Below are 69168 nucleotides of genomic sequence, written 5' to 3'. Positions count from 1 at the left end.
CTACAAATATAATCTTACTTCATATAACAAGCTATTATTATCTGGGAAGTGTGGCATATGTGAGCTATATATAAATAATAAAAATAAATACAACCCTTATTGTAATTTCAGAAGACATTTTACAAATGTATGAATTCTTGGTGGCAACTATGATAATCATGTGAGGCTTGGATAAAAAAAAAAAAAAAAAAAAAGATTGCAAACTCTTGCCTTGGCAAAGCTGTAAAATAGATACCACTTTACCACAGTGCAGTAACCAATCTGCAGTTCAGTGCATTTAGATAATGAAAATAAATACCCAACCTGCTGCTAGAGGTTACACCATGTTGCTTCGGGAGCATGTACATTCATTACTTGAATAATTATGGTGAACATCAACTACCAGCACTTTGAAAAATATTGCACATTGGTGGTTCATAAACTGCGGGGCTGTCCAGTGGGGAGAGTCCAGGTGAGAATGCCTTTATGTTTTCGAATATTCTCTTGGAATATTAGAAATGTAACCATTAAATACACATAATAGGATTGTTTTGTCTCCAATGCAGATTAATTAAATCTTAGTTGGGATCAAGTAAAATGTAAAAATGTAAACTATTTTCTTAAAATGCAGTCTATGGGAGATGGCCATCCTGTAATTTGGAGCTTTATGGATAACTGGTTTATGGATAATGGATCCCATACCTGTAACTGTTTTTCTCTTGATATTTATTTTTGCTACCTTGCACACCACTTTTTCCTTTCTATCGCTTACCACAATGGAAGCTGCACTTTTTATACTGTTTATAGTCTGTCTATGGCTAGATGGGTTACAAAATAATGTTTTTCTATATCTGTAACATTATTATGAGCTAAGTGTGACCCTAAAAAATTTTTGATTTTTAAAAATCAAAGGTGGAAGCCGAACACAAAAAAGGCTGAAAACCACTGCTCTATAGTGTTAAGGCTGGGAAGCTTATGACCCTCAAAATAACTGTAAGATTACAATTCAAACGTGAAGATGGGTGTTGAAGCACAGAATCACTTAAGTGCCATCATAATGATGATTGTATTAAGTTTCTGTTAAAGGTATTCCCCCATTTAAGCAGGCCTGTAAAAAGCAAAGCCTACTGCAACAGATGGTCTGACGTTTTAGACGTGTTTTTGTCTTTATCAATCCTCAGGCCCACCACTTCTCAAATAAACAAATAAATAAAGTGCAGCTTATCTAGGATTTGAGCACAATTTATCACTGAATTTAAATTGCATTTACCAAAGTCTAGAGGCAGCTGCTTTGGCTCAGAACCAGAGTCCATCCACTACCATAATGGATGTGTTATATAAATTCCAATGCACAGAGAATTAGGGAACTACCAAATTAAAGCTTTCAATTATAGGAAACCCGTTACATAAGCGACAACCTTATTCTATTAATAGTTAAAATTCTCATGACACTTCTTTGACTAATTCACTGCCAATGGGTTCAGAAATGTATTATTTTATTAAGAGTAGAAACTAGTATTTCAATTCTGAGTTCTTTAGCCACAAAGCTGAATGCCTGGCTCTTTTAATTACTTCCTCATGAATGCAAAAGTTGATGATCTTTATCTATTCAGAATTATTCTTCGAAAGAATTACTTCCTTGTCTAAATGGTTATATTGGAATGAATACATGACAATAGGAGTGCAGACACAACATGACTTATACAGACCTCAGGGTGTGTGCGAGCATTTGGTTCAGTTCTCTCTTGTGACTGATTAGGGTGATTTTCAGCACCTCCAGGTGGGTTCACTTCTGCCTAATTTTTAAAAAACGCAAAAAAAAAAAAAAAAAAAAAAAAAAAAAAAAAAAAAAAGAGGTTAGAAGGCTCACACCCATTCACACAAATGTGAGGTACTAATCCAAATGTGGCTCCCTATAAGAGTCATCAAGGCTTGCAACAATCCGAATAAATATGAGGATTACATACTAAGAAAATAAATTATTTTATTACATCAAAAATAAACAAAATCAAGTCATAGGCCCAACACGCTTCGACCGTTACAGATCTTCATTAGAACAAAGATATAAATACAAAAAGAAAAGGCGTTTCGTTTTGTATTGTTTTTGGATATTAGGAGTGTGCAATCGTCTTTATTGGAATAATTTTTAAAAAACAGCATGGTGAAACAGATTATTATTAGTTTCTGCACAGGGTCATTAACATGCCTAAAGAAGAAAGACTATTTCCCTGAACGGTGGCCACAAAGTAGGAAATCATGGAATTGTCAAGAATGTCATTGTATGATGTAGTAGCACCTGTGTTAACAATGATCGGCATAGCTTAAAAGGAAAAAAACTTTACCCCCAAAATGAATACAGATAGTTTACATCATATTAAGTGGCATATTAAAGAATCATACCAAACTGCAGCCTTTATATATTACATTTTTGACTAACTAACTATATTAGAAACATTTTTTTATTTTGCACAGCCTATCTATTTACCCAGTTTTTATTTTCACACTGAAATATTCTTTTAAAGGGGTGGTTCACCTTCAAACAACTAGTTGTTTTCAGATAGATGACCAGAAATAATTACTTTTTCCAATGACTCAATTTTCTATGTGTCAACGGTTTTCTAATATTGAAGTGTTAATTGTCTTTTTTCACCTTCTGAAGCAGCTCTGGGGGGGGGGGGGTCGCCAACAGTGTAAACTGTTCTAAATGGATACATTTAGTTGATACATATCTTATCTGTGTCCCTGCTGTGTAGAATCTCTGGGTTTCATTACAGGCAGCTGTTGGAATTGATACAATAGTTGCTAATACTCCAGAGATGCTGCTGAGAAACTAAATGTTGCAAAAGTGTAACAGTTTAGAATCTGCACCTGAATTGCTGAGCTGCCAGACTTAAACATCAGGGACATTCAACTTTAAACTTAGATTTTGGAAAAACAGTAAAAAATAAATACAAAGTAATTGTAAAAAGTCTTTATTTCTGGGGAACAATCTAAAAACAACTGAATTGAAAAAAGTGTTTGGAAGGTGAACAACCCCTTTAAGGTTAGGTGGAAAACTGTCCTGTGGTTTGATAAATCAAAATTTTTCATTATCATAATCATGAATGCTGCATCCTATGGCCTAAATAGGCAAAGGACCATCAAGTTTGTTATCAGCACACAAAAGAGCATCCGTGATGGTATGCAGGTGCATTAGTGGACATGGCATGGGTAGCCTGCACATATGGGAAGGCAGCAGTAATGCTGGAAGATATTTATACTGGTTTTAGAGTAACATATGCTGCTATCGAGATGTCTTTTTTTTTTAAGAGAAGGCTTTGCATATTGCAGGTGCTAAACTTACCTGTCTGCAGTTCAGACCCACTGAAAACATTTGGTGAATTATAAAAGTTAAAATACGATTAAGGAGACCCCGAACTGTTGAGCAGCTGAAATCCTATATCAGGCAAGGACAACATTTCACTTTCAAAACTACAGAATTGGTCTCCTCAGTTCCCAAACGTTTAAAGAGTGCTGTTAAGGTAATACAACACAGTGGGAAACCTGCCCCTGTACATTCTTTTTTGTAGCATGTTGCTGGAATCAGATTTAAAGTGAACATATATTTGTCAGAAAACAACATTTCTCAGTTTCAATATCTGATATGATGTCTTTGTAATATTTTCAATTAAATATAGATTTTAATTTTATTATTTAATTTTTATTTTATTATTTTATTTAAATTTTACACAGCGTCGCAACTTTTTTGGAAGTATCTTTCATGGACTGCTTTGTGGTTTAACTGGTTTCCATCCTTGCAATTTTGAAAATCCAGAGTGTACAATAAAATATGACTTGAAAGGAAAACTAAAGAAGTAGCTAGAAATGTTGTACATTTTGTTTTGGGCTTCTGTACCAGCCCAAGGCAACCACAGCCATTTAGCAGTAAAGATCTGTGCCTCTGAAGATGCCCCAGTAGCTCCCCATCTTCTTTTATGCTGATTTACTCACATGCTCTGTGCTGCTGTCACTTACTGAGCTTAGGAACAAACTCACAATATACAGTACACATAGAATAGAAATATCACACTATAAGGCTGATTAGTTATTAATACAGATAATTACTACATGGCAGCACAGTAACCAGTGCAATTAGCATCAGAATTTAATAATCAGCCTTGTAACATCAGCTTATATTACAGACCACACCGAGCATGCGAGTGTCACAGACACTTTCCAAGATGGTGACCCTCTGTGACAAATTTAAAGTTCTGGATCATTGCTGCTTTTGAGAAGCTAAAACTGTACACTGGTGTAATAAGTTCAGTATATAAAATATGGCATTTTTTAGCCATATTTATTTTTAGTGTTAAGTTCTCCTTTAAACCAAAACGCTTACCCAAACACATACCCTCACTCAAATGGACACCTTCAGTTACACACTGCTTTCCAAAAGGAAACCAACAAATATTTATTGGAATATGCTCAAACATAACACTGATTTCACTAACTGCAGTGTGGGAGTTATTATGTTACAAACAGATACCAAAGTTACCAAGCACACCACGAACAAGGCTACATAGTTTATACCTACAGGAGCTAAAACGTATGTAGTGTTAGGTGTTCCGATACATTGATTTTTTATTTTATCTACCTTAAAACTGATTTGTCTGGCAAGCTCTCTCGCTTCCACATCAGCCTGGCTGGAACTGGAGCTAAGAGGTAGTAGAGTAGACTTCATGCTAACCCCACATACTTCACAGAAGTAGTCTTGAGATCTGATGGACACAAAGACAAAAATGATAAAACAACATGGGACAAAGAGTTATTTCAAAACCTGCTCGCTGGCAGTGATGAAACAGTTTACTCATAGGCTTAAAACTGGCATAGTTTGAGCGAATCATGATTCAGTGGTTAATAAAATCCTTGCAAGGTTTTACCATTTAATGTAAAAGTTATACTACTAATAGAATCATTCATAAAGCGATGCTTGCATTGAGATAGGGCTGTGGAGTCGGTACATAAATCCTTCAACTCAGACTCCTCAGTTTATGGTACCTCCGACTCCTGTTTTTAAAGATACATTAATTAAATCAAAGCAAATAAGATTACATCGTAATTACCTTTTGGCAAGAGCTTTTCTTTCTTCTGGTGTGTAATCCAGGGAACCTATGGCACCTTCTCCTTTTGTAGGCATAAATCCAATTATGGCTAATAAAGCAGTTCTTACTGAAAATGTAATGGAAGAGAATTGGGAACAACTTGTAAACCTACTTATAGTGCATGCTTGCTCCTAAACTGTACTTTACCGACACGTGTTAAATTGACCTAAATGTTCTCAACATAACACCATTAAAAAGGATTTTTTAATAAACATCATTCAGTGTTTGCTTTTTTAGTTCTTGTCAAATAACACAGTCTTGTAGGTTATGAACAATATTACCATTGTTGGTTTAAATGTCAGCTAACAATTATAATTCAGAAAATGCTGCAGGGTACTGAGTCATTTTTATATTTTTTGTTTTTAACGTGTGCTTCCACTGTTTAAACCCACAGTAATGTTCAATGCCAAAGACTGCATCTGCTAAGAAGAACTTCGACAGTACAAAGAGTGCAGCTGGTTCAGAGTGGTGGTTTATTTGTAAAAACAGTCTGTTCCTTCTGAACTCAACGTTCCCTTCTGTTGTGTTATTTTTGCATTTTCAAGTTCTAATTGCCTATTGTTTTAAAGGGGAAATTCACCTTGAAGTTAATCTTTAGTATATTTCAGTGATAATTGTGATGGAGGTGAAAACTAACCCTAAAAAGTTTTTTTAAATATATTAATAGTAAAAAAAAATGCAGGTTGAGAGTGTTGCTCCATTAAATAATGGTACCAGTATGGTTGTAACAGATACAGAAAAGGCAAATGTGTTAAATGAGTTCTTTTCTTCAGCATATACAATAGAGGAGTCTGAGTTCCCAGGCTCACTTTATAGCTGCACTAATGGCTCAGATCAATCTAGTCAGTGGCTGACTCAGGATATGTTTCATAAGCATTAATAAAAATTAATGTAAACAAGGCTCCAGGGCCTGATGGCATACACCCCCGGGTTCTAAGAGAGCTTAGTTCAGTTTTAGACCTGCCCCTATTTCTGATTTTCTCAGATTCACTTTCATCTGGTATGGTGCCTATGGATTGGAGAAAAGCTGATGTTATACCAATATTCAAAAAGGGATTACGATCTCAGCCTGACAATTATAGGCCAGTAAGATTGACATCTGTGGTGGGCAAATTATTTGAAGGCTTGTTAAGGGATCACATTCAAAATTTTGTCCTAGTGAATGGCATTATGAGCAACAATCAGCATGGCTTTATGAAGGATAGGTTATGTCAGACAAATTTGATTGCTTTTTATGATGAGATAAGTAAGATGCTGGACAGTGGGGGGGCAGTAGATGTGATCTATTTGGATTTTGCCAAAGCGTTTGATACTGTGCCCCACAAACGACTGCTTTCTAAACTTAGGTCTGTTCGGCTTAATAAAGTAATTTGCACATGGATAGGAAATTGGCTACAGGATCAAGTACAGAGGGTGGTTGTTAATGGAACATTCTCTACTTGGAGTAAGGTTCTTAGTGGGGTCCCCCCGGGCTCGGTATTAGGTCCAATTTTATTTAACTTCTTCATTAATGACTTAGGGGAGGGTGTTGTAAGTAATGTATCAGTGTTTGCAGATGACACAAAACTATCCAGCCCTATTAATTACATCCAGGATGTGGCATCCTTGCAACAGGATCTTGACAAACTGGCAATCTGGGCAGCTAAGGGGCAAATGAGATTAAATGTTGATAAATGTAAAGTCATGCACCTGGGATGTAAGAATATCCAAGCCACTTATACCCTTAATGGGACTGCACTAGGCAAATCCATTATGGAAAAGGACCTTGGAGTCCGTGTAGATGATAAACTTGGCTGTAGCAAGCAATGCCAGTCAGCAGCATCAAGGGCAAATAAGGTCTTGAGCTGTATTAAAAGGGGCATAGAGTCACGGGAGGAGGGGGTCATTCTTCCACTGTATATAGCACTTGTAGGGCCGCATCTAGAATATGCTGTTCAGTTTTGGTCTCCATCACTCAAACAGGACATTATTGTATTAGAGAGGGTACAGAGAAGGAACTAAGCTGGTGAAAGGTATGGAAAATGGTTCACGCTGGAGAAGAGGCGCTTAATGGAGAAGGAAAGGTTGAAACTAAGTAAGCTTTATCAGAAAGGTCCATGTAAATTCACCAGTAAACCCTCAAAGAAGTGCTGCCAAAATAAACACCTAATTTATTTCCTTCTATTGTGTACACATGGGCTTCTGTATCAGACTTCCTGCCTTCAGCTTAAACCTCATTGCCCTGGGCAAGAGCATGCTCAGTCTGCTCCTCTTCCCCCCCTCCCTTCTCTGCTGTAATCTGAGCCAGAGCAGGGAGAGACTCAGGCAGGAAGTGATGTCACACCAAGTTAATACTGCAGCTGCTATCCTAAACAAACAGAGAGCTTCTAGAGCTTTTTACTCATGTATGGTAAAACATTCTACAGAATAAATAAAAGTATCCCATTTAATTCCTTTTGCAATTATTTCAGACATTCTATAACATCGTTTGGCAACCCAGCCCTCTGCCAGCGCAATTCAACTACAACTTCCAGCCAAGAACGGAAGTCTGCCAAAGGGTACAGGGAGTTTTAGTCATTAACAAACAATTTAACAGTAAGTTGCACTACCTCTGATTTTCCCTACTGTTTTCACAACTTATACGGGGCAATATTTTAATACAGAAAGAAACACTCACAATGCCACAAGCAGTGTGCAAAGTGCAAAAACAGCCGCAGACATGAGGATTATGCCTAGAATTGAGCGCAACCTGTGTTAGGCCATGCTTGATTCTGAAGGGGTGGGCAAAGGAAGCAACATAGATGTCTTGCTCTCCCACTCCAAACATGCATATCATTTGCAAATGCATTTTAAGGAATGGAAGGTGTTACAAAACGCATCTGGGACCTGTACTTACCACTTTCTCATAGGCAGTCTCCAGATGCTGCTCTCTGCATTGAGAGATTGGTTTTCAATCCAGCATTCCATGCAGATGCAACAACCCCAGGGAGCACTAAGAAGAGCACTCTTGTAATTGTTGCCCCGGGGTTGTAAATGACCCCTATAATCTGTACTGTAGTACAGCTGTGCCCTTTTATGTCCACATTATATACTATAAAATGCAATTGTAGGACCCACACCCAACCCCACTCTGTACACTACATATGTATACACCGCTAGTGGGAATCTCCAGGAGCAGAAGTAGAGTGTACTTCACTAGTCTGGGCAACCATTGCACATTCAATTTGGGTTAAATTAAACCCAAGCCAGCCTGTCCTAGAGGCTTTAGTACAACTTGCATATCACCAATACTTACTACTCCAGGAAGGCTGCCATGTTTCAGGATGATGGCCAGAGATGCTCAGACAGATCTTCTTTCCCACTTCAAACCTTCCATTTGCCTGCAAACATGCAAAACAAATTGAGAGACTGCTATAAGAAAGTTTACCTGCCATGGAATCAAATAGTTGGTAAAACTGTGTAATTACCGTTAGTAAAATAATGCTTGGAGGCTTCATAGGATACTCTGGTGGCAGGACAATTCTACCATGGTAAACACCTCCATCAAAGTCAGAATCAGGGGGTCCTCTAACTGTAAAGTGCCATTCAAAAAGATTATCCTGCAAAAAGAGAGATAATTATCCTAAAACACAGTTATCGAGTATTGCAGGGTATCTCCAAGTATTTTGTTAATTTCAACAAAAACAATCAAACAGTAGAAAAAGCTGATTGGAAATCACAAAGTATTTTATTAATTTAAACAAAAACATTCAAGCAGTAACAAAATGACATAGAAAAATACATATTTGTCATGTCTACATTGTACACATCTCTGTCTACATATAGTAGTACTAGAAGTCAATTGTAAGGCAAATGTCAAATTTATAGAGAAGCACTTTGAGTAGTTTACAACAATTATTTTTTGGGTTTGGACCCCCATTTAAAGATTAAAGGTATAATATATAAGGTGCATAAAACATTTTTGCTTTATACAGGAGCTGCCAAAATGTTTGCCATGCCAGAGCCATTTGACAAAGATTTCTGAAGACTAGTACTATTTATTTGCTATTTATAGATGATGTGTATAGAGAGCATGTCTCAGATGAGAGAGGATGCATTATAGCCACCACTTATATTTATAAATCCAGTTAGGCGGAAAGGGAAAGTAATTTGCTCATAATAAGCATTGCTCACAGTATATTCAATAGAACCAAACTGAAGATAAACAAACAATCAATATAACTAAGGGGTATGTTTACCTTACAGAAAGGTGTATTAGCACAGCTGCACTGCCAGGCTATAAATCCCAGCATACTTAAACACATTATCAAGTTTAAGGCATGCTGGGAGCTGTAGTTCATGAACATTAGGGTTGTATTCTTAAAGCAATATTGCTCAAATAAAATGTTCCCTAACCCCCCCGAAGCCAGTGGCTCCATTAAAATACAAAATAATCCTCCAATGAGGATCCCATGTGATCAAATAAATCAAGCTCCACTTTCTTCCTGCAACTGGCTTTGAAAAAATGAAGCACAGATTTCCTAGCACTGAACAAGTCGGTCTTTTATTCTCATGTTTGAGCGCAATCAATTTAAGACAAAATTACATCATCTCTGTATTGAAGATAATAGTAAGAGGAATTACATTGTTTTGGTAATCAGCATTTTCAATGGTAAGTTGTTGGCCAGCAGACTTCTCATTGGTTAATTTTCTTGCATGTGAAATTATGTTTTTTGTAAATTTCTAGAGAGAACTAAGGAGCCCAAATAGGACAGTTATTACTGGGTTTAGATCATTTTTAAAATAAATAAAGATTTATCAGAATTATTAAAGTCATTCATTTGATAATTTTCTGCCGGGTTCTTTGATCTTGCTGCACATTCCCAGTAAACATACAGCACAGTACTGATGAAAAAAAAACTAGGGGACGTTATTTCTAGGGTGTCAGCAGTCGCTGTAGAATTTGCAACCTCTGGCAAGATCTATTTTAATATATAATAGATATATTCTTGCCATTAGAATAGACATTTAAATATGCTTACATATGGTGGATTACAAAGAACGATTTCTTACACTGAAGAACTTTCTCTTTCACACTGAAATGGAGAGGGGGAGGCATTTTGCCCCGCCCCTCTGAGCCATAAAGTGCACATAATGCTGCAAATTGCTGATTATTAGCTATACAGTAGCTACTAGCTATGCCGAATCCTCTAGTTTCATTTATTTGACTAGGTGTTCTGTCCAAGACTCATACAATACCTCTAGTGGCTGAGCATGGTAGTGATCTGTTGGGTCTCTCAGTTCAGCAGCTTCTTTCATCAGCCGTTTCACTGCTGCATATAGAATAAACATTTTGAAACATTAATTAATAATTTGTCATACTTTAAGATAATTACCTTTTCACTAGAGTTCAGAAGCAGTGCCTTATCCTTTCGGGTCTAGTAACATAGTTGATGAGATTAGAAAAAAAGACACACATCCATCAAGTTCAACCTATTTTCCAGTGTAAGCAATCCCTAATAAATTTGGGATATTCTTACTAGTTATTGGTTTTATACTATGATCACTGGCTCTCTATGCTAAAGTGAAGAAATTTAAATCTACCACTGACTGGATACCAGCTCATTTTTTATCAGTCATTACAAAATAAGGCCCCATGCTACAGCTAAATGGTTTATTTTGTTTTCCACCTTAAAGTAAGCAGTTGCTGTTAATGGAAACAAATGCACCCAGCATTCTACAAAAACTTTACTATGGATATTGTAGATTGTCCAAACAATTCAGCATAGATCTCTGTCTGACAACATATTGACAGTGGTCTATGCTTCATACATGCTATTTGCTCATCTTCTCCTTTTAACTAATTCTACTAACAGCAATGTATAAAGGGGTTATCCCTGCAGTGTATATTATTGCTACATGTCAGGTGGCCAAAATGTAAAGGCTAAAGTAGGTTTGCAAATTCTACCTTAAATATCACTGGAAAGTCCCTTAGATGCAAAAGAACATGTGTTTTGTGGTTTTCTCTTTGGTGGAGTCACTAGTCTGGAACTGAACCTCCGGTTACATCAGATAAATCTGCTTTTACCTCATAAAATTTTAGTACTGTGCCACATGGCAAAACAGTACAGTATTACATTATGACTACAGAACAGAATGCATTTCATACTTTATTTCACTTTAGATTATTTCTCCAGTCAGCACCTGCAGTGCCATAACTATCAGCAAACCCCAAGACTGCAGGGGGGGCAGGTGCTGCCATAATAGCATTTTCCCCAGTTGCACGGCTCCCCACTGTCTCCCCCCCCACATCCTCCATATTATAATTTTTATTCTGAAGCTAGTAAGACTGTGTGCTATATTTGCCTAAGTGCCCAGTTCTCTCGGCTACTGCCAATTTTCTCCTACTGGCTCAATTTTTTCCATGCCCGCCACCTTTTTTCTGGGGAGAACACTGATGTGACTAGAGTGGCTGAATTTTTTTTTTGTCGGTGGATCTGGGTAAATGAAGTTCCATCACTGAGGCGGTTTTGGCTCAGGGAACACCACAGGTCCAAATAAATAATTTACCACAAAAGCACATACAAATTGTAATATAAGGGGTAAATCACAAGGGTTTTGTGGTGGTTTTATTGGTGCACAGAAAGGCTGAAAATCTGGTGGTTACTGGAGATATATGTGTTAGATGCAGTGGTAAGTAGGTCAGACAGGAAATTTTGAAGCAGGGACAATGTCAATCTAGTTACACCCCTGTCTCCAGCTGGTGCTGCACCACTTCTGTCTAAACAACAATCTAAAAGAGGACTAATATATGAGCTGGGTTAGACCAGCACTTCACAGGTACAGTACTAATTTGGTAATGGAGAGACATGTGCATGGAGATGACAGACACATGAGGTCTGGAAAGCACCTACAGTATATTTACTTCCTCTTACACATTTCTTTGTCCCAAAGCTTTCACTACAGCACATGATACACAGACAACATTACTTCAAATAAAAGCCCACTGGCAAGAGATGGACATCCCAGTTCTATAAGGTCAATCACAAAAAAACTTAAGCTTTTTTTTTTTGCTATTTGTAATATTTTTACCCTTGCTTGTTCCCCTATTTGCAATGAATGCTATCCTAACTGCTTGCAGTTTCAGCTTTGCATTACTTATGGTTAACGTCTCTGAGCACTACTTTCCCTGTAGCCTACCACAATCATTCTCTAGTAGGGATGCACCGAATTGACTTTTTTGGATTCGGCCGAACCCCTGAATCCTTCGCAAAAGATTCGGCCGAACCCCTGAATCATTTGCGAAAGATTCGGCCGAATACCAAACCAAATCCAAATTTACATATGCAAATTAGAGGTGGGAAGGGGAAAACATTTTTTACTTCCTTGTTTTGTTACAGTCACGCAATTTCCCTCCTGTCCCTAATTTGCATATGCAAATTAGGTTTCAGTTCGGACGAGCAGAAGGATTCGGCCGAATCCTGCTAAAAAAGGCTGAATCCTGACCAAATCCCAAACCAAATCCTAGATTCGGTGCATCCATATTCTCTAGTATATTTGCCTTCTCTAAAGCTAGTAAAAGCATGTAGGTGTCAATATTATATAGAAAACTATTTGCACTACAAAAAACAATATCACACTACAGCTGTTCCTGAACCATAATTCCCACTAGGCTTGCTATTGCAAATCTCAGATGAAAGCAGGTGGCTAGAAATGCTAGAGGATCATGGTTTTGATATGATCTGAAAGTTCCACCTGCATAAGAGCAAACAGTGCAACTTTTCCCCATTATAACTCTATATTTACAGTTGATGATACATTATAAGGAATACGAGGAAATGAGCTGAAAATATATTCTTTAAAGCAGATGACTGATAATGACTAAATGCCATAAATGCAATGCAATAAGAGTCAGTCACTAAGACATATATAGTGGCGCCCACTAACTGTGCACTCAGGTATAAGACCACACTCTATGACTTGGACAAATAGTAAGACCACTGGCAAATAGTTTAGAAGAAAGAAGACCTAAGGCTAAGGCTGAGATATGCATCTGTACTAACTAGGCACAATTAAGCAAAGTTCTAATGTTTGTCCTCCTCTAAATTGGAGATTATTTTATCCTTATATGTCATGTTACCCTTATGGTACATTTGCCGCTCATAGTATAGAAATTATGCCTTTCAAAAAATGATCATACATTGTGAGTACTGGAATCACTAACGTATGACTTCTGTTTCTCATCTCAGTTGGCCGTGGGAGTACTAGAGAAATGACAGCTTTCTAATCTAACTTCTGGTGTTTTCTCACAAATAATCTGATAGGAATAGAGCTGTTCTCTTCCAAAAGTCACCTTGCACCTGAATAGTTTCCACTAAGTTATGGTCAAAACAATTTTTGTTATCCAACCTGTTAAAGAACAAGGCGTGTTAGCCCCCCCCCGGTGAATTCAGTAGCTAGCACTCCTGTGCCCCAAAATAATGTTTTTCAGCCAACATGTGGACTGTGGTCAACCAACACAAAGTTCATAACTGCCATCATGTCATGATGCATCTTCAGTGACATGCAAAAATATTACATTTCCCATGATGCATTGTGAGGGGTTTACTTATATAAACACGTGCTGCCTTATCATTAGAGCCAGTTAGCTTTTGATGACATATTGTGCTCCATTGTTAAATTTATCAGCCATAAAGACTCACATAAAAGACTCATAATGCAATGCAAGGTCCCCACTCCATGTGAATGTGGTCCTCTCGCAATAGCTCCAGTTGTGATCCAATCATTTGCCCAGGTCAGCCTGATTTGGTTAACGAAATTGGTGCAAAGTTTTTGCATTGTCAAACTTGCAGATCTTTGTGTGCATGGTTGTCATAAAGCTTCCAAAACAGAAGCTACAGCAAATAGAAAATTCTGTAACTAAGCCCAAGATCAACTCAAAGTGAAATTACACTATAAACCATGCATTTACCACACATGATTTATTGTTGCTTGATACATTTAAATAATTGTACCGTGTTTTCTAGATCATGATTTTGCAAATAATGTGTGTTCTAACTAATTTTAAAGGGAAAGTATTGCAAAAATGTAAAATTTCTATATAAGCTTCATCTTACCAAAATACAAAATTTTCTGAATATGAACAGTTAAAAATTCTGTAACATTACTGAATCAAATTTATCTTCACAATTCCCTTCCGTATATGTTTCTATCTATTCACTTTTCATGCAGGAGTTGGGTCTCAGATTTTGATTGACAGATCTTATATATCTATTTGCAAGGCTCCCTTTCCTAGCAGAGGTATGCAAACAACTGATTCCAGCACAAACAAAATCTAATGTAAAAAATTATTTTGGCAAAAATCTTGTGATTTTAAAAGAGGGAGCTATAATATCTTCTAGGGAAAAAAAGAGCCCCCCCCCCCCCAAAAGGCTGTATTAGACCTAACTGTCAAACAAAATCAGACTCCTGACTGCAAGAAGCGAGAATGAACAGAGACTTAGAGATGCTTAGAAGATTAACTTGATTATTTCAGAAACTACAGAATTTTCAATTGGTTATATATAAACAATTCCTTATCTCATGAGGAAGATTATATAGATTTCTTATTTTCACGTGAGTTTCCCTTTAAAGGAGAAACAAACCCTTAATGAAAAAAACCCTACCCTACATAGACCCCCCTGCCCCTAACTTTTTACTTACCCCTCCGTGCAGATCCTGTCCAGAGAAGATCAGGGGCGCCATCTTCTTCTCTTCTGTAATCTTTGGAATGAGACCAGCATAGCAGTGCATGTACAGTTGGAGCAATTTTCTGTTTCGCATGTGCAGAAACTCACGAAAATTGCCGAAGTGACGGTCTCATTCTGAAGATTACCGAAGTGGCTGAAGATGTCACACGTGAACTCCGCTGGACAGAATCTGCATGGAGGGGTAAGTAAAGTATTAGGGGCATTTCCCTGGGGTAGCAGCTAGGCTGGGGGGGGGGAGAGAGTCTATGTAGGGTACGTTTTTTTTTTTTATTAAGGGTTTGTTTCTCCTTTAAGGTTGTTTGGTCTGTCAGATTTTAACCCTTTAAATAGGAAACAAAGATTCCGAAAATCTGCATATTAGGGAGAAACTCCACCATGCGTTTGGTGCCGACATGCGAGATGTCGTATGTTGTGAAGAAACAGGAAGTGAAGGAGAATCGCATGTAAGAACTACAGTCACCCGACAGTCATTGTTACATGCGATTCTCCTTCACTTCCTGTTTCTTAACAAAATCCGACATGTTGCATGTGTTACGCGGACGTGTCTGCACCAAACGCATTGTGGAGTTCCTCCCTTACTGTTGGCTGTTTCGTGGCACCATAATGAAAAGTGATTTGGCACAAAGCATGGAATTTCTGGCATACTTCACTCCACCTGACAACTGGTTTAGCTTGTTAGATTATCTGAATCAACTGACCAAACATCCAGTGGATGACTGGCAATAAAGAAGACATTGGTGATATATACGTGTTATTTTAGTTATATGAATCATAATATTAGTTACTACATGCAGCCCTGCATACATAATATTGTTAAAACATGCCAGCTCTGACAACTTGGAAGCTGCAAGTGATTGTATCTCACTTTATCCTTTAAATAGTAGAGTCATAGGAATGCTACTGTTATTATGCTTTGGTAAAACAGTGCTGATATGTATACAGTATATATATTATAGACATTATACATCATTCAAATCAGTCCCTGTTCAAGTGGAGCTTACACCCCTGGCCCCTATCACATTCACACACAAATGTTTATCTCCAGCCGCCTAATGGGCTCAAGTTGATGACAAGTGGCTATAGGAATCTCCCGGGATGTTGTGATATAAAACTCCCCGTGTCCTCCCATTGGACAGGAATTCTATATATACAGGAACTGCCCCAGGTTACACGATACAGCACATCACTGACACGCACCAAATAAAGTCTTGTTACATAACACACATCACTGCATCCTAGAACAGCCTAGTAAACACCTGATTCCCCCTCACATAATAAATCGCAGCGATAATATTTCCTATCATTAACCCGCCAGTAGCTAAGCCAGGACACACAGCAAGGATATATATCCCACAACACAGCATAATCGCGTTGCACCCCAAGACTCCGAGCTTTTACTTACCTGGGCTTTTCAGGTTGTACCGACCCTCCATGTTTAGATGACAGCGGCCTTGTTCCGCGGACACGCCCACAGAGGTCAGCTGCTGTGACATCACCATGCCAGCCACGTCAGTAGCTGCTGGAGGCGTGGAAAAGGTTTGAGCCTCCCAAATTTGAAGGCGAGGCTATGCGCCGGGCGGTGCCAGAGAGCAAAAGGACGGAACGGCGAAACTGTTGTATCACGTGACATACGCTGCGTATTCGTGTGGACCTGTGACGCTCTCACAGGCTTAATGGATGGGTTGGCAAGCCTAGTGATCAATGAGTTTTCATAGTTTGCGGAGAAGAATATTATTTTAATGTGTGTTTGAGGATTTCTTCCCGCTTCCCTAAAACAGACTATGAGCTCTGAGCTGACATCTTCTGACATCATTTAATTCAGTTAAATAAAAAGAACACTTTTAGCACAAAGAAGTTATTGTGAATTGTTGTTGAAATAAGCACAGGATATTCCAGGACATGAACATGAAGGTGATGAGTGCAAAACCATTTAAATACACATTTAAAGACATAATTAAAGGGGTAATTCATTTTAAAATTAACATTAAGCAGAAGTTGAACTAGGAGGGCTAGAAGGCAAATTTTGCATCCAGGTCTCCCTAATCCTTTAACCACCCTGCCCTGACCCCTACTGATATTGCAACCTCCACCACTGAGCCCTGCGTAGGGTCGCCACCTGCCTGGCCGGTAAAAATGATGGTAGATCCCAATGTTGTTAATAGGAAAAAAAGATAAATATATAGGAAGGCTGGTATTTTTTTTCAGAAAAGGTGGCAACCCTAGCCCTGTGTCTGGGCCCTATATACCGATATTCTTGGAATTTTGAATGTCATTTTTTATTTTTGTGGTTTCAGAATTATTTACATTTTCATAATGTATCTATTTGCTAGGGCTCAGCAGTCATGCAGCAGGGGACACAATGGGACATGAGTAATAAAGGGTCTTCATAGAAATATAGCCAATAAAAAATAACATTTCACCCTGTCAGCTGATTTGTGCCCAGACTCCAGACAATCAGGCATAAGCTAGAAAGAGGCTCAATTAAAGGACCATATTTAAAAAGAAGGCATGTTCGAATGCTGTTGAGAATAGTTCAGTCAATAAATCTATGTTTATTTAAAGACTAATCTGCCTTTTAAATTGGTGTAATATCTATGTTAATACAACCATCCTTACGACTAACTAGGATATACAGTATGTATTCACTCATGTAATATAACCTACTTCTCCCCTAGGGGTAGATTTACTAATGGGTGAATTGACTTATGCTGGCGAAGATTTGCGATTTGAGGGACTTCGCCGATTTATTAACTGGCGCAGACGTCACCTCGCTAGTGAAGGAGTTAGACGCTAGCGTTGATTTGCACTGCGTTGGTTTCCCCCATACATGTTACAACATATGGGAACATTATTTTACAGTGGGCTTATGTGTAGGGCATTATAACAACTCAATTGACTTTATAAAGGTTCCCTTGGCATGTGTAGTTATCAGTGTAAATGTAATGTATACCTCTAACAAAGTTGCACTAGGCAAAATTGATTACTAGTGCATCTTCCGTTGATTTGCTCACACTGCCGAAGTAAAGCTAGCAAAAATTCGCCAGCGTTCGTCGACCGGGACAAAGCTTCGCATCTTGCGTTGCGTTTTCTGAGTGAATTTTCGCCTGACGAAGTGTTGCGATGGCTGCGAAGCCGTCGCTGGCAAATTTTAGTAAATTTACCCCTTAATGTGTATAATTATTCCAAGCCAATAAATCACATGATTGCTCTAATGGTCTGTGAACTCATGGAATTTCCATCCAGAAGCACTGTCACATCTGCAAAATGCTGGTTGTGCCAGAGATTTGTTTCCTTCCAGTGTTTTCTTTTCCAGGGTATAACCAGTTTCTGCTTGAAATATCCAGACTCACTCACTGTTACAATCTGGTTATCCTTTAACTTAAATCCTTAACAGGTTTGGACTGGCCTACCAGATCGCCAGAGGATCTCCCATTGTGTCCTAATTTGGGAGAATTCTCATAAACCCTTTCTTATTTCCACCATAAGATACCGTTTGGCATTTTTTCCATATAATTGTTGTAAGAGTGGGCATTAAGATGCCGAGTCTGATATTGTTTGCATATAAAACAGAATATAATTAATTTAGTTATAGTTACAGGAACAGGCTTACTTTACAGCAGTGATTAGTGCACCATTTTTTTAACCCGCCCATAATGTTCAACAAAATTGCAAAAAATAAAGTGGGTGCGGGGAACCAGCTTTCCATCCTGTGCCCCTTCATTCATTTTTATTCTGACCAATACACTCTTTCCCTGCCCTATTTACTAATAAAGGGTAACCAAATAAATAGTACAATTAGAGTGCCCTCTAGTACATATAGTCCTACCCTAACACATAGGAGCATTTTTATCAAGGGTCGAATTTCGATTTGAAAAAACATCAAAATTCTAATTCAAAAAGACCAACCGAACTATTCCCTAGTCGTACACAAAAAATATCTCAAAATGCACATTTTTTTCATTCGAAAATTCACCTCGACCTTTGATAAATCTGCCCCATACTGTCATTTTATATAGCGTGTTGACTTTTGATAAATCAGGGTTCTTTAGATTGGTTGGTTAAATAGTCTTTAGGATACGTTTGAAGGTTTGGAGGTAACGGAATAAATTAGGTTGTATTAGGAATTTCCAAGACTGGTAAAAGGCTCAAGAGAAGTATTTAGACAGCAATTGATGAGGTATGAAAAGGAAAAGAAGCCGAATTAAGGGAGCATCAATGCGTTCATCTAGAAATATAGAGAGGTACAGTATTTAATTGCTAAAGCTCTTAAATGTGTTGATATTTTAAATGTCTCTTATGGGGTCCTCTGACGTCTACACTGCTATACCTACAGTCATATGAAAAAGTTTGGGAACCCCTCTCAGCTTGCATAATAAATTACGCCTCTTTCAGAAAAGAGATAATAGTGGTATGTCTTTCATTTCACAGCAACATCTGCATACTGGGGTGTTTTTTTGAACAAAGATTTTTAGTGAAGCAGGATTCAGTTGTATGAAATTAAATCAAAAAACTGGCTGTGCAAAAATTAGAGTACCCTTGTAATTTTGCTAATTTGAATGCATGTAACTGCTCAATACTGATTACACAACACCAAATTGGTTAGATTAAAAGTGAGTATTTGGTCATAACAAAAAAGTCCCCAGACTTGAATATCATCGAAAATCTATGGGATGATTTGAAGCAGGCTGTCCATGCTCGGCAGCCATCAAATTTAACTGAACTGGAGAGATTTTGTATGGACGAATGGTCAAAAATACCACCATCCAGACACTCATCAAAGGTTATAGGAGACGTCTAGAGGCTATCAGATTTGCAAAAAGAGGCTCAACTAAGTATTGATGTAATATCTCTGTTGGGGTGCCCACATTTATGCACCTGTCTAATTTTGTTTTGATGAATATTACATATTTATGTCACTGCTGAAATACTACTGTTTCGATAAGGCTTTGAAAGCTCAGCCAATGATAAACAAAACTCCAAAGAATTAAGAGGGGCTCCCAAACTTTTTCATACGACTGTATATTAGCCTTTCTGTAGGGTTAAATATGGCCATGCAAACAACTATTCATTCACTTCCTTGTGAAGATGGGGAATTACCAAAAGTGGCGTTAACATGAAATTCATACATATAATCATCACCAAATTGACAAGCATCTTAAAGGATTCAATAATGGTGTTTTCTATAATGTTTTTATATTAAAGGGGTATTACCAAAAGATATGTTGTGATTCAGCACTATTCTCCATTAAAACCACATTTATTTACAAGGACAGTCCTCTGAACTTGTCTTCCTATATGAAAGGATTTACTTTAATAACTTCAGCAGTGCTCTGTAATCCCTCAAACAGCATTATCATGCTGAAAAAAGCCACTGTCTTGTCTATTGTGAATCTCCCATGAAGTTGCAGTTTGAGACAAGACCAAGACCTGTGATTCTGCATGGTAGTGTCTCCCAGGGAATCAGAACTGGTTGAGCGGCAAGGTAGAAGGAATGAGTAACCTCCTGATTGTCCGCCCGCAGCCAATAGTGACCTTTGTGTCTGGTTGCAATGGTGAGGCGCCAATTCTAATTACAGATTACATACAGAGTTATGATGGTGCATGCGCACAGACAGTGCATCATCACACATATCATGGCGGCATGAAAAGAACTGGATGAGGCCTTTACAAATCAGCATGTTGTGAAGGGGGTGCTTTTCAGAACTATTTTAAGAGATTAATTGCATCAAATGTCTGAATCTGAATCAGATGGACAAAACCAATAAGGGCTTTCCTTGTCCTTTAAAAGATACAAAACTACTAGTTTAAACCATTTTGTGTTTCAGGCATATCCTCCCTTAATCAAAGGCATAAAAACAATTCAATGTAGACTGTGCTTATAAAGGAACAGAAAGGAAGCACCCTCTAGTGACAATATAAAAACATTATAGAAAACAATAGAAAATATGTGTAGATAAACCAGCGCTAAAAGCTCGGGGTAAAAAAGAAATAGCAGTATATAGTGTAGTATTTCCTTATTAGGTATATGACACCCCTGTGTGTATTAAGGGTTAATAGTGTTTCTTCACCTGTGGGGTTAGATTACCCTGCAACCATTTACCAGCATAAAATTATTCCACCGCCTGTATTTGACAAATATTTATACTCACAGACATTTTAAATTCTTGCTTGCATTAAGGATATTTGCTGTTGCTGTTCCACTCGTTTTGGCATCTAGGAACATATGCTTGACATCGTGTAAAACTATTTATTAAAACATATTTATAAGGTTAAAATGACACTCACAAAAAAATCTTGAAGTTTGCACGTATAAAAGTCATTTCAAAGGTGTTCCCAACTCCACCGAATTTGTTCCGCTGTGTAGAGATGTTCAGTTTGCCGGTTACAGAAACAACCAGGACCATGCCTCTCCTCCAGACACACAAGATATCTGTCCCCTCCAGAGATCCAAGGAAGAGCTGCTTCTCTTGGCTCTTCCTTGGATCTCTGGAGGGGACAGATATCTTGTGTGTCTGGAGGAGAGGCATGGTCCTGGTTGTTTCTGTAACCGGCAAACTGAACATCTCTACACAGCGGAACAAATTCGGTGGAGTTGGGAACACCTTTGAAATGACTTTTATACGTGCAAACTTCAAGAGTGTAATTTTAACCTTATAAATATGTTTTAATAAATTGTTTTACACGATGTCAAGCATATGTTCCTAGATGCCAAAACGAGTGGAACAGCAAATATCCTTAATGCAAGCAAAAATTTAAAACGTCTGTGAGTATAAATATTTGTCAAATACAGGCGGTGGAATAATTTTATGCTGGTAAATGGTTGCAGGGTAATCTAACCCCACAGGTGAAGAAACACTATTAACCCTTAATACACACAGGGGTGTCATATACCTAATAAGGAAATACTACACTATATACTGCTATTTCTTTTTTACCCCGAGCTTTTAGCGCTGGTTTATCTACACATATTTTCTATTGCCTATCCGAAGGAGATCCTTTAACCGGCAGAGGGGAGTGAACTACAGAACCTGGACACTTTCCTATGTTTTGCTGATTATAGAAAACAACAATTAATAAATCCTCTTAAGATGCTACCACTGCTAGTATAAATTACAGCAATGTAAAGTATCAGACAAGTAAGGGTGTATATATGCTACATGCAACATGCTACATACAAGTGAATTAATGTGTAAAGCTTTAAATGAGTAAAGCTTTGGCCTACAAATTTTGTATACTTTAATGCAGAGTATATAAATGTGTTTTTTTTTATTTATATCTCTTTATTTATCATTTTATCATTTTTCAAATAACAAATACACAAAACTTAATACAAAATAAAATGAAAAAAAAAAGATAAAAGTTAAGTAGCAATCCTAGGGCATAGTGTGGTATTTATATATTTTTTCATAAAAATGTTAATTCACATACAATAAATGTGGTTTTGAATGGAGAACACAGCTTCTGCCTGACATATCTCTAGTTAATACAGTATATTCGTCTGGGGACACTGGTGATTGTGTGCCTGTCTTCCTGTGGATAAAGGTGACCTATGAGTAGCTATTTTTCTATTAATGTGTTTTATTTCACCTTTAAATTAACATCTAGTATTTAGTACCTGCAAGGAATTTGTATGTTCTGACTCACGTTTATATGGGATTCTTCCAGGTATTCCAGATCCTCCCAAACTCCAAAAACATTCAGGCAGGTTAAACTGGCACTTGATAATTGGAATTGGTTCTAGAGAGTGTGTGAAACGGACCTTAGATGGTAAGCTTCACTGAGGCAGTGACTGGTGTGAATGATATATAATCTCTGTAAAGCACTTCAGAAATGTTTAGACGCTAAATAAATACCACAAAATAAATAAAACTGATTGGCAAGTGATATATATTTCTTGGTTGTCTTTAAATGACTTGTTAATGAAAAATCTCAGCATTGTTTTGAGAGCACAGCACCAATTGTTAAGCATGGCAAAAACCTTTTAATGTTGCCACATTTATACTGCACTTTGCAGAGAAAGTTTATCGTGCACATCTCTCCCTGCCCTGAACTTCCTTCCAGTCGAAGGTTCTTATCACATGCACACACTTGCGAAAGTTTCCACAGGAGCCAATGAATTCACCTGCCTGTATGTTTGTAAAACCAGAATATTTGGAGTAAAACTCACATAGACACAGGTTGATCATACAATTTTTATGCAAGTACTGCCATGGTCAGAACAGAACTTAGTACCCCAACAGTGTAAGGCAACAGTACTACTATCCAATGTTCCCTCTATTTCTTTCTCGACTATGTATGCAAAAAAAATATTTTGTTCTCTCATTTTAAACGTATGCGCTGGTCTCAAAATTTGTGTACACATGCACAAGCGCACACCTTAGAGGGAACATTCCTTCTAACCCGACACTGCAAGGCAGCAGAACTACTAAGCCACTAAGCTTAAAGGGGTGGTTCATCATTTAGGATTTTCTCTATGTATTCTAATTTGGTGTCTCCTATATTCCGGTTTCCTGTGTATTGTACTCGATCCACAGAAAGTAGATATGCCAATCTTATGTCCCATATGGCTGTTATTGGTTCATTGGCTTTGTAAGTATTGAATTCATTGTTCTTCTTTGGCTTCACCTTAATGTGCTAAATACCATTCAAATGTGCACGAAAGAAAGAATGTAACCTTTGCCGAATGAGAAAAGCTAGTTAAATGGGGGTTTTGACTGAGCAATGGTCTGACTGAGATGGCCTAAATAGTGGAAAAATCAAACCAACTACATACAGGGCCAGTTCTGCACAGAGAGTGTGGGAAAGAACATGTTACCTATTGCAGCCTTTTGTTCATCTTCAATGACATTACTGAGCTGACAAGGCAGTGAAAACATACAGACTCAGCAGATCCTTTGTCGTTCAAGGGATCATGCTACAGAACACAGCATGCACAATACCACATGCTGATCTACAACTTGCTGAAGCGTTTATTTAATATTATTCATACACTTCCAGTGAGATCCATACACACGCACACAGAGCGACAAGCTAACAGTAATTATACAGAATTATTAAGTAAGAAATTAAATGTACCGTACAACTGCATTGTTTTTTATAATTTTAACTTAATATGGACTTTGAACATTAAGTAAAATTAAGACCAAGTATATATCATTCTAAGGGACTTTCCAACATACTTGAATTACAGGTTTTCAGTTATTTGTAAATATTACTGCTATTAAAAACTAACTTTTTCTAGTCTGTATTATGATGGTTCTGACTGTTGAATCCATGTAGCCAAAGACAGCTCTTCTCTATCCAAGTCTTCCAATTCTGCAATATATTTGCCCCTTAGTTCATGTGCATCTGATCAACTGTAGGCTTCATTGAAACAGGTGCTGCATGCTTAGAGCCAACAGGTTCCACCTCCTGTCTGTGCAAGGATGGGCTGCACTGCAGTGATATTAAAGAAGCCAAATATAATATCGCCAAATGTAGGTTTTATTAGCGAGCTCTACCTGGTGATTAAAAAGAGGGGACTGTAGCCTAATTGTTTTTAAATGGCCCTGGATGGAAGTACTATGTGAACATGGCTTCTATGTAGGTAGGAGCAGGAGGAGTAGGTAGAAGTGAATGTAAGTGCTGAGCTGAGTCCCAGTGGTACAAAGCCGTACTTGGCAGTTGAGAGTTTTAGCCTGAAAATACTTCAGTATACATTTTACAACATGAATTAAACACATACTAGATCATTATCCCCCTAAAGCTGGCCATAGACGCAAAGATCTGATGGTACGAGCCGAGGATTTGTACGATTTTCGAACCATGTGTGGAGAGTCCCGACATTTTTCGTCCGGCGGAGATCGGTCGTTTGGTCGATTGGACAGGTTAGAAAATTTCTGTCGGCTGCCGATAATATCTCTGCGTGTATTGCCGATCGTACGATTTTCAGTGGGAGACTGTCACTAGCTTTGGTTGGACATAGATATCGTACGATTGCTGTCAGGGGCAGAACATTGCTGATCTGTTCTTTAACTAATCTGACTGGTAAGACTTTGATCTGAATGGTTAGTGGCGGGTCGGGAGATAGGAAAGTCCGATCGTACGACATAATATGATGTACAGAGTGATATTCTGAGATAATTTTCTATTGGTTTTCATTTTTTATTATTTGTTTTTCTTTTTACTTACAGTATTTAGCTCTTTATTCAGCAGCTCTCCAGTTTGCAATTTCAGCAATATGGTTCCTAGCAACTATGCACATATTTGAATAAGACATTGGAATATGAATAGCAGAGGACCTGCAAAGAAAGATGAGTAATAAAAAGTAGCAAAAACAATAGATGTATAGCTTTACAGAGCATTTATTTTTTTCAGATGGGGTCAGTGACCCCCATTTGAAATCTGGACAGAGACAGAAAAGGCAAATCATTCAAAAACTGCCCTTTAGCATACTAAGGGGCAGATTTAGCAAGGGTCAAATTTCGAGTTCATGGGAGTTATTTTAAACTCCCATGAACTCGAAATTCCGCCTATTGCAATTTATTATAAAAATCTCATTTTTAAAACTCAGGTGAATAGGATTGACCCACTGACACCAACCCAAACCTAACCCACAATGGTTGGCATAATTTCAACCAGAATCCAACCGACAATCAACTCGCACATCACTAGTTTACTTATATGATGATATAATGAACTTTTAAAAGACAGGTAAACCACCTGTAGCAAAAAATCTTTTATTCTCTAAATTATATAAAACGTATTGCTCTTTCAATTGTGCTTTTCAGTCACTTCACAGATCAGCCCTGGATGGGTGGCTCTGATGTTGCCAAAGGTCTGGAAGTCAGTGTCCCCTTTCCTTGTGGCCTCACTCAGACAGTTCCCAGAAGTGATGGCTTTGCCTGACGTTGAGTTACCAATCAGCTTCATTATAGCTTCTTTTCTAGTGCCCTTTTAGGTCAATGTGTGCAGTGTTGTCACCAATAAGTGAACTCCAACCTCTTGTCCTTCATTTGCCAGGCTATATCAGAGATAGTGGAAAGGTCCTTTGCACTATGAATAATATGATATAATAATATGGTGTCAGGACTTTAATTGGGCCACAATTGACGTATGTTCACTATACTCTTGTATTCCACATGCTTCAGGATAAAAGGCCATATCTTTTCATCTGGATCGTTACAGTAATTATTAAAGTCCCTTAAAAAATGTCATACTTGAAGCAATAAGTTTCTTGTTGACAAATAATTTTTTTGCTTTTTGACAATCATTACTAGCTACAAAAACAAAGCACAGCGATGGGGGCCAAATTTGCCCCATCCTATGCCAATTTGTACATGGGATGGTGGGAGTACATGTACTGTATATATATATTGAGATTATAACCCTTTCAGAAAATTTATCCATTTTGATGGACGCTACATTGATGATTTGCTCTTTATCTGGAAGGGCGACAAAACAATATTCAATGAGTTTATGGAATACATCAATATTAATGATTTAAATTTACCTTTCACACTTGAATACCATGATACCGATATTAATTTCTTGGATATTAGCCAGTCAAATGAGGGTAACCAAGTGACCACATCATTATATCGAAAAGAATGTGCGACTAACACTTTATTGCGAGCCACTTCCTCACATCCCAAACATCTTTTACGAAATATACCACCAATAGGGCAATTTCTGCACCTTAGGCAATTTGCATACTTTTGTTATAGAATCATGCCATTTACGAGACAGATTATTACTTCAGGCATACAAAATGAGTTTGTTGATAGAAGCCTTTAAGAAAGCACTTGCAATTCTCTCCTATGGGTCTCTAAATCTCGAGGCTCTTCGATATCACCATCCAAAATAGAAAGACCATTATGTATATTTACTGTACCTATAGTCCATAATATTCCATAATTAAACGCATAATTGAAAAAACTTTTTCTACAGATGACAAACTAAATGATATTCTGGGCTCAGGGTATAAATATCCGTCACCAATAAATTGCCACAGTTGCGCTTAATCTCAAAGTCCCTGTATCTGCTGCCACTTTACCCAACTTCTACACTATACTTTTTCTCTTAGCTCTTCCTGCTTTATTAAGCACATAAAGATAAAAATACTGGGGCTCATTTATAAATTTTGCACAATGCAGAATGATTTGCACAGTGAACATATTTGCCCTGCGTGTCTTTATATTTATAAAGCTGAGCAAGATTAGTGTATGTAATGTGCAAACAAAATTGCAAATTGTTATTCACACTGTGATTGCACTTAAACGGCAAGTCAACCCCAAGATTTGTCTAATAAAAGAAAAGCTTTTAAAGTTATTTCTAAAAACAATTGCTATTGTAAACAGCATTCGCTTAACTACTGGTTTTTATTTTTTAGACAATGCTGTAAAAGTCTTAGTTCCCAGCAAAGACATGCTGTTAATCAGCTGCCTTGTCTTGTATCAACAGTCTGAGCAACCAGGGCAAAGACTAGAATGGGACACTGCTACTGCTTTCAATAGCATTACATATACAAATAACCTTAAAACCATAGAAAATTTGTAATGCATGTACAGTATATTGCAAAGTTGCTTAGAATTCTGATTTCTTTAATAGGCAAAACATTTTTGGGGGGTTGACTTTCCCTTTAAGAGCAATTTAAATTTGACATAATCGCAAATTATTATTATTATTAACAATTATTTATAATAATTGCAAATTGTGAATATTTATGCAACCACTCTGCCCTTAAGCTATGAAACAAATTTGGTGGTGGAAAAATAGTCACTAAATGGTTTTTGCAAATTTATATTCACAGAATTACCAGCAACACTATATTCCTGCACAATGATCACAGACAGTGGCCACAGACAAACCCTCATTTTATTTGTGAGCCATTTGCAAATATTTTGTGCAATGTGCATCTCACCGCAATTCGCAAAAAAAGTAAGATAAGCACAGCAGTGGAATATAGAAGTATTTAGGTGAGAACATATGCAAATAAATGCGCCCTGCACAAACTTTATAAATGACCCCCACTGAGTAAAGGATCTGGGTTTATTCACATAGAGATAAGCCAAAGCTAGCCAGGTGATGCAAAGAAAACATAACATAACCCTGCACAGTGCTTCTCTGCCATTCAAAATTATGATCATTTCCCTGCAGATTAGCTAGGGACTGTTTCCGCAGCAGTCAGAGCAAGTAAAGGGGGAGTTTCATTGCATACAATCAAGTTTCTTTTAGAAACGGTACAACGTTTTTAGTCAAAGTATATTGGAGATAGGTTCTTTTCATTAAAGAAAGTAAAAATGGGATTTAATTTCTTTGCCTTTGCACCCCCTTTAAAACTAAAATGAACAAATCCATCAATATATGGACTTTATGAAGCGGTGGATTTAGACTGGACTGAATATTCTGTAGCAATGTAGCTTTGAATCTATTTGATGTGATATATACATTTTATGATGTTGTACTGTACTGTACAGCAACATACCTTTGAATTCACCTTACTATATAAAATACACAGATTCTTAGGTTCTGCAAAGGGATGATCATAGTAATGTGCATTTGCTTCAGTTCCTTTTGGGGTAAGCATAGCACTGTTTTCCATCCCACCCAGCTTGCCCACTCCCTATTACAGGTTCAGTAACTGGCTCTAGTGAGGAACCACTAGGGCGACACCAGGGTTTATATTCAACACTATGCTCTACCATACACTGGGAAAAGTGTATAGGAAATCTGTATATATGCAGCATAATTGAGCCTTCCACAGATTATGTGAGTATTGTGAGACACAAAACTAGCAATTGGTGGTGGGAGATATAATAGAAATGTTATATTATCAAGTTGTAAACACCGATTTAACTTATGAGCATTAAAGATAGTTTGAACAGCAATGTTTGCACAGCATTAGTTACATTCAGAGCATCATCCACAGATTTATTGATTGCTTCAACGCACTTTCAGGAAAATCACACATTTACACACATTTTAGAAGAGATATAAAATCTGTTCATATTGGTTATAGACTTAAAATCCATGAGTATTCATAAAAACACCAGTCAGTTCTTACATATCTATGTCACAACTGCCTTTTCCTGCAGTTAACTGTAAGATACATCAAGTGGTACTACTAATGCAGCATTCATTAATTTCACCAAATGACCAGCACAACCCAGTAAAATATCCTTATACTTCTGGATTTTCCCTTATGCAGCCATATACAATAGTGCAATTTCCAAGAAATTTTGATCATAGTTAATATTAGCAAGTAAAAAAAAATATAATAAATGTGAGAAATTGTAGTGCATTTTTCCCCATACTTTTTCAGGTAGGATCCTGATTAAGCCTATAGATAATCTTTGTACCCAAGTTTAAAATTAAAGATGTTAACTTCAACTAAATAAAAAAATAAAAAATGTAACTGAAGAGGAAATCTCACTTTGTTGAAGGAAATCATGGTGACTCCCCATCAACAAACATATTTAAAAAGCGTGAATTCTTTAACCATGTCTTATATTTTGTTGTGCATTTGCTTTTCATAAATCAGTATGTGTATTTCTCTTGCATTAAAAGACAACTCTGTTTATATTACTCACATTTATACAAAGTTATTGCATTTGCATAATCACAAGATATACAGATGCTTGTCACATTCAAGCATTGTGTGATCAGTGCTTTAAAGACAAAGTAAAGCCACCATTATATTTGCCATCAACTTTTCAGCATTCCATCGAAATGCTCCCAACCTAAACCACTTGATCTGGCACAGCTAAAATATTAGCTGCATGGAGCAGCTTAGAAAAAGTATTCATCTCTGGGGTCTGAGCAGCAGCCATTGCTAGTTATTTAAAAGGGTTAAGTTGTGTGGAGGTTGCTAAACCCACTAAAGTAAATTCTTGTATGACTGCTTTCTTAACTGCAACCAAAACTAGCTAGCTACACACAAGAGACATATATTCTGATTAAATCAGTCTGGTGGTAGTTTCCTTGTTAATCTATTGTTTGGTTAATGGATTATTATCTAATTAGATCTGTAGTGCAAACATATATTTCCTTTAATAAATACAGGATACATTTTATTATAATATTTGACACTAGTCAATGACTGGACCATTGGGTCTAGAGAATAGCAGTGTTAGTTTATAACTGATTTCACTGCAAAGTAATGTTCTTCCCTTCTTCTTGCAAGTAACATTTCCTGAAGACTTAAGCTAAGCCTATTTCCTACTCCTTTTTCAGAGGTGTCTAAGAATTCCAAAGTCATGGGAGTTTTCTCTTTTTGGAACAAAGGCAACTATTAAAACAGGTAAATAATATTGAATTAACTGTTAAGCGAACTTGACAATTGCAGAAAGGTAGGTTCTATGTTTCAAAATTTTCATTCTGCTCCTCTCCATGCCTATAATGGCACTCCTGGTGTTCCATTGGGAGTTGCTCTCCTGCTCTTCTTTGTCCTTTCTTTTCGAGATCGAAGAACTTTCACCCTCAAACACCTCCTGAATAGCCTTTCGAAAGCAATGGAAATTGTAGTCTATCAACCCTATTTAAAAAAAGAAGTAGCTGAATTAACAATTGATAAATTAAATTTGGCAGTGTAAAGATAAGAAAATGTCTTCTACAAAATACAGTAACTACATTTAGGACATATTTAGAGCATTCACCAAAGTTTTGTCAAGTGTTCTCTGTGTACATTTGTATCCTTATACACAAATGAAGCGAACAATATGTTATATGTCTCTTATAGCAAGTTTTTTTTTAATTTGCATTTCAAGACTGAAGATAGAAGGAAGCAATTTAAGGTTTGTATATGATTTGTATGTATAAACTGCATTAAAAAAACAATCCTAAACTCCAGTTGATGGTGGTTCAGTCTTACAAAAGCTATTTTTTATTATTACACAATCTGAAATTAACCTTTCAGGGCTATATGTGTAACGGGAAAGCACATTCATCAAAAGTCAAATTTCGAATTCATGTGAATTTTTTTAACTTTAATAAATTTGAATATACTTGAAATTCGATTGGGGGTTATTTGTTAAAAGAATTGAATATCTAAAACTCAAACGAATATTACAGATCGAAAAACTTTAATTGAATTCAAATCGAATTCGACTAAACTGAATTGAGTTTTTTCTTTGAAAAAAACTTGAATATCAGTAAGGCTAGTAACATTTTCAAATTGGTCACTTCCATTGACTTATACATGAACTCGGCAGCTTTTAGGTGGTCTAATTCGAATTTTTAAAGGGGCAAGGTTCAATAAATCTCAAAATTCGAATTCGAATCAAGTTTTCATTATTTGCAATTCCAATTTGAATTTTGAACGTTAAAAAAAAAAAAATCTGCCCTCTAGTGTTGACAAACAAAATTTTTTTCTAACAATACTAACAATAACATGAATCACTGTTTTGAAAGCAAAACCTATGTAACATTTACCTTTCCTCTCGAAACTCTCTTCTCGTACAAAGCAAACAAGAGCTAAGAACTTTGTCACCTCTTTTAAGTACAGGACTGTAGTGTTGTTTAGTTTTATGATTGCCAGTGATTCCTTGTCATACGGAGTCCCAGCCCCTTTCAGCCTAAAGAGAAGAGAGAAAGAGAATATGTATTAAAGGGGACATAGTGAGAGCTGTGCCAATAATGTTTGGCACCCAAAACCAGGGCATCAATCTGCATTCTCTCACTCTCCCCTCCAGGGCACATGTATATGAGTCCAGTGGACACAACATATATGGGGCACCAGAGGAGCAGTGTTTAAGGCCCTGAATGCAGTAGTACACATTTTTATGAAGCTTTTGATAAATGACCCACTAAGTGTGAAATGCAAACATTTGGTTGCCAGCAAAAATACCTGGCGTAGTCATGAGAGGTAAGTATTGATTGTATCTATTTCAGGTATAATTGTTAAAGATACACCAAATCCAGAATTTGGTTTATTATTAGGCAGTGCTGCATATCTCACAAAAGAGGGAAAAAAACAAGTACCCATATATGCAGGAGATGTCGATAACCACATCAATCATATCACAACACAGTTCGTAGGTCTGCATGTCCACGGGAGAGCTGTCTGTGGCTATGTAAATTTTACTAACCACATCAAACAGGAAAACCTTCTCAATGCCGGAGTTCTACAAAGAAGAATAGTGTTACTGAACAGGAATACTGAGCTACCTTTTCCTGTAAACAAACAGATAATATCAGAATAAAAGATGTAAGTTAGCATGTTTGGTATATAAAATGAAAGTTAGTATGTTTCTTTTGTTTGCACATGGTATGACCGAATGCAACAAAACTTCTCATCTATGGGGATACTTTTGGTTTAAAAAACCCGAGGCCCTACATGCAATTACATCTCATATCTTGGGGCCTTCTGTCATTTTGGTGCATTTGGACACAAAAAGCAATAAAAAAAATCCCAGAAAACATCTTCTCATTTATAAAGACATAAACAGGATCTTTGGGTTAAAAAGCATGACCCCTTCCTGCAATGGTTTTGCATATCTCCAGGCCCCTGTCTCGTGATTTATGTCACGTAACAATAAATAACTTATGAAGAAAAGAAATACAGCAACATTTTTTCAGGGATCATCCCCACATCCACAAGGAGGTCAAGAACTGCAAAATATTATACACCATCTCACAAAGCCCCATTATTCTATCTGACTAACTGGATTTCAGCATGGACCAATAAAGGCAATGATGTGGTAGTGCGGTAAAAATACATATAGTGTTGGCAATTTAAAAGTCACTTATATGACCATTCGGCATAGAGAAGTTGGAGCCTCTAACATTCACTGTAATAGTGAGAGGAACTTGTAGAAACATGGTCTCTTTTTCAATTTGTGCAGGATGTGAAGGTAGCATTGAGTCAGCTGTTTGGATGCCACGTTCAGAGTTTCATGGTAGACAGAGAGGGAGGGGCCTGTGAGTACTGCAATTGTCTGGATGACGCGCAAACTGTGAATGCAGAGTATCATTTGCAGAACTAGTGTGCTTTCAAAGTTAGCCGCAGGGATTCATCATCCTGTAACTATGTTAAACATCTATGCAAGACCATGCACATGGTGTGGTATGGGCTTCTGTTGGGAGGCTAAGCTTTGGGATTGTCATTAAATATCAAAACAGCACAAGTCAAATAATATCTGCCAGAAGCTGATAACTCAAGACTGATTAATAATCAGAATATGCAGACTGCACTCGGTCCTGTATTGTCATGTAATCTGGATGTGGATTTTATAGTTTTTGTATTGTTTAATACAAATTTTCTCAAACTTTGCAGAACCAGTGACTGCAGCAAATTAATCCTTAAATGAGAATCCCAGTTTATCTGTTTAAATCTGCCCCCATGCTCTTTTTCCCTGTCACTGGAGTTGTAAGCATTAAATGGGAAGTAAAGGCAAAAATAAAATCCAAGAAGAATCTCTACATAGTCGCCAACTGCTCTACAGAAAAACAAACAAAGCTGCTTGAGTTCTGCACAGCTGGGAAGTAACGTGGGGGCCTCCCCCGGCTGTTCATAAGTATGATGGTTTCCCTGCAGAGCAGTTAGGAACCGTCTGAAGTTCCTATCCTCAGCAGTAAAACGAAGAGGGAATTTCACTGCTTACAGGCAGGTTTCTTGTAAAAACGGTACAGATTGTTTAACTAAAGTATATTAGAGATTGGTTTCTTTTTCATTCAAGAAAGTAAAAATGAGATTTTATTTTTTTGCCTTTACATCCCGTTTTAGCTGTATTTTAAATCACAGTATTTTTATTTTTTTTTTGAAGATCATATGCTGTTTTTACTATTTGGTTACGAGTATGGCCCTTAGACTCTGTGCTGGACAATATTAAATGGTTGGATTGCAGTTGTGGTCTTTAATGCTTACACTCGCTAAAACCCATATTGTCTTTATGTGGCTAGTGGACATTTATTTAACTGCTAATTAAGCAGCAAGTTAGTTAAAGCGACACATATATTTTTGCTCATAGGATTGCACTGGATTTGACAATGACTCAGAGCACAGTTTGGATTAATTATGTGCAGATGGGATGCAATATTACTGCAGCAATGCCCCACTAATTTTGTAATTTACTGCAAATACAATTTACAGCATAACCTGGATATAAGAATTTCTGTCCAAGAAGAAGGAGGGATATGTAACAGTGTTGTACATGTAAGGTTATCCGAGTTTGTGTGGACTTTTGAATTGGAGGCCACCAAAAGTAATTAAACTGTTGTGTGTGTTTTTTGTGCGTTACTTTCAAGTGTGCTAAAGTCAAGAGCAATTTATGATTAAATATTCTGTATCTGTAAAAATGGGTTGAATGCCTGATAATGTGGATCCTGCTTTCTAGTCTTTTTGAACCAGAAATTTATTTTGTTTACAAAAAATAAATGGGGGGAATTATGACTGCCCCAACTTTTGTGCTCAGGCAATTGTAAAGGAAACCCTGTGTGAGTTTACTTTTCATGCAGGGTTTCCTGAGCACTAAAGCTTGGGCAATCATAAACGGGCCCCATAGTTTTTAAAAGTCACTTGACTATTAGGCACAGAAAATGCAGTACCCTTAGCATTAACTTTAATAGCGAGAAGAACGTCACTACAGAGCATCCCCCCTTCTCCAGGCACTTGTGTTTACCAAGACCAGAACATTCTCCTTGATTATTATTCAACCCCCTGCGCTGTGTCACAGACTTTATGCACATATGAGGCTCCGCTCTTCACTCCCTTTGATGTCTCCCCCAGCACCTCCAAACTGCACACAAGATGAAACTGAATGGTATTAGTGCATATATTCCACCATGGAACTGGATATCACTTCATGTTTTACAGATACCAAGAGTGCTTTTAAGTTTTTAAGTATTTCACTATAAGTCTCTAATATATTGTTAACAAGTGTTGCAACTGGACTCAGCTATGTGTTTTGTTCCACTGGACTTGATCAAGCAAATTTTAAACAGAGAAACATTTCTCAACCTTTGAAATACCCTCCCTCTTAAAGGGATACCCTCCTTATCTTAAAGGGATAGCTTTCACCTCTAACATACAAAAATTGCATAGGATATAATAATAGTGCACAAACATAATTATAAGGCAATAAAAATCACTTTTACCACATTTACTACTGTTTAGACCAGTGATCCCCAGCCAGTAGCTCGTGAGCAACATGTTGCTCTCCAACCCATTGGATGTTGCTCTCAGTGTCCTCAAACCTGGTGCTTATTTTTGAATTCCAGGCTTGGAAGTAAGTTTTAATTTTTAAAACCAAGTATAGTGCCAAACAGAGCCTCCTGTAGGCTGCCAGTCCTCATGGGGGCTATCAAATAACCAATCACAGCCCTTATTTGGCACCCCAGGGGACTTTTTCATTCTTGTGTTGCTCCCCAACTCTTTTTACATTTGAATGTGGTTCACGGGTAAAAATGGTTGGGGACCCCTGGTTTAGACTATAAAAATTGTGCTAATTCAAATTTACTATTTAACCCTTTAGGGCAAAGTATACCTAAAATAAAAATCCAATCTTTTTGTCTACAGCACAGCAATTTGTCTTTATACCCCACTTTTCTCTGTACCAAATAGAAATGACGTTGGTCATTTGTGAACATTTCTAAAATGTAAATGCTTGTTTGCAAGTGAAGGCGTTGCTGTTACTCTAGATATAAAGCATTTTACACCTATGTGTGTTTTGTTGAAACAGTATAAAGATTAGGATTTGCCATCATAGTTTCTTGGCATTACTCGCCTCATTCATTACACCACAGAATCTACATTTCAGTGGTTCTATTGCTGTTGAATTACAACTCTCAACAGCAGTTAGATCTTTACAGCTGTACTCTGTAAGACAAAGAAGGGGTAAGTTACTTAAAGAGATACCGACACCTTAAACCTTTTTTACATCTATCCAGTGTCGGACTGGGACACTGGGGGCCCACCCAAAAACCGTAGACCAGGGGCCCACTCTCAGTAGTATTATTCTTCCTCTCCTCACTCAACCTCTATTCTCCTAGTCCCTTTTCTTTACATACTATAATCTATTATTCCATCTATTTAGCCCATAGAAATATGGAATGGCCATGAAATAGCATGAGAGCCCACTGACACCTGGCCCAACCCGGGAGTTTTCCTGGGATCCTGGTGGGCCAGTCCGACACTGCATCCATCATAATATTGTCTTTGTATGCTACTTATAATTTTGCCATTAAAGTATCTACAGATGCTTTTTCATTACCCATCTGATCCCCCATGTTCCTGTCTGAGGATACTGCCATATTTAAGCTTCAGCAGTCTGTTAGCATTAGAAACTCTTACTGACATGTTGAGAAGGGACCGTGAGGTTGGCAAAACTGTCAGGTGTAAAACTATCAACGATCAGTGAAAAACGATCAACATGAGTTATAGGTAACTTTTGATGTACATTAATATTTTGAATAATAATTGTTTAGTGTCCGTATCACTTTAACCTGGGGGTGTAAGTGCTAGAGCACTAAGGGGAACAAGAACTCACGCATTCAGATGAAGCTTGGTAAATTACCCCTATACTTCCCACAGTCTACTGAAAAACATTACTGCACAGAGAAAAAAAGCCCAGGATAGGATTGTGTAAGAAATGCTGTACCCTAAATTCTTGGCTTAATCATCCAAGAGGTAAAGCTGCACTAAAGCAATGAAAAGTCATGACTTTGCAGATATGCCTATGGCTTTTCAATCTGTTATTTTTTGCACGAGTTTGGTTGGCTCTGGGCTGCTGTGGAGTATGAAAGTTTCACCCTACTTTAAATTAGCCACAGTTGCTAATTTGCATCAAATCAATTTAGAAACCGCTTCAGGGCAGATGCATAGTGCACAACTAACCTAGTTAACAACAAGTCCTATTATATGCAAATTATATTATGTTTCTTGTGGGGTAATACTGAACTTCAGATTTACAAAAGCTTTACTCTGTTTTAGAATCTGACTATTTTATATGCCAGTTTTGAATAATGTGCACATTTGGTGGTAGGAGGGGCAACCAGGTCCCACCTCTGCCCCTCTTGGATACAGCACTCTATTCAAAGTTCAAGCTGTTGGGTGGCAGTACTCTATCCAAGGGGCATGCTGTTGGGTGGCACCAATGATGCCAGTGACTGTGCCAGTTTGAATGGTCACCTTGTTGTTGGCAGGTCCTCCTGCTGTCTGTGTATACCTGCATCATTCCTGATATTGCTATTCCTGGAATAGGATATTTCCTGCTAGACTTTGACTAGGCAGAAGCTGGTTAAATCCTTCATTTCTGTGCTGTGCCTACCTTTCTACCTTGCTAGTTCTACCTTGTGCTACAACGTTTGCTTCAGTATTCAAGCATCTATCCTGCCGTGTCCCAGTTCTGCTATTTCCTTGGTCATCACACCCAGTAGCTCCTGTTGTCCAAGTTAGCCCCTAGTTCCTGATTGATTCCATGTGCTTTATTGTTGCTTTTGTAGTAGCAGCAACAAAAACAATAAATCTATCATTTCCTAACACTATATAAAGTTTACATAACTGTAGACTTAAACCTATAAAATATTCATTAGTGGAGTTGTAGATGCGGTGGCAGAAGAACCAAATCTATAATACTTGTACAATACATTAATATGTTGAATATTAAAGATGGCTATGGGATATCCATCACAGTCAGATTTGAAAATCATGATTAAAATTTTCACTGAAACATATAATTTTATCAGGGGTGCCTTCTCCTTCCCTCAGCCAGACAGACAGACTATTTTATACAGAGAGTAGACAAAATAACACAAAGACAAAGCTTACCTATGACCCAGAATTTATATATGTGCTTCATAAGAAGATGGTGCTTCATAAGAAGATGGCATATCAAATGATATGGCATATCAAAAAGTAAAAGTTTATGGTGTGAGGTAAGATGTAATATGCCAAAAAATGTGTTTCATGAAAGGAGGCTTCATAGAATAGATCAAAAAGCAAAACTATGGCAAAAAAGGTGCAGCAAAGTATAACAAAAAAGACCACACCAGGAATTGCATTTATAATTGTAGCTTTATTCTGTAGTGTAACATTTGTGGTTTTAGTTACAGTTTGACACATATATTTTATTTTTGTACTTTCACAAAATTACACATTTTACTCTTACACTTTGCACAAAATTATCTCCATGTAAAACTCATAGCATGCATTGGTTACACAAAAACTAGTCATGGAACTTGGAAACCAAGTAATTTACTTACGGATATAAAGATGTTCAGAAGATTCTCTAGGGTTGGAAGTTGTGGAATTAGTTTCTGTACCACTTTGCTGAAAGCTTCAAAAATTGAATGATCATATATGCTGGTGAGATAGAAGCTGAAAATAAAAGACAGTAATTATCATTATAGTGCTGTTACATAGAAAACTATAGGCAGGGGTAGGCGAAAGAAGAGGTACGTGATGGCGCCACCACTTTCGTTGCGCCCCAGGTACATACCTCTTCTGCCTACCCCTAGTTCCGCCCCTGCTCTCATATATATTTGGGATTGATGACTTGGCTTCTATGCCATTTATGCCTATTTGCAGGGTATTTCAGTGCTGCCTCAAAGTTTGTGAACCCCTTTGAATGTTCAATAATTTATCCATAAATATAACCTAAAAGGAACAGTTCAGTGTAAAAGTTAAAACTGGGTAAATAGATAGGCTGTGCAAAATGTTTCTTATATAGTTAGTTAGTAGTAGTTAATATAGTTAGCCAAAAATGTAATGTATAAAGTTTGGAGTGACTGAATGTCTAACAAAATAGCCAGAACACTACTTTCTGCATTGCAGCTCTCTAATTCTTAGTTAGTCAGCTACTTTAAGAGGGGCCACATGGGACATGACTTCATTGAGTTTGCTTTTGATCCTTAGCATGTAAGATTCAAAAGCAAACATTTATGACCTATGTGCCCCCCCCCTGAAGTCACCAATTGGTTACTGACTGGTAACCAATAAGAGAGCTGCAAAGCAATAAGCTGTGTTCTGGCTATTATGTTAGACATCCAGTCACTCCAGCCTTTATAGATTACATTTTTGGCTAACTAACTATATTAAAAACTTTTTTTACTTTGCACAACCTATCTATTTACCCAGTTTTTATTTGTATACGGAATAATTCCATTAAAAGTGCTCAGCTTTTCCATGCAAGTTAATTAGATAATGAGAACTCAATAATACAATAAGTCAAATGAGTCACACGTGTTCATTATTTACAGAGGAAATTGATCCAAAGTTACATGTTTGTGTGTTGCAAAAGTATGGGAACCTGTAGGATTCCCAGTTGATTTGAAGGCAAATTAGAATTAGGGGTTTCAATCAATAGGGTGAATATGAGGTGTAAGTGTGGGACGCTCAGCCTTATTTAAAGAACAGAAATCTGTCTCTTCTCTCTTCCAATCTGATCTTTATAACACAGGTTTTTGGAGGTGTTTTGTATCTTGAACAAAGGAGATTCTGGAGGACCACCTGTAAAAAGCTATTTAAAAAAATAAAAGCGATTTTAGTTTTTTTAATAGCTTTTTAGTAAAAATCTGTTGAATTATTAAAAGTTTAGACTCTGCCAGGCCACTAATCAGTAGGGATTCGCCAAATCCACTATTTTGGATTCGTTCGAACCCCCGAAACCTACATGAAAGATTCTAACGAATACCGAACCAAATTTGCATAGGGATGGGAAGGGGAAAACATGTTTTACTTCCTTGTTTTGTGACCAAAAAGTCATGCAATTTCCCTCCCAGTCCCTAATTTGCATATGCAAATTAGGTTTCAGATTTGGTTCGGCCTGCCAGAAGGATTCGGCAGAATCCAAATCCTGCTGAAAAAGGCAGAATCCTGCCCAAATCCCGAACTGAATCCTGGATTTGGTGCATCCCTAATAATCAGGCAGGTTATGAACAAATTGAGGAATTTCAACACTATTGTCAGGATTGGTCAACCAATAAAGATCACACCAAGCACAAGGTGCATAATAATCTAGGAGATCTCAAAGAACCCCAATATCAATGTTTATGATTCCATCATCAGGAAAATCCATAACATGAATTATGTACATGGCAGGCTTGCAAAGAGAAAGCAACTTCTATAAAGAAAGAACATTGCTGCCCATCTACAGTTTGCTAAAGATCACGTGGAAATGTCATGTCGGTTGATTAATAATCTCTTTGTAAATACAGTAAATCCTATTGGCCTTCAGCATCCTACCTCAAATGGATCTTCTCCAGTCCTGCATCTACAAGATCATCATTTGCTCTCTGATGGATATCTCGTTGCGTTTCTATCTTGTGATCATCTGAGAGACCATCCACTTTATGGATAAAAACCTCAAAGTTGATATCAGGATTTACTTTGTAAGCACTTGTCACAGTCAAGTGTAATCTAGCCAGTGCTTCCATGTAATCATCCTGAAAACCACAGAGAAAATTACAGGGGATCTAAATCCTGCCACATTGCCCTGCTCTGCTCATCCTCACTTTTCTCAGCTGTTGCTGGACTACAAATCCCAGAATAATGTAACCTTATAATGTAACCTTATCAAAGTTACATAACTTTCTCCCCAGGAGGAGAAGTGGGACAACCTTATGTTTGGGTTTTATATAAATTTAATTATATGTTTTGTATTTAAGATACAAATAGAACTGACAATGTCATTAGGTACAAAAATAATATATGTGACTAAACATTCTAGAAACTTAAAGAAAAAAAAAAGTAAGGGATACCACAGAATGGGTAAAAGAAAAAATATGGAGCAGAAATGTGTAGAGGGTTGAATGAATTAACATATTATAGGAAGGGAATGGGGTAACTATATTTTTGCAAACAAATTGTCCGACTTTTTTTATTTTTCTCAAAGATTTGTATTGGTGGATAACATGCAACACTTCTTACCAATTCTTATTTTTTTTTTGCATATCTGAAAAAGTTTATACCTCCACTGAATTATAGTGGTGGTAAAACCATGCTGCAGTACAGTGGGAATAGATCAAACCAACTGATTAATATATGGCCAAGATCAGTCTAGTCTAAGTGTTCTACAAATGCTCATTGAATATTTACCTGTGAATCAATTACAAATATTAGTGCTCCTGTTCCTCTGAAAATCATCTCATAATCGAATGTTGGGTCGAAAAAATCAATCTGCCCTGGGAAATCCCAAATCTGAAAGTTCACAAATGAGCTATTGGAGACATCTTCTCTGCAGATCTTGTTTGTGCTTTCTAGGAAGAGTGTTTCATTTGGTGACATTTTATGAAAGACCACCTTCTGAATTGAAGATTTGCCACTTCTGCGTAGGCCCATCAACAGAATTCTTGGCTTAACTTCTGTGCTGAAGGGATCAGTAAAATCCAAAACTAAAAAAAGGATTAAAAAAAAAAAACACTTGAATCAATGCATTAGGAATGTCAATAGTTTGACTTTACTACATAACATAATCCCCGCCCCCAAAAAAAGTGTCTGGATGGCAATTAAAAAAAGACAAGATACTCTAAAAGAGACAAGCAATCACAGGATTTTGAAAAAGTGACATGAGTGGTGTCACCAGTAGGGATGCACCGATTAGGCCCAATACCGAATCCGAATCCTAATTTGCATATCCAAATTTGGGGTGGGAAGGGGAAAACATTTGTTACTTCCTGGTTTTGTGACAAAATGTCAAGCAATTTCCCTCCGGATTTCCCTTTCAGATTTGGTTCAGCAGGGCAGAAGGATTCTGCCGAATCCTGCTGAAAAAGGCCGAATCCTGAACTGAATTTTGGATTCGGTGCATCCCTAGTCACCAGGCCTGGATTTGTGTCGAGGCCACAAAGGCCCGGGCCTAATGTGGCAAGATCTTATAGGCAGCATGCTGGCCAGTAGCACCGGGGACGCGTAATCCCCCGGGGGGCGGTGTGCTTTAGAGGCCGTCAGGAGCTAGGACCTAGCGGCACCCAAGGCCTAATACCGGCCTGGGTGTCACTTTCTCGCTTGTGGGAGGCCTTTGCCATTCATTGGTTTTATGTCCCATTAATTGCAATAAATCAGTAATGAACACAACCAAATTGATGCTCTTTCAGTGCATTACTTGTAGACTAGGGCCGTGTCACTTGTAGGAACACTCAAAATAATTCAAATTGTACAACCCAATTTATGCATGCAAGAATTAGATGAATCTTCTAAAAGCCAATGTCCATTGTTGTGTTTCATGTCCTTTAGACCGTTTGTGCCAGTGTATGGGGCCCTCTCACGGATATCTGGCCAATGATCAGCCAGATCTCAATCAACAGGTTTGTTTTTCCCTCACAATCGGGGACCACGTCGGCTACTGGGGCCAAACAATTGAATTTGAACAATACCATCCACCTTTTGGTGGGCACATCAGGGGAAGATCCACTCATTTGGTGACATTGCTAAACAAGCGGATCTTTTAGTGTATGGCCAGCTTTGGAGCTGCATTATTTTTGGTCAGGTGATCTCTGAAGGAGAACACACAGACAGGGGTGTATCTGCCATGAGGCAAAGTGAGAAACTTGCCTCAGGCAGCAGTTCCCCATAAGTTATCAGGGGTTACAAAAAGTCTCTCCTGGTAACTTTAAGAGCCAAATTTGTCCCTTGAGTATATTATGTATACACAGCATTTGTAAAACTGGCACATCCACCAAAGTGTGGTAGCTATTATGTAAGCATTTATGTTCCTACCAAAGTAAAGCAATGCATACAAATCCTGAGCAGCCTAATATTGTAGCTGCCACTCCTATGGCTGCCACTCACTCCCCGTGAAAGTTTCAGCCGAATACCAAACCCAAATCCTAATTTGCAAATGAAAATTGCAAATTAGGGGTGGGAAAGGGAAAACATTTTTTACTTCCTTGTTTTGTGACAAAACGTCATGAGATTTCCCTCACCGCTCTTAATTTGCAGAAGGATTCGGCCGAATCTGAATCCTGCTGAAAAAGGCTGAATCCCGAACCGAATCCCAAGTCGAATCCTGGATTCGGTGCATCCCTAAAATAAAATATAATGCAAGTGTGACCAACCAAATTTGTTTCATTATACAAAAAAAGTGACCACTGAACATTCCGTGCTGCCACATATGCACAGTGTAGTTCTTCAAAAATGCACACATTTTCACAAACTAGATTTTGGTAAAAGTTTGTTTTGAACTGATATGATATTGATGTTTGCAAAGATAAGAACTAGCAACTTGCAAATTGGTTGATTATTTGTTGTATACAGAGACATAGAGATGAAAACACCAATAAAACAGATTTAGGTACAGGTATGGGATTCGTTATAAGGAAACCTGTTATCCAGAAACTCCGAATTACGGGATTGTCATCTCCCATAGACTCCATTTTCTCAACAACAAAAAAAATGTAAACGTTTTCTATTTCTCAATAATAATAATAATAAAATAGTACCTTACTAAGATATAATTTATCCTTACTGGAAATCAGCCTGTTGGCTTTATGTAATGTTTAAATGATTTTCTAGTAGACTTAAGGTATGGATCCAAATTATGAAAAGAAGATCAGTTATCTGTAAAACCTAAGTTCCTGAGCATTCTGGACATACCAGTAACTGTATGCAGGGGAAAATTAAAGAAAAATCAATGCACTTCAGAAACGTATCCCCCGCTAATTTATTAAGAGGTTCAAACTATGTATATGTATAACAAGATGTACTTGATTAAACATTATATCTACAGCGTTATGCTGCTGAACTACAAGCATCCTGCTGGAAGTTGTATTTCAATAGCAACTAGAGAAACTTAGATTAATATTAACAGGAACCTATAGCTGGTGTCTTTGCCCTGGGCCCTGTCACTACTATGGACAAATGTTCAAGAATTATCTATTTGTACTCATCCTAAATTATTGCAGTCTTTGTCATCTCCACAAAAAAATACAAACAACAACAATAGTAATTTGCCTGCACTATGATTTTTTTTTAGCTTATAAAGGGCTGTGTTTCAAATGCAAATGAAATGAAAATGCTGCTGAATGTATAAGTGTGTGAGTTTTCCCCAGACCCGGTAACCAGATGCCTTGCAACCAGTGGCGTAACTACCGGGGGAGCAGGAGGTGCAATTGGACCAGGGCCCGCACCCCTGGCAGATCACGTACTACTGATTTTGGCTGCACTCGGCTGCAGCCGCGAAAAGAAAATCGACACGGGGGGGCCAGCTGCACGGCCCGCCCCCACCTAGTTCCGTTACTGCTTGCAACACTGTTTCAGGAGCCAGGATTGTAGAGAATGTAAACTGTCACAGAGATAAAAATGTCTACAGAAATTTACAAATAACAGTAACACAACGGAGATTGACGATTTAATCAGTGTAAATTGCTTAGAATGGCATTTTCTTTCACTATCCGAAAACAGTTTTTGGGCTGAGGACCCATTTAAGGACATTCAGGGAGTGCTTCTTGCAGTGGAAAACAGGAACTCTGTGCTGACCCTGTGCCCTTGCTAAGCTGATCTTCCCGGCAAGCACCTGCTGCTGTTCTTCACCCAACCAAATAAGGATTGAATGCACAGCGGCAGGAGAAACGGGCAGGAGAAATTGGCAGGCAAACACAGAAAGGAAGCACAATTCACTTGGAGATCCTGCACTACTCAATTTCTTTGCACTTCTGCATTTATTGGCATGGTTTGTTTCCAGAATATTTCTTTCCAAGGAAGGATGTTGCATGCATATATTACAGATACAAACCAGTCCTGGTTTGAATGCATATTTATTCAGAGAGAATAATTTGTTCCTACTCTTCGCTTTACTGTTGTACAGTAACCTATGTGTATCTTTTCTGGTAAAGGGGGTTGGAGAAATTTGTTAACCAGGTGTCATTACTTTTTCTTGCTCATGAATAAAAAGCTGGGGGAATAAATTAGCAAGACACATTTCTAACATATTCCAAAAATACTACATGGCCAAAATTATCAGGACACCTGCTGACAGCATACCTCTCAACTGTCCCGTTTTTCACAAGATAGTCTCAATTTTGACAGCTCAGCCCGCAGTCCCGGATTGTTACTGAATGTCCCAACTTTCTCTTTGATCTCCTGCACTGAGCAGCCAAAGATACAATGTTTCTAACTTAATTGGCTTTTGGCAGAAAGCCCAGAATATGTGGCAGGTGCGTGTAGATACTTTTGTAACAATTTAAGATTTGCAAGAAATGTTTTTAACTATTTAAAGGAGAACTAAACCATAAAAATAAAAATGGTTAAAAATGTCATATTTTATATAATGAACTTATTGCACCAGCTTAAAGTTTCAGCTTCTCAATAGCAGTAATGATCGAGGACTTCAAACCTGTCACAGAGGTCACCATATTGGAACGTGCAACACTCACATGCTCAGTGGGTTTTGAGCAGCTGTTGAGAAACTAATCTTAGGAGTCGTCACTAACTATGAAGGAGAAAATGAGGTTGGCCTGTAATATAAAAACTGATGTTACAGTGTAGATTATTAAATTCTCATGCTAGTTGCACTGATTTCTTTGTTGTCATGTAGTATTTATCTGTATTAATTACTAATCAGCCTTATATTGAGGCATTTATATTCTATGTGTACTGTATATTGTGAGTGGGTCCCTAAGCTCAGTAAGTGACAGCAGCACAGAGCATGTGCAGTGAATCAGCAGAAAAGAAGATGGGGAGCTACTGGGGCATCTTCAGAGGCACAGGTCTGCACTGTTAAAAGGCTTTGGTTGTTTTGGTCAGGTACAGAAGCCCAAAACATAATATACAGCATTTCTAGCTACTTCTTCAGTTAAGATTTAGTTCTCCTTTAAGATAAGCAGGTCTTTTGGGGCAATTCACCTTCGTTAGCAAAACTGTACTAACACATAAAAACTTGAACATGGTAATTAGGGAGTGTGCCCACAAAAATGGGCATGATCAAAAAATTTTCATCAAATCTTTTTGTCCTTCTTTCTAAAATGTTGGAAGGTATGTGACAGGGCTTTATTGTTTACAGCACCAGACTTCAGCAAGCCCCTCCATGCTGTGGTCTGCGCATGTGTGTGAATTCACATCCAGCAGCTTGTGATTTCATTTGTCAGCATGTGACACCACCTCTGACAATGCCGGGCCAGTTGCCTCTCATGCACTCAGCTCTGCCGGTGTTCAGGTGGGTTAAGGTCAGGGCCCTGTACGGGCCAAGTCCTTCTACTGCTGTTTCAGAAAACTCTGTACAGACCTTACTTTTTTGCATGGTAGTATTATCATGCTGAAACAGTAAAGGACCTTCCCCAAATTGCTGCCACAGAGTAGGAAGTGCAGGATTGACTAGAATGTCATATGTTGCAGCATTACAGTTGCTTTTCCTTTGCCCAAATCATGAGAAGATGCCCAGACCAATACTTATTCACCAAACTTTACTGTCAGTATTGACTTTGAGGCAGGTAGCAGTTCTCCTCGCATCCAGAAAAACAGACTTATGTTAGACTGCCTGATGTGTAGCACGATTCGTCATATTAGGTAACCCATCTCTTCAGAGTTCAGTGGCATAGATCATTATCATTAGAAGGGAGATGGGGATGAAACAAAGAAGAGGTCAGAACATATAAAATGGTGGTAAAAAAAATAGTAAGAGGAAAGCACAAGAAAAAAGCATATAATGCACAGGTAGACAGAGGATATAGAGGTAGAGAGAAAAAGGTGCAAGTATCGTTTTTTGCTTTACAGGGACATCCAAGGCAAATTAATAAGTGTGAGAGAAATGGAAAAAGGAGAGAAAAGTGTCAGAACAGAGTACCAGGAGCCCCCTCTTACTTCCCAGCCATGCAGAACTTAAGCAGCTTTGGTTTTTCCCCTGTAGAAAAGTCAGCGACTGTGTAGAGATTTGTATTGGATTGGATTCTTGCCTTTACATCCCCTTTACTGTTTCCAACTCCAGCTGCAGGGACAAAGATCATGGAGCCAGATTTAAACAGATAAACTGGGATTTAATTTGGAGGATACTTTGCTGCAGCCGCTGGTTATGGGGAGTTGGAGAAAGTTTGTATTAAAGGACATGTAAACCATAACCATGTTTTTAGGTTGGGCACATATTCCCCACACAAAATGCACCATTGTCTCTGTATTGGGTCAGGTAGTATCTGTATCCCCTCCGTTAGCCTGCACTGTAGTGTTTTTCTGAATGCAAGATGTGCAACAACCAGGCGGCCATTTTCTATCGGCTACATCATCATTTATATTTGCATATCCAGCCACGCCTGATGACCTTGCTCAGAAGTTTTTTTTGGTAATTTAACTTTAAGTGTAATCGTACTCACTCCTACATGTAATTCCACTCACTCATATGCATAATCCCACCCTCTCATGCATAATCCCACTCATACTTGTAATCCCACTCATGTGTACATGTAATCCCACTCACTCATATGCATAACCCCACTCATAAATATGCATAATCCCACTCATACTCATAATTCCACTCACACTCGTAATCCCACTCACTCTCACAATCTCACTCACTCTCACAATCTCACTCACTCATATGCATAATCCCACTCAGTCATACATGTATGAGGATTATACATGAGTGTATGGGATTATGCATGAGTGAGTGGGATTATGCACGAGTGAGCGGGATTATGCACGAGTGAGCGGGATTATGCACGAGTGAGCGGGATTATGCACAAGTGAGCGGGATTATGCATGAGTAAGTGGGATTATGCATGTGAGAACGGAATTATGCATGTGAGAACGGGATTATGCATGAGTAAACAGGATTATGCATGAGTAACAACCAAGCAGTTATCTGAAGATTTCAAAGAGGCCGTTCAGTGATTACATTTTTATGGGGGGGGGTTTACATGTCCTTTAAACAATACAAAAACTATAAAATCTACATTAGATTACATTACAACACAGGACCAAGTGCAGCCTGTATATTCTGATTATTAATCAGACTTGCTGTATCGGCTTCTGGCAGATATTATTTGACTTGTGCGCTTTTAATAATTTATGACGATTCCTATGCAGCCCTGACCACACTGAGCGTGTGCACAGTCTTGGTCGTGCAAAGATGTATTTCATTAGGCTTTGTGGTGCAGTAAGTTCATGTTTATGTTTAGCATACAAAATACAGAATTTCTAGCCTTATTCTATTTTAGACTTTCCTTGTCCTTTAATGACTTACCCACTCCCTGAAATTTTGGATCAACCCCTTCCCTCTCCCTACACTATAACCCTAACCCTGAGACCACAGTAAAAGATTTGTGTTGTATTTCAATGTAATTTATTATACTAGCTGTAACTGTTATACATCTTTCTCTACTAGATATCTCACTCTATTAACCCTATGATAACACAGTTACAACCATAATACTAGAAAGGAAATAAATTATAACTGTGTGTTTGCAAATGTTTAACACATTCATTATTGTAGTGGTTGTTTACTACTTTTTACTTACAAAATTAACCAAATATCTAATTTGGCCAGCAGTGCCCAAACCATTGCATTCAACTGTTCGTCAGTCTTACATAGTACTTGAAGATGAAAAAAGACTAGATGTCAATGATGTTCAAACCTAATTAATATATATATATATATATATATATATATATATATATATATATATATATATATATATAAATACAAGATTCCTCTGCACTCAACCCATTATCAATATATTTAAGACAGAGACATTTTGTGCATACTGCTACTGAAAAATGCCTTACCCTTTAAACAAAACAGGGATTGTTTGTCCATATATTGCAATATATTTAAGATGGCCAACTATGTCAAAGTCATCCCATATCTGGCCAGTCCTATGCTCAATTTTCATTTGATTCATTAAGAATTCTATGGTTTCATTATACATTTTATAAAAGGGACGAATACGTTTTACCTGCAACTTACTAGCTGCTTTCAAAGTAAAACTCCCAAACTTGGCTGCCCTTTTATTAGACACCAGTGGGATCACCTGACTATAGTTGGAGGGGGTGGGAGCCACAACATATGTTGAAAGCAGCTAGTAAGTTGCAGGTAAAACGTATTCGTCCCTTTTATAAAATGTATAATGAAACCATAGAATTCTTAATGAATCAAATGAAAATTGAGCATAGGACTGGCCAGATATGGGATGACTTTGACGTAGTTGGCCAGCTTAAAATATTGCAATATATGGACAAACAATCCCTGTTTTGTTTAAAGGGTAAGGCATTTTTCAGTAGCAGTATGCACAAAATGTCGCTGTCTTAAATATATTGATAATGGGTTGAGTGCAGAGGAATCTTGTATTTGTCTATATGTATTTTGTGGTCACACCCTCATTGCACCCCCGCCTAATGATTTTAAAAACTAGTGGTGAGCACAACTTTCCCTTGTTTGTTATATATATATATATATATATATATATATATATATATATATATATATCTTGAACCCTCTCCATATTACTCGAGTTTAAAAGTGTCTTTCCTGTGGCAATTGGGGTAAAATTTGCAATCACTATTAAACATTTGCTATTTTCCCTTTTCTAAATCTATTGCCCCATCACAAATAAAGCATTATGCACTTTGAGTTCTCTCAGCACTTACTGAATAAAATATATATCTGAAGTTTAAATATTGGGTCACACAGCTTTTTATGAGAAACCAAATACTAACTACTTACAAACAAGCATCATCAACAACAGAGTATCAATTATAATTATAGTTTACACACGGAGCAGCACAGTACCATGAACTGGGGAAAACACAAACAGTATAGAAACAGAGCAGTTACATAACAGAGAGCCCTGCCTACAAAAGTTCACCTTTTGGTATTGTGTGTAAACGTGCAGCAAGATTTTACTGGTAACATCTGAGCCACAAAATTGAGCTAATTGTAATTTATATATAAAGCAATAGAATATATGAACAAACAAGGGTTACAGAATTAACAGTAGCATTAGAAGAAGCTGTTCTCAAGAGCTTACAATCTAAATTGCTGATGTGCTAAGACCTGTTGCGACAGGGCCCTACAACTGTTTGTCATAAATATGTCCTTTCCATCCCTGACCCACTTACTATTGAAATGACGATCTATAGCCAATAAGTTCTCAGCAATGGTAGGAGCATCTACGTATATGCAATCATACATAATTAAAGGGGTAATAACGTAACCACTAAATCCTTTCCTCATTTGTGCAACAAGAGCACCAGTTACAGACCAGCCAGTAGCGACATAGGAGCCTATTTATCAAGAGGTGTAAAAATTGGAGGAACACATCACTGGTGATCAGCACTGAGAGTTCAACATCAACAAGTTAAGAAACAAAAATTGGATTGATTGCTGTGGGCAACATCATAGTTGATGATTTCCTCAAATTTTTACATCTCTTGATAAATAGGCCTAAAATCTCTTTAACTCTCCATTTATGCCACAATACAACAATTACACACCAGCCAGTATTAACTAAATTCTTCTGCTTCCCCATTTGTGCAATAAGAACGGCTGTAACAAGTAACCACTAAATGCTTTTCATTCCCCACTTGTGCCACAAAGCCACTGGCAGTAGCCAGTAAATCCTTCTCAATCCCCATTTGTACCACAATAGCAGCACACAGTCACAGACAGCCAGTAGCCACTAAATTCTTCTCTTTCCCAATTTGCATCATAGCAGAGGTGACAAACCAGCCAGTTACCACTAAATGCTTCTTTCCCGAAGTATGCCCACAAGAGCACAAGTGACAAACAGGTCAGAGCCACTAAATCCTTCTCAATCACCACTTGTGCCACAAGTACAAAAGTGACAGACCAGCCAGTAGCCACTAAATAATCCCCCTATCCCAATTGTGCAATAAGAGCAGCAGCCTAGGAAGGGATTTGGTTACACACCTTCCCAAAATGTTGTGTATTGTGGGAAATTGTGTCAAGCTGAACAACATGGAATAAACACACAAAAATATTTTTCATCAGAAGTGGGTATATGTTTTTTTCATTCTACTTGTGCCCCAAATCTGCCTTTTTTTTTTTTAATAAGAGCAGCAGTGACAAACCAGCAAGTAACCACTTAATTCTTCTCATTCCTATTTGTGCCACAAGACCAGCAGTTACAGCAAGCAGCCAGGAAATCCTTCTCAATCCCCATTTGTGCAACAAGAGTATCAGTGACAGACCAACCATTTGTTTAGCAGTAACATTCTTCTCATTCCCGACTTGTGCCTCAGTTACAGACCAGCCAGAAAATCTTTCTCAATCCCTACTTGTATTACAAGAGCAGCACACTCAACCACAGACAGTAGCCACTAAATGCTTCTCTTTCCCCACTTCTGCCATAAGAGCACCAGTCACAGACCAGCCAGTAGCCACTATATAATTTTCCTTCACCTTTTGTGCACTAAAAGCAACAATGACAGATCAGCAACTAACCACAAAAATCCTTCTCGTTCCCCATTTGTGTCACAAGAACAACACACACATTCAGAGTAGGAATGCACCGAATCCAGGATTCAGTTCGGAGTTCGGCCTAATCCTTGTGCCTGGCGAATCCCAATTTGCATATTTAAATTGGGGCGGGAAGGGAAATAACGTGACTTTTCGTCACAAAACAAGGTAGAAAAAAAAATGTTTTCCTTTCCCTCCCCTATTTTTTTCATGCAAATTAGGATTTGGTATTTGGCTGAATCTTTCACAAAGGATTTGGGGATTCAGCCGGATCCCAAATAGTGAGTATTCATTGCATCCCTAATTCAGAGACAGCCAGTAGACACTATATGTTTCATTTTCTGCAATTTGTGCCACAAGACAACAGTCAGAGAACAGTCAGTATCCAAACAAATCTTTCTGTTTTCCCATTTGCACCACATAAGCAGCATATACTAGCCAGTAGCCATTCAATTCTTCTTTCCCCTTTTGGACCACAAAAGCACCAATCACATACTATCCAGTAGCCACTACATGCTTTTCAATCCCCATTTGTGTCACAAGAGCATAAGAGACAGATCAGTCCGTAGCCACTAAATCCTTCCATTTCCCAATTTGCACCACACCACCCCAGTAACCACTAAATACTTTTCAATTCTCATTCAGCATTTGTGCCACAGGAGCAGCAGTCACGCACCAGCCAGCAGCCACTATATCTTACAGGATCACCAACTTCCCATGAGGAAGAGACTGGGAAATTCAGCTGTTCCCGAATAGCTCGGCACGCTCCCTCTTTTGCAAGGTCCCGTATGAGAGCTGAATGAAGTAGTGGATGACACAGGCAAGCGTCACACATAATAAGCAGTACCTTCATCATCTCCTTCGCTTCCTCGCTCCCCATCCATGAAGCAGTCTCCATCTCCATAATCCGACATCCCCATTATATCATCGTCCTCGTCATCCCCTTCCTCCTCTTGCTGTTGCTCATGGCTTTTCCCTTGCAGGTTCATTGTCACTCAGCGCCCTGCACTTGTCACGGAGCCGGACAGCCCTAGTGCAGCTCCCAAGCGGCACAGCTCTCCCCCTGCTCTGAGCGTGGAGAGACAGTGTGACCCAGTCACCTGACACTGAGCTGCTGCTATTACTAGAACTGAGCCTGCCGCCACTTATCTACAGCATGTGGGCAACTGAAGCCAGCCCTCTCCTACGGTGTCCATTTTAGGACATCTCTGTGCAAAATGACAGCGCATCCTTCTGCTCCCAACCCAATCTACAATCACAGTGTTATTAATACATCTGTATCGAGCTTTGCAAGTTCAGCGTTTGGTTGTCCCTCTACGGCAAAGGGATTGTATAGGGCTGAAGCTTACTTTCTCCATCCCTCTCCCTACCCCCCAACCACTCACCTCCCTCCCTTCTTATCCCTCCATCATTGGTAGCGGCTAGTTCATATCCTTGGAAAGGACCTGACGTCACGGTCATGTGATCCTACCGCTCCACTGCGGCTTACCTATTTTGAGCGGCAAATTTAAACATGGGAAAGTGGTAATGGGTTCTAGTGGCGGCTGCGGACTCTTGACAGGACCTGCAACTAAATTCCCAGGGTTGCCAACTTGTATTGTAGGTTTAGTACAGGTCGCAACCTCTACCTCAGGTTTTGGGGCAGTTCATTGTGTCGCTGGATGTTTGTAGGGATTGAAGGGATCACTGCCTCTGAATTTCTGTGGGGTGAGGGGGGATCACAGTGAATTAATGTCAGCTAGACTGTATTTAGACACCCGAATGCAGCTACAAGATTGTTGTTGGAGCTGGGGTTTTTTCTTACCATTACTCTCTCACAATTACGGTGCAACAATGGCAAGATAAAAATGAAAGGCCAGACATACTGACACAGCTATAATAATATTCTATTCATTAACCATAAACAGCTTTGCTTTTCTGCCATGTACTGAAAGTCTCCCTTAATGGAGAATAATGTAATGGACAACTTGGGACAATAAATTGTATAGAAACTGTTGCCTTGGTGTTTCGTGAGCTGACGGAAAATATGGAGCGTCCAGTCAAGTAATAGAACATGGGATAACGGTCATGAGAGGGACTTTTAAGGAGACGATCATTGCCCATAAACCTTTTTAAAGGACCGGTAACATCAACTTAACACGTAATTCCCTCCAAACCTCTATATAAGTCAGGCTTACTCTCCCCTTTGGTTTTCTTTTTAAATCTTGAGCTTCAATCTGACTTCCAAAGTGCTTCATAACAGAATGTGAAAACGTGACGGCCGCTTGAATTCCTCTGTGTGCTGAACCAGAAGTCAGCTTCACATGGATGACCTACAGCACCTAAGCTTTTTTTTTAAGCATCTGCAGTTCAAATGTCTGTTTTTTTCTTCCTTCAGACAGCTTTGGGGGTAATATTATGAGCATATATATTAAAGGAACAGTTCAGTGTAAAATTAAAACACTGGGTAAATAGAGATAGACTGTGCAAAATAAAAAAAATGTTTTCATTATAGTTAGCCAAAAATGTAATGTATAAAGGCTGGAGTGATTGGATGTCGAACAGAATAGAACAGAACCCAACTTCCTGCTTTTCAGCTCTCCATCTCCGAGTTAAAGTGGCCAAACACAGCCAGATTAAAGATGCTGATATGGGTCCTTTAGATCGATTCGGCAGCTTATCTGCCCATGTGTGGGGACTCCCATCGGGTCCCCCCAATCGATATCAGGCCAAAAATCGGGCAGATACAGATTGAGCAAGTTAGATTTTTTTCTTTGATCCAGGATCGCATCGGCTAGTTGATGCGGTCCTCTGACCCGTCGGCACCCATTTACAGATTGTAATCTGATTGTTCGGCCCCAAGGCCGAATGTTCGGATTAACCTATCGCCCAGCCGTTACTGGGCATATCGGGTTAAGATTCGTTCGTTTGGCAATCTCTAATAGTGTATCCTTTAGTCAGCGACTCTCTCTGGACATGAGTAACTAAGTGCTTCAGTGAGTGCTTCAGAAAAGACCCCTGCAGCTTTCACTGTGAGCAGAAAAACCTCTGTACCTATGTGTCTCTCAAAAGCTCACTGACAGCTGCTAACACTGGGGGAGGGGGGGTACGGCAGGGGCATGGCCCTGAGACAGTAATCCCGGTGGGCCCCGGACCCCTAGCCCGACCCTGACAACAAATGTAAGGGAACAGCCTGCCGCTAGACATGTAAAGTCAAATGTGGTAATAACTAAACTGGTATGCAAGAATATGATAGAAAAAATGTTGTTTCAGACACTGGAGCATACAACTACCAGCATCCTCCCTGCTAGTGCAGGAATATGTGGAAGTGCCACAACAGGATCAAACTTTTTGTTTTATATGTGACATTTGGTACTATAGTTACACTTCCTACGCTAAATGCAGAACCCCCTGTACCCCCTCAGTGGGGGCCCCCGTTACTGCCTCAGAGATCTCTGTATGTCTCTAGCCCTTGCTAAACTACCCAGCTGTCCCCGTGATAACTAGTAGCTGAGCTGTAGTTCTGGGGCTCTAGAAATGTCAGGGTCCATAGCCCCCATTATGCTCCTGCTCACAATCTCTTATTATTTCTCCCCAAAAAGTGAAATATTCAGAGCGATTTGCGAGAGACCGATTTGAGAGAGAGAGCGATTGTGAGAGAGACAGCAAAAGAAGCAGAGAGAGAGAAGCAAAGAGAAGATAGAAGACAAAGAAGAAAGAAGACCTTGAGTGACCCCCTGCCAGAGATTAATAACATCTTCTCATTTGGGATCCTCTGGACAAAGGTACTGGTCCTGTATTTCCCCCTCTATAATATGTGCTTGCATCAGTAAGGTTAGCTTATCCCTTGGCTGTAGGAGTTGCCATGCTGCTCATTATAGATGTAGCTATAGCTGTTCTTCTTTAGTCTCACCTTTGTGAGTTGGGGGATTTATCTTTAGTCTGTCCCTGCAGTCCCCCTTGGTTAGTCCCAATCCACTATTGTCCCTGAAATTCAATGTACAGTCCCCACCCCAGCAATGTACTTTATCCCACTAGTGTATATTGGACTGTATGCTTTTCTATTCCAGGGCACCCCTAACATGAGACTCCCTTGGAAAATTTCCAGGGTGGGACACATTATGTATTATGTAATTTAAGGCAGGTGGGCAGCCAATCTGAGCATTTGAATAGTTTCAGTTCAATAGGTTCAGTAGAAGCACAAAAAAAGGGGCATAATATCATGGCAGATAAATCATATTAGTAAACCTGCTTGTTCCTATGTGCTGTCCCTATACATATGGCACCTCTCCACATTAACTCTAACCTTCCCAAATCTCTATTTTATATTGCAGGGGTGTCAGAGATGGGCTTGTGTTCAAGCAAGGACCGCCTTTACATAAAAGGCTATCGCCAGGTAAGGCTGCTCTCTAAAGTGGCTGCTGACAAAGGTACCCAAGGGGTTAAAGGGAATACTAACCCAATTATTAACATTGTGTATCTTTCATGTAAATGTCATTAAATAGAAATATGACAGGGTTTAGTTTAGTGTTTGCCCTGAGCGTTAGATTTCCCATATTTAGAGTCAGAACTTACTAGTGAGAGTTGCCATGTTATTTGCTCTGTCTGTAGAGATCATAGTTACATAGTATACATAGTTACATAGTTAAATCTGGTTGCTTCAAATGAAAGTTCTTTTCTTCTATTCTAGGGGTGGACTCTGGTACGGTGATCCACTTTATGGGCAAAAAGGTCCCCTGCTATCAAATGCTTTAGCAAAGCCTAAGTAAATCAAATCCACTGCCATCCCAGAATCGAGGTCCCTGCTTACCTTCTCATAAAAATAAATTAAGTTAGTCTGGCAAGATCTATTAAGCATAAAACCATGCTGGCACACACTCATAGTATTATGATTTAGTCCATCCTTTATTAACCCTTCGAAAAGCTTTCCTACCACTGACGTCAGACTAACTGGCCTATAGTTTTGAGGCTGAGAACAGGATCCTTATTTGAATAGAGGCACCACATAGCAATTCACCAGTCTCTCAGCACTATGCCAGACCTCAATGAATCGTGAAAAAAGTAAAGAGGTTTGGCAATCACAGAGCTAAGATCGCTAAGTACCCTGGGATGAATACCATCTGGGCCCGGACTTTTGTTAATCTTAACATGTTCTAGTCTTTTTTGAATGTCCTCATGTGAACCATGCATCATTAGTTGTATTACTAAAATTGGGACTATTAAGAAGGAAACCTTCATTAACTGGTTCCTCATTTGTGTAGACAGACGAAAAATATGAGTTCAAAATCTGTGCATTTATTTTGTTTTCATCAACCAGCTGACCACCCTTTGATATTAAAGGTCCCACCCCTTCCTGCTTCATTTTTTACTATTAACATATTTAAAAAAATATTTTGGATTATTTTTAAAAAATATCCTTTTCCATATCAATTTTAGCTTGCCTTATAGCTTCTTTGCATGATTTATTGGCCTCCTTGTACCTTATAAACGATTTGGCTGTCCCAGCTAACTTGAAAGCCTTAAAAGCATGTCTTTTCTTACCCACCTCAACACCAACACTTCTTTTGAAACAAAAAGCTTTTGCTTTGCAATGATGATCAATGTAACAGCTCCCCTAGTGGTAATAAATACATATTGTTTTGCTTATTGTGCATATTGGAAGAAATTGTCACTTTCATTATTACTGGGGATTAAACACAAATTGCTGGAAACCTTAATGTCTTCTTGTTTCTTACATTTCTCTAGGGCTCGCAGTGGATCTACAGGAAGGAGGAGAGGATCTGTAAGATCACTGATTTGGAGAGCATGAGGAAGGACATCATTGGCAAAATAAAATGGACAAGCTATGATTATTGTATAGCTAGAGACAGCCTGTAATTAACGAGGTGGTGGAAAATCAGATTTATTGCTGAGGTCCTGCACGACAAGCTGAAGGCCAAAGCCCAACTGAAATCCCTCTATAAACAACTAGAGGAGATAAACTGGGCAATTTTCAGCAAGTACATGGAAACATATCCAGGTACAGTATCTTATGAATTTATTTGTTCAATTATTGCTATTTTGTAATAGGGCTGATGTATTGAAAGCCATTGCAATGCTGTGATTTTGTTAAAAACAACCACAAAAAGAACATATAAATCATGCGCAGCTGAAACCTATTGAGATGCCACTGAAACTAATATGAAGTGTATCTTCATCATTTTGGCAAGGAATTGCGATTGGGATTGGGAACAAATGGCTTGAAAATGCAGAGAAACCTGCGATTTGCAACTTATCCCATAATCACAGAGGGAAATGTTACATTCGCATTTAGTAATGTTAATTTGCATAACTACTATATTTCTAATTAAAATCCCCCAAAATGTTATAGAATTTCTACAGAGATATCACTTGCTAAGGTAAAACCCTTGGGTACAAGTTTAACGTTATTTTGTTTGGTTTTGCAGAGAGGCCACCAGCACCGTTGCAGTTTACACGGTACCACGTATCAATGCACCTCTGTGTAGGTGATCTTCATGACACAGAGGTGAGAGAGCCATTCTCAATTCCACCAGCGGTGCCTCCACTCCAATACACCATGATTCCACCAGTGGTGCTCCCCCCTTACACCTAAAATATGGTTCCATAAACAGGAGCACCCTTAGGCCACTTGGTAGACCCTGAATTCCTTTTCAATCCATCCTTCAAACTGCAGAAGCCGGGTCTGCAGGCTGCTTGAGGTCAATGGAATGACAAGGAATGCAGGGTTCACTTTGTAGCTTAATGGTGCTAATGTAGATGCAGCCATATTCCCTTCTATTTTAGTTCCCTGCACCGCAATTACAACCACAGTGTCCCTTATTTCCCCAATTATTTCTACCGTAATTCCACTAGCGGTGCAACACTTATACCTAAAATATGGTTTCATAGACAAGAGCACCCTCAAGCCACTCGGTAGACCCTGCATTCCTTTTCACTCCATCCCTCAGACTGCAGAAGCCGGGTCCAATGGAATGGAGTGGAATGCAGTGTTCACCTAGCACCTAGGCAGTGTTCACCTAGCACCTAGGCGCTCCCATATGTACTGTATGTAGCCATATTCCCCTCTGTTTCAATTCCCTCCACTGTAATTTCACCAGCGCTGCCCCCCTTACACCTAAAATATGGTTTCATAGACAAGAGCACCCTTAAGCCACTTAGTAGACATGCTGCCATATTACCTTCTATTTCCATTCCTTCCTTTGCAATTCCAACCACAGTGTCCTTACTTTCCCCCTAAATATGGTTCCATAGACAGGAGCACCTTTAAGCCACTCGGTAGACCCTGCATTCCTATCCACTCCATCTCTCAGACTGCAGAAGCCGGGTCTACAGGCTGCCTGGGGTCCAATAGAATGGAATGTAGTGTTCACCTTGTAGCTTAAAGGAGCTCATGTGTATGCTGCCATATTCCCTTCTGTTTCCCTCACCCTGCTTCCCTTGATTTAATTTGGCGCATTGATCCTGGGAGCAAATCTGATCGCCGTTAAGGGGTCAGGAAGGAATTTTTCCCTCTAGTAAGCAGATTGTCCCAAGCTTGCCAGAGGTTTTTTGCCTTCCTCTGGATCAAATAGCGCAGTTTATATAATTATTATCAATAAAACTGTGATTTACACAGATTTAACATCAAGTTGCTTTGTGTGTGTCTTTATTCTGGGTATTGGTCAAATTTGGGAGGGGTAACAAATAGATGGGGTGGGTGGGGTGAGAATGGTACAAATAAGAAACACTAAAAAGTTAAAGAAGAATGAAAGTGAAATCTACTCATGTTCTTGTTTTATAAGAAACCCAATCAGTGGAAACCAAGTGAGCTTCAAAGCAGGAAGTAGTTTTCTGTTCTGTTAAACATGCAGTCACTCCAGTCTTTATACATTACATTTTTGGCTAACTAACCATATTAGAAACATTTTTTATTTGCACAGCCTATCTATTTACCCAGTTTTTATTTTTATACTGAACAATTCCTTTCAGCTCAGCATAGCAGAGGAATTTAAGCTGCCGTCACCTTTCTGCTATGGAGCACTTTGGAAGTCATATTCAAGCTCAAGATTTAAAAAAAAAAATGAGAGTAAACCTGACCTAGTACTATAGCTATTTGAGGATGAATTAAGTGTTAAAAAATGTTGGTGTTACTGTTCCTTTAAATATAAGTTCTGTCATCCCAGTGTCTTTACTATAGAGACTTGACAGGGCTGGTAAACACTTGTAGGCTGCAGTTACATTTATATGTAAAATGTCTTTCAATAAGTGGGGAGAAGTTATTGTGGAAAGGGTTACTACACAGGACAGGATATGGTTAGAACTTAGCTGCACAAGGGAGATGAAGGCAAATTATAGACTAAGAAAACTGAAGGGAAAGGATAAAGTGAATGTATGTGTGCACTTTGTGGAGAACGTGAGATAGCATGATATATTTTCCCTCTTATAAGTGTAATGGAACACCAAAGGTTTTGTTGAGCAAAATGTTTGTCAATTCATTCTTATGGGAACAGCTTGCAAGTGCTAACTAATGCAATAATGTATTTACAGGCACAAGCAATTTCTACAGAAATGAATTGAGTGGGGGTGGCAATTTGGAGTGGGTTGGTGTATGTTCACAGCACTGAAAACACTCAAGCGGCAAAATACTGGGTCCATAAAGAGGGTACACATCAATGACTGTTCCATTAAAAGAGGCTAGTATGTGTATAAGATATATTTCATTCTTTAGGCTAATCAAAAGGCTGAAGAATTTGTTTCAATTTCCCGTTGACTTAAATTGGAAGCTTGTTGTCTAGGGCACTACCAGATGTGTTCTTCACACTGCTGCTACTTCATCTACTTAACTAAGAGAGCTGCAAAAATTGGAAAGTGGCTCATCTTTTAGGCCAAACTGCTTGGCAACTTCCTGCATTAGAAACTGATTGGTGGTCAAATTCTTCCCATTCCAACTGAGTTTGATGGCATGGGAGCTGCAGTATGAAGAGATGTCACATAGGTTTTACTCAGAGTCATGAGCAATTAGTCCATGAAAACTATTCTCATGAAAGAAGTATACTACCTCCAGGTGATGGTCCTCCAAGCTCTAAAATACGTGGAATGCAGAAACGGAGTTTCAGTAAACATATTCAATACATGTTATTATATTTTAAGAATAGAAAGTAGTCTCTGACCCTCTCCCCACTCAAGACATAAGCCTTCATGCACATGATTGACACGTTTCCCAGAAAGCACCAGCGGCCCTGTACAAGTGGAGACTGTGGAGCTCGGGTGGCACCAAGGAACCAAGGAAAAGTCTGGTCAAGATAAGACATATGGAGCTTCACAAGGAAACATGGCCCTTTACTGCATTAGGGCTGCTGTGTATCTGAACTGGTAACATCACCCCTAGCACAAGAAACATTATTTCTATTCCAACACTTTTTTATCCATGATACATCATTTAAAACCTGCTTTAAAATGTATCAGTACTGAGATTAACTGGCCACTGCACAGATTACACTTCAAATTCAGATTATAAAATCCTGCATAGTTCACACCTCTAATCCCCCCTGCACTGTTCACACCTGTAACCTCTCTATTTTTCACACCTCTAAAGCCTTTAACTGTTCACATCTCAGACTGAAAGTGCCCACACTGTTCACACCTAATGCAAACTACTGGAGGTGCACCAGCATTGTGTCACTGTATGTAGCACAGTATGAACTGCCAGGGCTGGATTTATAATGCAGGTGCCCCTGGGCCTACTGCCGCTCATCACCCCCTTCCCTTCCTTTGTGTACATGCAGACATTTTCAGCATCGGGTCTGGAGTACTGGTGATTGGTGCACATGGCATTTTAAAAACTATTGTATCTCCTGCAAATTCCCAGTGCTTCCGAACCAATGGGGGCATGGTTGGGTGGCATGCCGCCCCTCTAAAATTCTGCCGCCCTAGGCCCAGGCCTTTCTGGCCTTTCCACAAATCCGAGCCTGTGAACTGCTCATATTAGAGTTGTCCTGATAGGTTTCCCTGTCTCCAGCTGTAGTCTGCCTTCCCTATGCTCCCTGTTTGTGCCGTACTCTGTCTGCCCTATGTCTCCTGCGTGTGCCATACTCTGCTTTCCATTTTGGGAGCAACGCCGGAGGGGAAGGATGCACCGCCCGGAGCTCCGGGCGGTGTTCGTGACAGCTAGTTCCTATCCTCTGAAAGGACCTGACGTCAAGGTCATGTGATCCTACCATGTGAACGCTCCACTGCTGATTACCTATTAGTGAGCGGCAAATTTTCCAAACATACGTGAATACAATGAGGCATCACTCTTATGTTTCGCAGGTGATTGGATCTACAATAGAAATGTGTATACCTCAACAGAACTTGATCAAGTACTGACAGGAGGCCTGTCTCTTAATTTCTTACTCCACTCTCAGCTAAAAGACATTCCTCAAGATATGCATGAACATCCCCTATTCATAGACACAAACACAACTTGGAATACAGTAAGGCACAGATTTAAACTCACATCAGGCAAATCCATCTCACATGGATGGGTAACCCAACATTTCCAATGGGGAAAAATAATAGAACATTACTGAACTGGCAAAATCAAAACTTGAGATTGATCAAAGATGTTGCTACTGACAAATTCACCACAATTACCAAAGGAAACTTAGCTCAGAAATTCCCATTTCTATCTGAGGACTACCTACTCTCTATTCAAATTCTACATTTTGCAACAAAAGTTCTACAACATCTTTCTCAGATCGATAAAAATAACCCAATAAATACATTATGGCCCAGAGGCTGTCACGGTCGGCACCCAACACCAGAACAAATGCCAAGCACCCTGGTCTCAGTTTGTACTTCACCTGTAGTGTGACCGCTTTTGGCCTCGGGAGGAGCCCTCAGCTACTTGGATGCCACCAGGACTTAAATGAGAGGTGCAAGGCTAGAGGTTCTGGATAGGCAGAGGGGCACGACTGTTATCTAGAGTCTTTTAGGCCGAAGATCGCAGTACAAGACGTTAGACAATAGAGTAGTCAGATCGGGTCGGGGCAGGCAGAGAATAAACGTAGTCAGGCAGGCAAGGGTCAAACCAGGAAGTCAATCAGAAGGGTTAAGCAGAAGAGGTAGTCGGTATTCAGTCAGGGGTCACAACAGTAATCAAACAGGTTCAAAACAGGATAGCAAAAGCTCAGAAAGCACCAGGAACAAACTCCTATAATGGGCAGTGTGTAAAAAGAATATGTACCTTTAAGTACTTTTAAATTTCCCACATCATACGTCAGCTGCCTGCACCTTTAAATACCAAGGAGGCGCGCCGCACGCTTTCCGTAAAGTACCGGCGCCTGAGGCACAGAAGATTTGTGCGGCGGGTGTCCCCACCGAGAGGGTGGCAGGCGTCCCTGCTGTCCCCCCACTAGACTGCCAGGGTGAGTTTTTATTACAGAGGCACTAGACTACATGTCAAATCTATCGTACAATTAGGACCGCATTATTAATTGAAACTCCAAATATTTTTATAAGCAAGTGGACCTCAGTAATTCCGCAGACAGAAGCTGCTAAGATACTCCAATTTCACACAAAGACTACTAGTAAATATCAGGAAATGTCTCTACAGATACTACATCAATCGTATCTGACACCACTTTGGAGACATCATATAGGTACTACAAATACAGACAAATGCCTGAGATGCCAACAACCTAGAGCTGACCTCGTACACTGTCTATGGCTTTGCCCTAGTATACAAAAATTATGGGAAGAAGTTCAGGGATATTGGAAATCTCTAACACAACAAACTGCACCCTTTACATTAACATGGGCAATTTTTGTAATACTCCCCCCCACAATTAAAACTTACACATTCGGAGAGACTCTTAGCAGAAAGATTAACTGCTGCAACCAGGAAAACTATTTTACATCTGCCCCCCCCGCTCTCATTAGTCAAACAAAAACTCCATCACATTTTTGATATGGATTGGCTGGAATCTATGACAAATAAAGAACAGCATACAGAGAAATGTTTCTTAACTTGGATGAGTTGCATAGCCTTCCTTCCCACACACATTAAACACCTAACTATTTACTCATTTAGACAAACTACCTGGTTTGACACAGAATTACTATCTAACAATCCCACCATACAGGAAACAGATCTATAAATCCAGAACCTTTCTCATTCACGGTAATAGAGCCATCGATCACCCCCCAGGAGTCGCCAGATAAACCGGATGTTACATTCAAATTGTTAATTATTTTCAAACTATGATGTAAGGAAATATTGTTGTTTTAATTAATCCAATATACAAGCTATCTACATCAACTCACAATTTGACAGGTTTTCAGATAAATCGCTAAGCTTGTATTGACAATGGAATCTTTTCTCTTTGTATAATTTATGTACCTCCAGATTTCCATTTTGTTACTTTGTTATTTATTTGATTTGGAAAAAAAATATCCACTTATACCCTTAATGGGACTGCACTAGGCAAATCCATAATGGAGACGGAGCTTGGTGTCTTTTTATATAATAAACTTGGCTGTAGCAAACAATGCAAGTCAGCAGCATCAAGGGCAAATAAGGTCTTGAGCTTTATTAAAAGGGGCATAGATTCACTGGAGGAGGGGGTCATCCTTCCACTTTATAGAGCACTGGTAAGGCCCCATCTAGAATATGCTGTACAGTTTTGGTCTCCATCACTCAAACAGGACATTGTATTAGAGAGGGTACAGAGAAGGGCAACTAAGCTGGTAAAAGGTATGGAAAATCTTAGCTATGAGGAAAGACTGGCCAAGTTGGGGATGTTCCCACTGGACAAGAGGCGAAAAAATCGATACTGACACAATCCTTTAAAAATCATAGGAACGTGTCAGTATCAGGTGCTGCACCCACAATAGTTCCCCTTAAAGCTACCGCCAGCCCCGCGAACCTGCGTTGTCCCGACCCTTTGACACTGCTAAAAGATCTTCTGTGCTGTTTCAGTGACACTGGTCTGGGGCAGCCCAATCCTTCCATAGGCTAATTACAAATGAAAACAGTACTTCAGCCTATGGAAGGATCACTCTGCCCCCAGCACAGCATCATGGAAGCAAGGCAGAAACCCATTAGTAGTGTCAGAGGGTCGTCTGCTTTGAGGGGAACTATTCCAGGTGCAGCAACTACTTGATACTGACACATTCCTATGATTTTTATAGGAACTTGTCAGTATCGCTTTATGTGGTGATATGATATTATGTACTGTATAAATATATAAGGGGATCATCTAATAGTCTCTGTAATGCTTTATTTACAAGTAGGTCTTTCCAGCTGACAGAAGAAAGAGGTTTGCATATGCAAATTAGGGGTGGGAAGGGGAAAAATGTTTTACTTCCTTGTTTTCTGACAAACAGTCAGTTTCCCTCCCTGACCCTAATTTGCATATGCAAATTAGGATTTGAATTCAGTTCGGCCTGGCAGAAGGATTCGGCCGAATCCGAATCCTACTGAAAAAAGCCGAAACCTGGCCGAATCCCGAATCCGGTGCATCCCTACTCATAATTGGGCAGAGGGAACCTGGAATTGGATATATTTAGTAGACTGCTAAACCCTGGTACCTAGGAGCAGTCCTATGATGTATGTCAATGGCTCTGTTAGAGAAGGTCCTTAGACAGGATAGGAATTACCTAGAATTACCCTAGTTTCTATCCCTTTACTGGACCTGTCAGGTATTTGCCTAATACAAATGGTTCCTGTACTGTTAGAGAAGGTCCTTAGACAGGATAGGAATTAGCTTGTTCTTATATGAACTGACTAGTTTCTATCCCTTTACTGGGCCTGTCAGGTAATTGCCTAATACAGATGGTCCTTGTATTGTTAGAGAAGGTCCTTAGAGAGGACAGGAATTAGTTTGTTCTTATATGAACTAACTAGTTTCTATCCATTTACTGGACCAGTCAGGTTTTTACCCAATACAGATGGTTACTGTACTGTAAGAAAAGGTCCTTAGACAGTATAGGAATTAGCTTGTACTTATATGAACTGACTAGTTTCTATCCCTTTACTGGACCTGTCAGGTATTTGCCTACTACAGATGATTCCTGTACTTTTAGAGAAGGTCCTTAGACAGGATAGGAATTAGCTTGTTCTTATATGAACTGTCTAGTTTCCAGTGGCATAACTACTGGGGGAGCAGGGGTGCAATTGCACTAGGGACCACTCCTCCTCGGGGCCAGCTGGAGATCGTGCTGCAGTGTGGTAGTCCCGCCAAAAATCGCGGTGGTAAGTAATCCGCGCATCTAGAGGGGTGGGGGAGGGGCCCGGGTGCACATCCTGGCCCAGAAGACTCTAGTTACGTTCTATCCCTTTACTGGACCTGTCAGGTTTTTGCCCAATACAGATGGTCCCTGTACTGTTAGAGAAGGTCCTTAGACAGAATGGGAATTAGCTTGTTCACATATGAGCTGACTAGTTTCTATCCCTTTACTGGACCTAGTGTCAGGTAATTGCCTAATACAGATGGTCCTTGTACTGTTAGAGAAGGTCCTAAGATAATATAGGAATTAGCTTGTTCATATATGAACTAACTAGTTTCTATCTCTTTACTGGACCTCATATGAAATATTAGTAAAACAGTCTAACACAGATGATGGATTTCACACATCTTATATATGAATAACTAAGTACTATCTCTAAAAATGGCAGAAATATGTCCTTTAATGAGTTGCAAATAGTTTTCTATATATTTAACATACCATAAGGTTAATATAATGTGAGGGCCTTTATAAGGATGAGAAATAGCTAGCTCTATTAGAACAGACTAGAGTATATCCTTATTTGGGACCTTACTTTGAAGGTCCTTGTTCTGGATGGCATTTAGCTTTGTCATTATAGACTGGACTAATTTCTATACTTTCCTGGTACCTCATCACTAGAGGCATAAGGTCCTTTCTAGGGATAGAAACTAGCTCACTGCCATTTGAATCATCTATTTCCTATCCACTAGAGGGACAGTCCTTTCCAGGTATAGGAACTAGTCGCTACCCTCCTGTCACATACCTCATACTTTATCCGTCCTGCTCCCAACTCCCTCCGTCATCTCTGATTGGTCCATGCTCCAGCATTTTACCTGCTACTTGTTACCTCCTCCCTGATTCCTCTATTCTGCAGCATTTAACTACTCCCTACTACCTAATTACTTGTGCTTCAGCATTCTCCATGTTCCCCCAATATTTATGAAACAGAAAGAGGGACTTAAAGAATTTTTGACCACCCCCATTTTTGTGGCCACCCCCCTAATTACCATTTTCATTTTACAAAATTTTTCAGGTTATGAAACCCATTTGTGTGTGTTTTTTTTTTGTGTCAATAATTTTTATTAATTTCCAAATATTGTTCACAACATGTATTCTTTACAATACAATCCACGAAAGATTACACTATTCATGTGAGAGGTAAATGCCTATTATACATCTATTGGTATTGTCATTTGTATTGTATTGAATACACATTACATATGATTTTAAAGTCATATTATACATTACAATAAAATAAACATAATTAAAATAAAAGTTTAAAATAAATGTAAAAAAAAACCTCTTTAAATGCCTCTTTTTATTTATTGTTTTCGTCCCGTGTGCTATTATTCATTCCCTCTAAGTAATAAATTCACAATCCTAACTAACATTTCTGTCCTATAAGGATACAAGATGTTGTGGGTAGGCCCCCTGATAACGGTATTCAAGCCAAGGCTGCCAGACCTTTAAAAAGTTTTGGTGTTGATCATTTAGTACATTGGTCAGTTTTTAATTACAGAATATCCAGTCCAACTTAATTTTTACCAGTTTATAATTAACAAATGTTGATTTCCAGGATTTTGCTATCACTTGACGTGCAGCCGAGAAAATGTGATTTATCAATTTCCTTTGGGTCTTTGAAACAGAATTTGGAATAGCACCTAACAGGGCTACAAATGGGTCTCTTTTTAAATTAATATGTAAAATTGAGAAAATTTGATTATAGATTTGAATCCAAAAACGTACCACTTTGGGACAAGTCCACCAAATATGTTCCAGTGTTCCCCTAGCAGTACATCCTCTAAAACAATCTTTGTTCACACCTGAATATATCTTGGCTAGCTTGGCTGGAGTAAGGTACCATCTAAACAACACCTTGTATCCTGCCTCCAAAAGTACTGTGTTTATGGAGCAACTTTTCAGGTTATCCCAAATACGTGTCCAATCTTTCTCAAGTAGGTTCTTCCCTAAATCAGTTTCCCATGCTCTTATAAAATTTAGATCAATCAAATTTTCAGGTGTGTTAAATAATATCAAAATTGCACCCCTAGGGGAAATACCATTTTTACACCATCTTTCAAAAAAGGATGGCACCTTCTCCTGGGAAGTTGTAGAAGTCCAACAGTTTGAAATAAAATGTAAAATTTGGTAAGATCAAAAATATTCATAGTGCGGTAAAGAGAAGTTTTCAATTAGAGCTTCTAATGAATACGTACCCCTAGGAGTCAACAAAGAGGACACCGAAATAAACCCCTTTTTAGCCCACCATTGAAACTGCGTTTGAGAGGACCCAGGAGGGAATTTGGAGTTTCCCAAAACCAGAGCTGCTGGGGTGTATTCTGAATATAGGTCATATTTGGACGCTACAACGTCCCAAATCTTAAGGGAAGTATTAAAACAGTCGCTACATTATTTAGTTCTCATTCCCTTAGGAATCCAAAGATAGGAAGATGCTACATATGGAAAGGTATAAAAATTTTCTAAGTCGACCCACATTGAGGGCGTTTTAACATTATGTAATACTGGTAAGTGTGATAATTGTGTAACCCTATAATAATTCCAACAATTGGGGAAACCCAAACCTCCTTGTAATATAGAACGATATAGCACCGTTTTACTAACCCTTGGGATACTTTTATTCCATACAAACTGTAATATTTTAGCTTCCAGTTTCACAAGATCCTGACGTGCAATTGGAACAGGTAATACCCTAAAAAAATATAGTTTTTAAATAAATAAAGTTTTGGGAGTATATTCATTTTTATGGCCCATATACGGCCTATCCATGAAATATGATATTTTCCCCAATCTTCTAAGAGTTTACTCAATTTACGATATAAAGGGGGATAATTAACCTGATATAGGGTTTCATAACTATTCGTTAGCCTAATTCCTAGTATAGGGAGATAATTTTCTTTCCATCGAAATTGAAAATTCAAAGCCAGGAGTTTAATAGTATCTGTATGTAAACCCAAGTTAAATGCTGCTGTTTAAGCAGGATTAATAGATAGTACGGAAATTTGAAATAAACTAATTTTATGTTCAATATTGTGAACTTTCAGACCTGTAATGTTAAGGTTTTCCCTGATAGCAATTACAAGAGGCTCAATCGCCAGATCGAACAATAATGGTGACATATGACATCCTTGGCGTGTGCTCCTGGCAATTGGACATTTGTGTGTTTTTTATGTTATTACAGTTTTACTAATGAAGGTGAATTGCCCACTAAGTTGCAAGTCACAGTTTTCTCAAGAGACCTGCTTATGTTAAATTGTTACAATTGCTTCTTTGCTTATCTTAAATTGTTAAAAAAAAGTATCAAAGTGCACCTGCCACGTATGCTGGGCTCTCTGCCAAAAACCAATTAAGTTTTAGAAACTTTGTATCTTTTTCAGTAACAATCTGGGACTGTGGGCTAAGCTGTCAAAATCGTGACTGTCCCGTGAAAAAATGGGACAGTTGGGAGGTAAGTCCTAGGGTTTGGGAGTAAATGGATCTTTTTGCTTTTAATAGGGATAGTGTTACACTTCTGTACCCAGAGGTAATTGATTGTCAGGGATAGTAATGCTGTTTTTCCTGAAGCCATTATGTAGTTTGTTCTTAGGTTTAATGCCTTCCTCAAGGGGCTCCATCCCCATGTTCAGTTCTTCCAACTTTTTGATGGACCTAGATTCATGGAGGACATTTAAACATCAACAACAATCAAGACTAATATGTTAACACTTTCACCCTATATCGTGATTATTATTTGAACATTTGCACACTGTTGACCACAACTCTGAGATGCAGCATTTCCAA

At 38.6% G+C, this 69168-nt stretch overlaps 2 protein-coding genes and 1 long non-coding RNA gene across 3 annotated transcripts in view; 1 reads left to right on the top strand and 2 right to left on the bottom strand.

Moving 5' to 3' along the window:
* ube2j1.L (ubiquitin conjugating enzyme E2 J1 L homeolog) overlaps positions 1-16268 on the bottom strand; it is a 20161-nt gene extending 3893 nt beyond the window's left edge. Inside the window, 7 exon segments of the mRNA NM_001097933.1 lie at positions 1689-1775; positions 4613-4736; positions 5082-5187; positions 8395-8479; positions 8567-8698; positions 10338-10411; positions 16230-16268. Of these exon segments, the coding sequence (NP_001091402.1) occupies positions 1689-1775; positions 4613-4736; positions 5082-5187; positions 8395-8479; positions 8567-8698; positions 10338-10411; positions 16230-16260 (639 nt within the window). The 5' untranslated portion in view covers positions 16261-16268.
* Positions 16269-28251: 11983 nt separating this feature from the next.
* On the bottom strand, positions 28252-52509 carry LOC108716876 (ras-related GTP-binding protein D-like). The gene is given in 8 exon segments (XM_018263393.2): positions 28252-30288; positions 30290-30341; positions 31238-31380; positions 31787-31929; positions 38006-38120; positions 39987-40186; positions 40839-41134; positions 51989-52509. Coding segments are annotated over 8 exon segments (1179 nt in total). The 5' UTR covers positions 52131-52509; the 3' UTR covers positions 28252-30200.
* Positions 52510-54818: 2309 nt separating this feature from the next.
* On the top strand, positions 54819-57068 carry LOC108716344. The gene is made up of 3 exons (XR_001935661.2): positions 54819-54905; positions 55455-55516; positions 56866-57068. It is a non-coding gene; the product is annotated as an uncharacterized LOC108716344 (long non-coding RNA).
* The last annotated feature ends 12100 nt before the right edge of the window (positions 57069-69168 follow it).

Source organism: Xenopus laevis, chromosome 5L (genome assembly GCF_017654675.1).
Source record: "Xenopus laevis strain J_2021 chromosome 5L, Xenopus_laevis_v10.1, whole genome shotgun sequence".
In the NCBI taxonomy this organism is placed as follows: Eukaryota; Metazoa; Chordata; class Amphibia; order Anura; family Pipidae; genus Xenopus; species Xenopus laevis.
Note: the sequence above shows the minus strand (reverse complement) of the source record. Positions and strands in the feature narration are given on the sequence as shown.